The following is a 72,089-nucleotide window of genomic DNA, read 5'->3' as shown; positions in this document are numbered from 1 at the left end:
CTCTCCAGTCTCTCTCTTACGGGCTCACAACGTCATGATACTAGCTCGAAAACAATGATATGATGCATCAATAAATAACAACAGAGACTGAGATGAGATATGAAATGAATGAATTTGACTGAGTAAGAAATATCAATGAAATCAGTAAGACAACAGCAAGAGACGACCACTATGGGTCCTAACAGTACCGGCATAAAGCCTAAACATGATATCTAGCATAAGTGACAGTTCAATTACTTTATCACATGATGAAAACGCAGATATCAACAAGATAAAACCACTATACGGTGCCATGGAGTCAGCTAGGTCACAATTCTCATGGTACATGCCCGCACGCCCATCACTTGGCATGTGTGTCACCTCAATACCAATCACATAACACATAATTCGGGGTTTCGAACACTCAGAACCAAGTTTGAAAGTGTTACTTACCTCAATCTGGGCTAAATTCTACTCCAAAATGCCTTTGCCTCTCAAATCTGTCTCCAAACATCCTAAATCTAGCCACAAGCAGTACAATACAATCAATATAGCCTAAAGGAATCAATTCCACAAGAAAAATACAAAATTATAGCCAAAATCTGAAATCGGCCCAAACCCGGCCCTTGAGCCCACGTCTCGAAATCCGACAAAAGTTGCAAAATCTGAAAGCTCATTCACTCACGAGTCTAACCACACCAAATTCGTCAAAATCCGACACCAATTGGTCATTCAAATCCTCAAAACAAATTCTCCAAATCTCTAGCCTCAAACCTTTAAATTACACCTCACAAACACACAATCTAGGTGGAAAATCAGTAGGGAAACATAATTATTGAAGAAATATGAACACAAGGAACTTACCTCCAGAATCCCCTTGAAACATCCTCTCAAAACCTCCAAAATCTGAGCTAAAAAATGGTGAAATGAAGTAAAAATCGCGAAATCTCGTACATAAAGACTCTGCCCAGGCCTTCCGCACCTGCGGCAACTTGGTCGCTTCTGCGCCAAAACCCGCACCTACGCCCCTTTGAGCGCTTCTGTGAAAGCCGCACCTACGCCCCTATGTGCGCTTCTGCGCGCATCGCACCTGTGCCCTTTTTGCGCTTCTGCGCAGCCGCATCTCCGCACACATATCTGTGCTTCTACGCAAGCTGCATATACGGTCCCTTACCTCGCTTCTGCGAGCTCGCATCTGCGGTCCCCAATCCGCAGATGTAATTACACCAACAGTTGCAAACCTTCAGCAATTCTTCAACTTCGAACCTTGGTCCGTTAACCACCCGAAATCAACCCGAGGCCCCTGGGACCTCAACCAAACATACCAACAAGTCTTATAACATTATACGAACTTAATCGAATCTTCAAATCACCTCCAACAATATCGAAAACATGAATTACACACGGATTCAAGCCTAAGGAACTTCGAAATTTCCAAATTATACAAACGACGTAGAAACCTATCAAATCACGTCCGATTGATCTCAAATTTTGTACACAAGTCATAAATGACCCCACAAACCTACTGCAACTTCTGGAATTAGAATCTGACACCTATATCAAAAATTCAACCACCCGGACAAACTTTCCAAAAATTCGACTTTCGCCATTTCAAGCCTAATCCCACTACGAACTTCCAAATTATTTTTTTGGGCACGCTCCTAAGTACAAAATTACCATATGGAGATACTGGAATCATCAAAATTCAAATCTTAGGTCATTTACACAGAGATCAATATCCGGTTGACTTTTCCAACTTAAGCTTTTCATTTAAGAGACTAAGTGTCTCAATTCACTCTGAATTCTCTCCAGACCTGAACCAACTAACCCGACAAGTCATATAATAGCTATAAAGCACAAATGGAATAGTAAATGGGGGAACGAGGCTACAACTCTCAAAACGACCGGTCGGGTCGTTACATCTTCCCCCTCTTAAACAAACCTTCGTTCTCGAACGGGTCTAAAAACATACCTGAAGTCTTAAATATGTGTGGATAACTGCTCTACATCTCCCGCTCGGTCTCCTAGGTAGCCTCCTCCACAGGCTGACCTCTCCACTGCACCTTCACTGAAGCTATACCCTTTGACCTCAACTTTCGAACCCGCCAATCCAAAATGGCCACCGGCTCCACATCATAAGCCAAATCACCATCCAACTGAACCGTACTGAAATCCAAAATATGAGACGGATCATCGATATACTTTCAGAGCATAGAAACATGAAATACTGGATGCACACTCGACAAGCTAGGTGGCAAAGCAAGCTTGTAAACCACCTCCCCAATCCTCTGAAGTACCTCAAAAGGCCCAATGAACCGAGGGCTCAACTTGCCCTTCTTCCCGAACCTCATAACACCCTTTATGGGTGAAACTTTCAGCATAACCTTCTCCCCAACCATGTAAGACATATCACGGACCTTCCTATCAGCATAACTCTTCTGTCTGGATTGTGCCGTGCGAAGCCGCTCTTGAATCAATTTAACCTTGTCCATTGCATCCTGAACAAAGTATGTACCCAAAAGCCTAGACTTACCGGGCTCAAACCAACCCACTAGGGATCTACACCACCTCCCATACAAAGCCTCATATGGGGCCATCTAGATGCTCGACTGATAACTGTTATTGTAAGAAAACTCCGCGAGTGGCAGAAACTTATCCCAAGAACCCCTAAAATCAATGACACAAGCGCGTAACATGTCCTCTAATATCTGAATAGTACGCTTGGACTGTCCATCCGTCTGAGGGTGAAATGTTGTGCTCAACTCAACCTGGGTGCCAAACTCTCGCTGCACGGCTCTCCAAAACTGCGATGTAAATTGCGTGCCTCTATCTGAAATGATAGAAATGGGTACACCGTGAAGGCGAACAATCTCTCGGATATAAATCTCAGCCAACCGCTCTGAATAATAGGTAGTACCAACTGGAATGAAGTGCGCAGACTTGGTCAGCCGATCCACAATCACCCAAATAGCATCAAACTTCCTCGAAGTTTGTAGGAGTCCAACTACAAAATCCATGGCGATCCACTCCCACTTCCACTCTGGAATCTCTAACCTCTAAAGTAATCCACCCAGTCTCTGATGCTCATACTTCACCTGCTGACAGTTAAGGCACCGAGCTACAAATCCCATTACATCCTTATAATGACCCGACTGATCGTTTTGAGAGTAATAGCCTTGATCCCCTATTTACTATTTTCCTGTACCTTTTTTTTGCTTAGGTGACTTTTCGGGAGGTTTTCTTTTTGGTTTCGGAGTGTTTTGGGATACTTAGTCCCTAAATGGAGGTTTAAGCCTTAAGATTTGGACCGTAGTTGGAACTGTGTGAAGACGACTCCGAAATGGAATTCTGTCAGTTCCGTTAGGTGATTTTTGGTTTAGGGGCGTGTCCGGATCGTGTTTTGGAGGCCCGTAGCTCATTTAGGCTTGAAATGGTGAAAGTTGAATTTTTGAAGATTTGGACTGGTAGTGGAAATTTTGATATCAGGGTCGGATTCTGATTCTGAAAGTTGGAGTAGGTCCGTAATATTGAATATGACTTGTGTACAAAATTTGAGGTCATTCGGACGTGGTTTGATAGGTTTCGGCATCGGTTGTAGGAATTTGAAGTTTCAAGTCCTTTAAGTTTGAATTAGAGGGTGATTCATGATTTTAGCGTTAGTTGATGTGATTTGTGGGCTCGACTAAGTTCGTATGGTGTTTTAGAATTGGTTGGTATGTTTGGTTGAGGTCCCGGGGGCTTCGGGTGTGTTTCGGATGCTTAACGGAATGAAATTGGACTTAGAAAAATCTGGTGCTTTTGCTGGTTCGAAAATGGAGGAGTGCCAGAGGTCGCAGGTGCGAGGTGATTTCCGTATCTGCGATTCCCGCAGATGTGTTAGGGGTCTTCGTAGGTGCGCAAGGTCCGCAGAAGCGGAAAGGAATTCTGCAGGCGCGCACGCGCAGATGCGGACCTTTCATCGCAGGTGCGAAGGCAGAGAGCGCAAGTGAATTGCGCAGATGCGCACAATTTTCGCATAAGTGCACCCGCAGGTGTGAGCCCAGGTTCCGCATGTGTGGAAATTCCTGGGCAGTGGTTAAAACTGAAGGGTTTCGTGATTTTTGTCATTTTTGACTTTGCAAACTCGGTTTAGGGCAATATTTGAGAGCATTTTCGTGGCATTTCTTAAGGTAAGTCCTTGTGCTTATTTTTTTATCAATAATCTTGCTTTGCCATATATTTTCCCAACTAGTTAGTGTGTATTTAAGGAGGAAATTAGAAGTTGGAGGCTAGGGATTTGGAAGTTTGATTTGTGGATTTGGAGGACCATTTGGTATCAAAATTTAGTAATTTTGGTATGGTTAGACTCGTGATGGAATGGGCGTTCCTATTTTGTAACTTTTACCCGATTCCGAGACGTGGGCCTCACAGGAAATTTTTGAGTTAATTTTGGGATTTTGTTAAAGTGTTGATTTCATTAATTAGATGAGTCTATTATTGTAGTATTTATGATATGTAATTGCTTTTGGCTAGATTTGGGCCATTCGGAGCCGGATATCTGTGGGAAAGGTATTGTGACCGATTGATTGAGCTTGGTTCGAGGTAAGTGGCTTGCCTAACTTTATGTTGGGGAAATCCCCTTAAGATTTAGAACTATTATGATATGTGAGCGCCGTGTATGTGAGGTGACGAGTACGTACACGAGCTAGTTATGGTAAAACCCGATTTTCTTACTGAGCAGCAACATGTTTCTGTTATTTTGAGTTATACCATTTTAATGAGTACTAATCTATTTTCATTCTTAATTGAGTTATTCCAATTTGTGTAGCTATCATTTTTAGTCTAATACAACATGTCTACGTGTCTTAATTGTTTATGTGAATTATGTGCAACATGCTTAGTGAATTTCTTGCTTCTTCCCTGACTGGTACTTAGTCTAAATTGTAAGAATTTCGTGATGTAGTTGTATTTCTATCATTCGTGTTGCATATTTACTTTGGGACTACGGAATGGTATTCCGGGAGATCCCCCTCTACTGCATATTTACTTTGGGTCTTTGGAACGGTATTCCGAGAGATCCCTCTGTCTTACACATTTACTTTGGGACTACAGAATGGTATTTTGGGAGATCCCCCTGCATATTTACGTTTGGGACTACGAGACGGTATCTCGGGAGATGCCCTGTTGTGTTTTCTGTGTACTATGTTGTTACCTTCTATGATTTCATTGTTGTTAAATTTTAGCCTTTATTTTATTGCGGTATTTCACTCTATATTGTTTTATTACATATTTACCAGTAGGGCTTTGACATGACCTCGTCACTACTCGACCGAGGTTAAGCTAGGTACTTACTGGGTACCGATTGTGGTGTACCCATGCTACTCTCTGCACATATTTTTCGTGTGCAGATCCAGGTGTACCTTATCAGCCGCACTATCAGTGAGCCGGGACAACTTTAGAGACTTCAAGGTATATCTGCCGTGTCTGCAGACCTCGGAGTACCCTTATACTCTTTCTCATGTCCATTATCTTCTGTATTTTTCCTTGTTAGACTCTGATGTATAGAGGCACTAGATTTTTCTTTTTGTAGTTTGTGATTCACGATGTTCGGGGTTTTGGGATTTGTTGTGTATTTTTGAATAATTGGTTAAATTCCTATTTTTATTTCATTATTCCGCAAAATGTTAGGCTTACCTAGTTGTAGAGATTAGGTGCCGTCACGATGTCACACGGAGGGGAAATTGGGTCGTGACAATCCTTCTCCATCTCCTCCACCAATAGTGCTGCCTCAAGTCCTGATACATCTTCGCGGCACCCGGATGAATGGAATACATCGAACTGTAGGCCTCCTCAAGAATCAACTCATGTAACCCATCCACATTGGGCACACAAATCCGACCCTGCATTCTCAATACCCCATCATCCCCAATAGTCACATATCTGGCATTACCATGCTGAACCGTGTCCTTAAGGACAAGCAAATGGGGATCATCATATTGGCGCTCTCTTATGCGATCATATAAGGAAGACCAAGAAACCACACAAGCTAGAACCCAACTGGGCTCCGAAATATCCAATCTCACAAACCGGTTGGCCAAAGACTGAACATCAACTGCAAGAGGTCTCTCCCCAACAGGAATGAATGCAAGACTACCCATACTCACCGCCTTTCTACTCAAGGCATCAACCACCACATTGGCCTTCCCTGGATGATACAAAATAGTGATGTCATAGTCCTTTAGTAGCTCTAACCATCTCCGCTGCCTCAGATTGAGATCCTTTTATTTGAACAAGTGATGGAGGCTACGATGATCAGTAAATACCTCACAAGACACACCATAGAGATAGTGCCTTCAAATCTTCAACGCATGAACAATGGCAGCCAACTCCAAATCATGAACAAGGTAGTTCTTCTCATGAGGCTTCAACTGGCGCGAAGCATAAGCAATCATTCTACCCTCCTGCATCAACACACACCTAATTCCGATTCGAGAAGCATCACAATACACTGTATAAGAGCCTAAAGCTGATGGCAAAACTAGAACTGGAGATGTGGTCAAGGCAGTCTTGAGCTTCTAAAAGCTCTCCTCACACTCATCTGGCCACCTGAAAGGAGCACCCTTTTGGTTCAGTTTGGTCAAGGGCGATGCAATAGACGAGAAACCCTCCACAAAGTGACGATGATAACTGGCCAAGCCGAGAAAGCTCCGAATCTCCGTAGCTGAGGACGGTCTGGGCTAACTCTGAACCGCTTCTATCTTCTTCGGATCCACCTTAATCCCCTCACTGGAAACCACCTGCCCCAAGAATGCCACTGAACTAAGCCAAAACTCACACTTGGAGAACTTGGCATAAAACTTCTCCTCCCTCAATCGCTGCAACACAATCCGCAAATGTTGGGCATGCTCTTCCTGGCTACGAGAGTACACTAGAATATCATCAATGAATACAATAACAAACAAGTTGAGATAAGGTTAAACACAATGTTCATCAGATGCATGAACGCTACTAGGGCGTTAGTCATCCCAAAAGACATCACAAGAAACTTATGATGATCATAACGGGTCCTGAATGTTGTCTTTAGGATATCCGAATCTCGAATCTTTAATTGGTGATACCCAGACCTCAAATCAATCTTGGAGAAACCCTTGATCCCCGAAGCTGGTTAAACAGATCATCAATACGCGGCAAAGGATACTTGTTCTTGATTGTAACTTCGTTCAATTGCCTATAATCAATGCACATTCTCATAGTACTGTCCTTGTTCTTCTTCACAAACAACACTGATGCACCCCAAGGTGACACACTAGGCCTAATAAACCCCTTATCAAGGAGTTCCTGAAGCTGCTCCTTCAATTTCTTCAACTCAGCTGGTGCCATGCCATATGGTGGAATAGAAATGGGTTGAGTGCCCGGTACCAAGTCAATACCGAAGTCAATATCTATGTCGGGCTGCATGCCTGGTAAGTCTGCAGGAAACACATCCGGAAATTCCTGTACCACCAGAACATAATCGATAGTGGGAGCATCGGCACTAACATCCCTCAGAAAGCCAAATAAGATAAACAACCCTTCTCAACCATCCGTTGGGCCTTCAAATATGAAATCACTCTACTGGGAATATAGTCTGGAGAACCTTTCCACTCAATCCTTAGCAACCTCGGCATCGCCAACGTCACAGTCTTAGCGTGACAATATAGAACAACATGACATGGATACAGCCAATTCATACCCAAGATCACGTCAAAATCAACTATGCTAAGCAACAAGAGATCAACTCTAGTATCCAGACTCCCAATGGTCACTACATACGATCGATGTACATGGTCCACAATAATAGTATCGCCTACTGGCATAGAGACATGAACAGATGAAACTAAGAACTCGCGGGGCATATCTAAATGATAAGCGAAGTACGATGATACATATGAATAAGTGGAACTAGGGTCAAATAGTATAGAGGCCTCTTTGTGGCAAATTGAGACAATACTTGTGATCACTGCGTTTGAAGCAACAACATCTGGTCTGGCAGGAATAGCATAGAATCGAGCCTGACTGCTGCTTGATCGGCCTCCCCCTCTAGGGCGACTCCTAACTGACTGAGATCTACCCCGAGCTGGTTGAGCGGGTGGTGAAATAACGGGAGCTACAGTCATAGGCTGACTCCTCTGATGAGCTGGACCTCCCGCACGGCGGGGACAATACCTCTTGATGTGACCCATATCTCCACACTCGAAATAACCCCTCCCTGCGGATGGCGGTGAGGACACCTACTACTGGGCAGGATGGACAGCCACCAGTACCACCAGCTAGGGATGCGAGAGGTCGAGGTCGCGGTAGAGGCCGTAGTAGGGGCAGAGGTACAACTAGGGCAACACCTGTAGACCCGTCAGTTGCTCCAGCTTAGGCACCAGCTGTGCCCATTTTGATTCCAGGCCTTCAGGAGACTTTGGCCCAGATATTGACAGTTTGCACTGGCCTTGCTCAGGTGGTTTCGGCTCAGGCCGGGGGAGGTACTCATACCCCTATTTCCCGTACTCCGGATCAGGTAGTGCAGGGACTTCAGATACCGGGGCATTACTAGCCCAGTCGGCTGCAGCTGCTCAGGCCCTGGTAGTCCCCATTATGGTAGGCGATGAGCGAAGGAGGCTTGAGAGATTTGGGAGGCTTCGACCTCCATCATTTAGTGGTGCTAAGTCATAGGATGCTCAGGGTTTTCTGGATAGGTGTGAGCGGATGCTTCGGACAACGGGTATTCTGAAGACCAGTGGGGTCTCGTTCACTACTTTTCAGTTTTCTGGTGTTGCTTTCAGATGGTGGGAGGCTTATGAGAGGCGCAGGCCGGTTGGTGCAGCACCACTTACATGGCCGGAGTTCTCCATTCTCTTCTTGGAGAAGTTCATGCCGCAGTCTCGTAGAGAGGAGCTGTACAGACAGTTTGAGCAGCTTCGTCAGGATGGCATGTCTATGACGCAGTACGAGATGAGGTTTTTTGAGTTGGCTCATTACGCAGTTTGGCTAGTTCCCACTGATAGGGAAAGGATTCAGAGGTTCGTTAATGGCCTCACATATCAATTGCAGTTTGCTTATGACTAGAGAGAGGGTGTCTGGTGCTACTTTTGATGAGGTAGTTGACATTGCTCGGCAGATAGAGATGGTCCGCAGTCAGGAGCGGGGTGAGAGGGAGGCCAAAAGGCCTCGTGGACCAGGTGATTTCAGTGGTGTTCCTTCAGGGGGTCAGGTTTACCGCGGCAGGGGTTGTCCTTATAGACACGCTCAGACGGGTTGTCCAGTTCACTGTGGTGCAACATCCAGCCATGGTTCATATAGTTATCAATAGGGCCAGTCATATCTCAGTGCCCTACTAGCTCAGAGTTCATCCCATGCACCTTTAGTTTAGGTCTCATCGGCACCAGGTTCTTATTGCACTGTGAGAGAATAGAATAATAGAAATTTAGTTTCTGGAATCAACAAATTCGCATGACAGAGTACAAAAAGTGAAATTTTTCCTAAGGGTTCGGCAACCTCTCAAAGATAAGTACAGACATCTCCGTACCGATCTGCAAGACTCAACTAAACCTGTTCATGACTCGTAAGACCTATGTAACTTAGGCTCTGATACTAACTTGTCACGACCCAAAAACCAACTGTCGTGATGGCGCCTATCGTGGAACTAGGCAAGCCACTACTCAACTATCTCAACACAATAAAAGCTTAAAAAATATAGGTAGAAGTAATTAATATTTAAGAAAAACCCATTTTTGGAACCAAAATAAACTCGCAACACAATACAATCTATCCCAAAATCTGGGTGTCACTGAGTACATGAGCATCTATGTTAGAATACAGTCTACTACAATGTCTAAGGAGTAAAAATTGAAATACAGATAAAGATAATGAAGGAAAGTCAAGGCATGGGAATGCCATGCAGCTACCTCGATAGTCTTCGAGATCCTGTCTCCTCAATCAGCAGTCGCCGTAACCAGAAGTACATGGATCTGCACACGAGGTGCAGGATGTAGCGTAAGTACAACCAACTCAGTAATTAACAAACCCAAACTGTGGGCTGAAAGTAGTGATGATCTCAGCCAGCACAATTCAATACAGAAAATAACAGTGCAGAAATATAGACATGCTTTCAAGTTCGATAGATATCTTAAAATAGTAAAATGGATCAAATCTGACTGATATGAAGAATGTAACTCCTCTACTTCTACCATGCCAATGCACATGTTGTATGTGATGCACCATGCTGACAACCTCATGTGCTCACCCTCTTAAATGCCCAATCACTCGGTACTGTATATGGCCCAAACAACCCAGGGAAGATCCATCCCGGAATATATACATCACTGACCATCAGTCACCCAGTACCGAGTAAGGCAAATCCATCCCGTGGAGAAGATCCATCTCCAGGTATAAAATGCTTCGGACAAGATCCATGTCTAGGGAAGATCCATCCCTCCATAATATCAATCGCGCTCACTGGGCGTGTGTGCAGAATCTGGAGGGGCTCCTTCAGCCCAAGCGCTATCATAAATCAGTATAACCACTGCGGCGTGCAGCCCGATCCCATATATGTCACTCATAATCAGGCGCTCGGTCTCACTCAGTCATCAATCTCTCCAGTCTCTCTCTCACTGGCTCATAATGTCTTGATACTAGCCCGAAAATAATGATATGATGCATCAATAAATAACAACAGAGACTGAGATGAGATATGAAATGAATGAATATGACTGAATACGAAATATTAATAAAATCAGTAAGACAACAGCAAGAGACAGCCACTATGGGTCCCAACAGTACTGGCATAAAGCCTAAACATGATATCTAAGCATGAGTGACAGTTTAATTACTTTATCACATGATGAAAACATTGATATCAACAAGATGGAACCACTATACGGTTCCATGGAGTCAACTAGGTCACAATTCTCACGATGCACGTCCGTCACTTGGCATGTGCGTCATCTCAATACCAATCACATAACACATAATTCGGGGTTTTGAACCCTCAGAACCAAGTTTGAAAGTGTTACTTACCTCAATCCAGGCTAAATTCTACTCCAAAATGACCTTGACTCTCAAATCCGTCTCCAAATGTCCTGAATCTAGCCGCAAGCAGTACAATACAATCAATATAGGCTAAAGGAATTAATTTCACAAGAAAAATACAAAATTATAGCAAAACTCCGAAATCGGCCCAAACCCGGGCCCATGTCTCAAAATCTGACAAAAGTCGCAAAATCTGAAAGCTCATTCACTCACGAGTCTAACCATACCAAATTCGTCAAAATCCGACACCAATTGGTCATTCAAATCCTCAAAACCAATTGTCCAAATCCCTAGCCTAAAAACCCCTAAATTATACCTCAAAAACACACAATCTAGGTGGAAAATCAGTGGGGAAACATAATTATTGAAGAAAAATTGAACACAAGCAACTTACCTCAAGAATCCCGTTGAAAAATCCTCTCAAAACATCCAAAATCCGAGCTAAAAAATGGTGAAATGAAGTAAAAATCGCGAAATCTCGCATTTAAAGACTCTGCCCAGGCCTTCCGTACCTGCGGCAACTTGGTCGCTTCTGTGCCAAAATCCGCACCTATGCCCCTTTGAGCGCTTCTGTGAAAGCCGCACCTGCGACCCTATGTGCGCTTCTGCGCGCACCGCACTTGTGCCCTTTTTGTGCTTCTTTGCTTCTGCGCTAGCCGCATCTGCGGTCCCTTACCTCGCTTCTGCGAGCTCATATCTGCGGTCCCCAATCCGCAAATGCGATTACACCAGCAGTTGCAAACCTTCAGCAATTCTTCAACTTCGAACTTTGGTCCGTTAACCACCAGAAATCAACTTGAGGCCCCCGGGACCTCAACCAAACATACCAATAAGTGTTATAACATTATACGAACTTAATCGAATCATCAAATCACCTCCAACAACATCGAAAACACGAATTACACACGGATTCAAGCCTAAGGAACTTCGAAATTTCCAAATTCTACAAACGACGCAGAAACCTATCAAATCACGTCCGATTGACCTCAAATTTCGCACACAATTCATAAATGACCCCACCCCATAAACCTATTGCAACTTCCGGAATTGGAATCCGACACTGATATCAAAAAGTAGACCCCCCGATCAAACTTTCCAAAGATTCGACTTTCGCCATTTCAAGCCTAATCTCACTACGAACCTCCAAATAATTTTGCGGACACGCTCCTAAGTCCAAAATCACCATACGAAGCACTGGAATTATCAGAATTTAAATTCGAGGTCATTTACATAGAGATCAACATCCGGTCGACTTTTTCATCTTAAGCTTTCTATTTAAGAGACTAAGTGTCTCAATTCACTCTGAATTCTCTCCGGACCTGAACCAACTAACCCGATAAACCATATTAACAACTATAAAGCACAAATAGAGCAGTAAATGGGGGAATGGGGCTACAACCCTCGAAAAGACCGGCTGGGTCGTTACAATAACCTGAGTTTAATCATGGCCGAGGGACGGTGTTACAGGCCATGTTTTTGTACGTGAAAGTACGTCGTAAGTCAATTGATGTAAGCTTGAAAATGAGATCCTCTTTGAAAGCATATAAAGTGATTTAATGATATTACGTCCCATTTTCACAATCCTTTAAGAGTTACCATTCGGGGACAAATGTTTCTAGGGGACATATTGTTACACCTCGTACTTCAGACGTCACTATCATTATAGGATTATCTAATGTAAGCTCAAAAAGGACGAAATCCTTCTACAAGGATAAGAAAGATTTACCGAAATCTTAAGTAAGTTAAGATGAATATGAGACTTGTTAATCATGATTTAAATGAGTTTAAAGTCATTATATGACTATATATGATGTTTGGATATGAAATATAAAGTTTGGGAAAATCGGATTTAAGTTGCGGAAATAAACAACTAAGGATTTACCTTGTAATCAAGCTTTTGGAGCAATACATTTCGTAATCTTTATGATGTCTTTTTGGGACATATTATATACCAAATTGAATGTCTTTGAGTCTAGTTTCTAACGCATTTAATATTTCATCGATATGATATAGCAGTAGATAGATATTTGCATTTTTGCGAGACTGCGCAAGCAGCACCCATGGGACCCACAAAGTCGGGGGAAAATTCCAGCTTGTATTAAAGTCGATTCTCCATCATTTTAACTCATTTTTCTAGTCCAAAACAGTTAATAAATCCTCCTAAATGCTCTCCAATGGTTCCTCCATGATTCTAGGGTGAGAACCTAAGATGAAAACATGAATCCAATGCTAGTAATCATGTGTTGCTTGCTAGATGGTAGTTCTTTGTCTTGTGGCTGTTTTGGAGGGTTCTTCAAAGATAAGTAACCTCAGATTTCGTGTTGTTATTTCTGATTAAGCTAAGAATCAGTCCCTACTTCATATATATTAGAGTCTCAAGGCGAAATACAAGTGTTTACACACCAACTTGAACACAAAAGTTGATTCAAGAAGAGAATACAACTCCTATAGTGTTGTGGTGTGATTGAGGGTTGTTGTGAGCTACACCAGATGGGGATTTCAAGTTGTATCTACTTCCTAAGGTATGTAAATCATATTATTGGTTGTGCTTAAGGTTAATCATGTATTGTTTGAGTTAAAATCTTCAAGATAGTAATTGACATGGCATAAGGAATCATTATATTTTTTTGTGTGGGCTGTGTTGAGGCTATATATATGGTTTGTTGTGGCTGTAAATTATTATAAATAGTTTGATTATGTTATGGTTGTTGTTGTTAAGCTTATCTATATGCTAATTCAGTGGATTGAAGAAGATAACATGAAAAATAAGTGGTTGACGATAAAGGTTAAGGTGCTAGGTGTGTGGACTATTTTTGAAGATTATTCTTATGATATTTTGGGATGAAAATGATATGGTAAGCATAAGTATGATGTTATATAAGTTGTATGTAGATTCATGGAAAAGGAAAAGGAATTGGATTAAATTATATTTTGTTAATTATAAATCGAGCTTACCGCTCAAAATGGTTGTTGAAGTAATGAGAGAGCTTATTGTGAATTATATTGTTCTTGTTTGGGCTGTTTGGTAACTTTTAGTAACTTATGGGATGTAGTAAAAATAGGGAAGGTGCTGTCCGTTTTCTTGTAGAATATTGGTTTTGAAATATGAGAGTTACAATGCTTATATGATGACGACGAAGTCGGGTTACTCATTGTAGACGTAAGAAGATCATATTGAGATTGGTTGACGATCGGAGAGAAGATTGCAAAGGTATGTTAAGGATATCCATTCTTTCCTTTTTTGGCATGATCCATATGATACAAACGAAACATGCAAATGCAGAACTTTCATAAATGACTCTATTTATAGAAGTACTAGGGGTGCCTATGTTCTTGATTCCCCATGTGTCCTATCATTATATCTTCTGTTCATGGGTATTAGAAAAATACGTAAGTTATTAAAATTTATCCGAAGGCATATTGATCTTATGACATTCCTAGAAATCTTACTGACTTACTTCATTATGCATTGCATTCATTTATACATGTACATTGACCCATGACCAGATGGTGTTATATATGCATATATTATATGTATATAGGATATGAGAAAAGATTATGGTATTATATATGCACCACCGCCTGATCAGCTGGTATACGTTGATGATTTCGCCTATAGTGGCTGAGATGATATGATGGGATACTCTCAGAGGCTTGATGATGTTATGTACGCATATACCTATGCATGGTATGGCATTTATACGCACATTCATGACATTATAAATTTTTCATGATTCACAGAGCTATTCAGAATTACAAGTTGAGTTATTTACTCCATGTTTCTTTCATGTCTTTTATATACTAATGCCATGCCTTACATACTCGGTACTTTATTTGTACTGACGTCCCTTTTGCCTGGGGACGCTGCATTTTATGCCCGTGGGTCCCGATAGATAGGTTGTTGAGAGTCCTCCTAGTAGCCTATCAGCTCAGTGAAATATGTTGGTGCACTCCACTTGCTCCGAAGTTGTATTTGGTCAGTATGATTTGGACATATATTGATTGGTACGGTGGGGCCCTGTCCCGACCTTTATGGTGTTTATGTACTCTTAGAGGTTTGTAAACATATGTCATGTATATAGATGATTGTATGGCCTTGTCGACTTATGTATTGAGTGTGCAAATGATCATGTTGGCCTTATAGGCCCGTATGCCACATTTATAAGCTTCTATATCTTGTTGCGTCATCCTATGTCGAGTATTCTCTTATGTTTAATTCTAGTTACCTCATGACGGCCTTTTCGGTTCATTTACCCATGATAGTATGATATGAAGGATACATTATGTTGGTACTCGGTTGAGTTAGGCACCGGGTGCCCGTCGCGGCCCTACGATTTGTGTCACGACCCAAAATCCACCAAAGGTCGTGAGGGCACCTAACACCGCCTTCAGGCAAGCCAACTGTGAATGATTAACCTAATTACTCATTTTAGTATTTTGAAATGAAAATTCTCATTTAATTAAATAGTATGAAATAGAACTTACTGGGTAAATGATGATATTTACTCGAATTACAATGATGAACCACCCTTTGGAATCCCTAAAATCCGGTGTCACAAGTGCACGAGCATCTACTAGGAAATATAATAAAATACAACATATGTCTGGAATACAAATTAGACAGGATAATATAAATAGCTCTGATGGAGACTCTGCAAGTTGTGGATCGTAACATGAAACGCAACTCACGGTAAGTCCCCGCAACATCTATGTCACTGCGCCCAAATGACCACCAAACATATATGTGCCTGCACAAAAATGTACAACAAGTGTAGCATGAGTACGTAAATCAACGCGTACCCAGTAAGTATCTAGCCTAACCCCAGAGAAGTAGTGATGAGGGATCGACATCGATACTTACTAGCGGTCCAATAAGATAGTTATAATAAGAAGTAAACAGATATGGGGCAGAGTAAACAAACGAAATAAACAAGTGTAAATACGCGATACGATCCTCCTCTCGACGATAGGCTCAAACTTTCAATTAGCATTCACCTCCTCAACCGGAGCATAAATATATAATGGACCTCACCAAATAGGTCATCATGATTCAGATCGGGAAGACTCGTAGATACATTGACTTCTTGTCAATTATTACGCACGATTCTATTAGAGTATTTTACAGAAATCCCTAGGTGTACGACCCAATCCCATTATAATACGTGCACTGCCGAGGGTCGAACGGGACGAACCATAGATGCATCTATTATCCTGCCGAGGCGAACGGCCCGCTCCCATGAGAGTGTGGTACATAATTCTGCCGAGGCGAACGGCTCGATCCCATTAGAACAAGAAGATTTAAGGAAAACCTTTCATTGAAAACACACGATGTGGGAGAAATTCGTATAAGGAGTACAATTATTCCACGGCTAGTTATGAAGCTCGTCAAATCTCTACAAAAGCAAGTATATCACTCTACACAAGTCTAGTCTCAAGTCACATCGTAAAAATAAAGGAGTTTAATAGACAGGAAACAACTCAAGTAGTACAGCTATAGCATGGTGTGAGCCTAAGTCTACCCGGACATAACATAAATCTAGCTACGCACGGAATCTCGTCACCTAGTGCGTACGTAGCCCCCGCAATAAGTAACACATAACAAATACATCTCCTAGAGGTAGTTTCCCCCTCACGGAGTTAGACAGGAGACTTACCTCGCTCTGAAGTTCCAAAACCGACTCCAAGGCCTCTCTAACACCTCAAACAAAAGCCCATTGATCCAAAACTATTCAAACAACGTGCAAACCAGTCAAAATACATTCTAATACCCATAATTAATCAATTTAAACAATTCCCAACTCCACTCGAAGAGTCTATAAAATCAATCATCGGCCCCACGTGCTCGAATTTCGAAATTTCGAAGATAAAATTTACCCATAACACCACGAACTCAAATATATGATTTATTCCAAATTCCATGTCCAATTTCGTGGTGAAAATTCAAAAATACCAATTTCTAGGTTTCTTTCAAAATCTCATATTTTCTACCAATTTTCATGCTTGAATCCACATAAAAACCATGTATTTAACTCATAATATGAATAAATCACTTACCCTACTATAGTTGATGAAGATGGCACTCTAAAAGTGCTCCAAAATCGGCTCTCATGGACGAAATGAGATGAAAATGGGCCAAACCCCCGTTTTAAGAAAGCCCCACTGCCCAGCACAAATTTTGCTTCTGCGGTGAGAAGGTTGCTTCTACGACAGCCTCTTCTGCGGCTCCAAGTCTCGCACCTGCGAGAAACCAAGCCAAGGTCACTGGCCACTTCTGTGGCCCTCATGCGCATCTGCGCCCACGCTTCTACGCTACCAACTCTGCAGGTGCGGTTCTGCTTCTGCGGTGAGATTGTCACATCTGCGGTCTCAGCACTGCCCAACGAAATCTGTACTTGCGTCCCTCTTGGATACTTCTGCGGCTCCGCACTTGCGGCCAATACCTCGCAGGTGCGGTTACACCAGAAGACAGCTGCTTCAACCTTTCTTCCAAGTCCAAACTCAATCCGTTAACCACCCGGAATCCACCCGAGGCCCTCGGGACCTTAACCAAATATACCAACACGTCCCAAAATACAATACGAACTTAGTTGAAGCCTTAAATTATGTCAAACAACATAAAAATCATGAATCGCGCTTCAAATCAAACTTATAAATTTCCAAATTCCCAAATTCTATATCTTATGCCGAAATGTATCGAATCAAGTCCGATTGACCTCAAATTTTGCACACAAGTCATAATCAACATTACGGACCTGCTCCCAGTTCCAGAATCGGAATTCGACCCCGATATCAGAAAGTCCACTCCCGGTACACTTCTCAAAATCATCCAAATTTCCAACTTTTGCCAATTGACTCCAAAATGACCTACGGACCTCCAAATCAACATCCGGACGCACCCGTAAAACCAGAATCACCATACAGATCTATTCCTAGACTCGTAAACCCAAACGCACATTGATAACATTATCATACGAAATGCCAACTTTCCACAATAAGCGTTAAAATGCTCCCGGGTCATCCAAAACCTGATTCGGATATACGCCCAAGTCCAAAATTATCATACGAACTTGTTGGAACTTTCAAATCCCAATTTCGAGGTAGTTTACTCAAAAGTCAAACCTTAATCAATCCTTCTAACTTAAGCTTCCGAGATGAGAATATTTCTTCCGAATCAACTCTGAACTTCCTGAAATTTAATTCCGACCACACGTGCAAGTCATAACACCTAAAGTGAAGCTACTCAAGGACTCAAACCGATGAATGAATCACTATAGATCAAAATGACCGATCATGTTGTTACAGTTTGGGTCGTGACAAAAGTGGTATCAGAGCAGTTCTGTCGTAGGGAGTCTACAAGCCGTGTCTAGTAGAGTCGTGTTTATAGGTGTGTTGTGAACCACACTTATAAGAAGGAGGCTACATGGAATTTAGGACTGTCACTCTTTCTTCTTACTCTATATAGTGCGGTAGAGCTCAGTTGTAATAATTCAAACTCCTAAATTTTATTTTATTCGTAATACAGGGGTACCTACATCCAGAAAGACAGTTGGTAAGAGATTGAATATGGTTGTGGAAGAGTTGAATAAGAGGAACTCGATTTTGCATCATGCTTATGATGAGTAAATGTGAGGTCTTCAGCAGATCATGTGTGTACTAAGATGTGTAAGCTTCTTGATAAGGAGCCCTAAGGCAAGAATATATATCCACCCATATGGTAAAAAGAAATAAGAGAATCAGAAGGTAGATACAAGTTTCGGCAAGTAAAAGAAGCAAGATGAAGAAGGGCACAAGGTACCTAGTTAATGAAGATTATCAGTATTTGCAATTCAGACAGAGAAATACAAGCATTATGAGTTACTTTCAACAGTAATAGAGTTATATACAATTGGCCACACTCATCTTAATTATGCCCTATGGGAGCCAGCATATATAGTTTAAGAGAAGGATATGATATCAGGATCCGGTTGGGGTTAGAGTAGCCCAAAAATGGTGGATGGATTGTTATCATTAGCTAACATTTCCGAAGATAGTGCAAATGTAGTAATAGATCTCCTTGTAAGATACCCAGATGGTGAACTCTAGAATAGTACAGTCAGATATGAATACTAGAATGTTCAGAAATTTCAGAAGATAGGCAGTGGTATCCTAGAAGGGATAAATATTTACCTTAGTATGACTCCAGCCCCGAGTAAAAAAAGGAGAATGCTAGGCATTAAGAAGAGCCAGTAAGATGAAGCAAGGGGAGCTAAAAGTGAAAGAACGTTTTGTTGAAGTTTTTAGAATAAAGTGATAGACAAAAATATTATCCAGAGAATAAAAAGAGAGCAAATGAAGCATCATGAGTAAGATGTGATATATGGGTGATAACGGTAAATCAAAATATGACACGATGACATAATCTATAGTCAAGTGAAGAAAAAGACAAGAGGAGACATGCCTTGAAATAATAGAAGAGTATATGCCATAAAGTCATATCCTTCTTTAGAGAAATAAGTTGGTGACTCCAACGTGATTACCAGAAGGAAACGTTAGACCCTAGAGTAATAGAAATTAGTATGAGTTGGTGAACAAGATAAAATGAATATGAATTAGGGACCGAATGATTTGACAATGGCCGGTATCATGAGAATTTTAGAGATCACATTAAGGCGATAATAGAATGGACAACAGAAGAATAACCTTTAAAGGTCATTCAGGAAGACGCTTCCCTAAAGCGAGCACTGTGAGCAAAGTTAAGCTTAAGGGACTAAGTGTGCCAGTTGCGCTAGGTGTCACCCTCGTGCGTAAGAACTTTAGTTATCCTTGGTATAGAAGGGTTACCGCAAGGCGGGTAAGATGTTAGTAAATATGTGAAAAGACGCCAAAGATGAAGAGGTAACTATGGAATAGTAAAGAAAGAATACGGTAAAAAGGTGAAAGGAATGAACATTATGCAAGCATGATGCCGGGGAGAGGAAGTAAGGGTTCCGCAACAGATGATACTGATAAACAAGTGGGAATGAACACTCGATACATAAGGAGCCAGTACGAGAGGGAAGTTAAGACAAAGGACATAACCCAAGAGGGGTTACACAGAATATAGACATGAGAATAGAGCAACGAGTAGATAGTAGTTGATTAACAAAGAGTCTAGTTATGGCTACACAAGAAGATACAGACAAATCAGCAGATTGTCCAAGATAAACATAGTGAAACCCAACATAGGGAATTCAATCTCACAAATATGATGACATCGTGATCCTTGAGAAATATTCAAATAGGAGTTGAGGTTGTTAAAGGTAACGTATAAGTGTTACAAAAATAGTAGACGGTGCCACTGAGAAGACAGTCAAAAATTTCAGTTCAGAAGCAACCCTACAAGCACAATGACGCAGAGGTAAAAAACTAAGGATAATTATAGGCAAGTAAGAACATCAAAGATTCCTTCGGGTATGCGATGTAATAAGCTCGTAGCTTTACATGAGTCAGAGGGTCTCCACTATGTACTACCCCGAAAGACTAACTGAGGAAATAAAGAAGAAGGCTTCAACCTAAGTATAGTGATATAAAAACGAAATGGTCTTGTAACAATAGTCTCACTACAATATTATATACACTCCATAAGAAAGTGGCATCATCATTGCTAATGAACGAGAAGTAAAAATCAAAGGTGATATTTGAGATCATATGAGTTACAAGAAATTTTAGTATTCATGGGCAACAAGATAAGCCAAGTATTCATGAAACAAGTGGCAGAACGACCAGGAAAAGTAATTGCTTACATTTAAAGACAACTGAGAAGGCACAAAAGGAAATCTATGGTGCTAGCAAGTTAAAGAAAAGTTACGAGTAGTATGAATAGATATGTGTAGGTCGCAAGCTAAAGTATCATAGAGCGACAAGGGTTTAGGTAGATAGGAGTAAGGATAAGTAAAGATGAGTGAGAAGGTGACAAGAATAGGTAAGGCCTGGGATTAAGACCATCAAAATAAGAGCTGATGGTTTCCGTAAGTAATAGAAAGCTCAGTATAGCTTGAATTGACTCGGATGCGTGTAAGACTAGGAGCAATTAGAAGAGATGAAATGCTGCCCTGGTAGTATAATATGGGTGTAATTATGATAGATAAGAGGACGACGTTTAGGCCTTTGATTGAGTAATGATTTTGAAAAAAAGGATTTCATAAATTGCACTGGATTAGAACCCATATGAGGAATCACGTTGGGATGCTATGAAATACAGTTTTTGAAGTATAGTATTGTCCCTAGGTGGATTAGGAAAATCACTTCAAATGTTCCTCGATGAGACGTGATGCCCTAGTGACAATGTATTACGTAAGAGGTCTCAAGTTATCAGTGGTAGATATAGATCAATATTAAGGTGAATCAACAATAGATGGATAAAAATTCCAAAGTATAAGAGGAGGTTATGATGACATTCTTTAGATGAACAGTAATAAGGAAGCATTAAAGGACTTAGATTTATACATATGGGATAAGAAGTGAGAGAGTAATCTAGAGTTGGGTAGTAGACCTCGGTAATAATAAATCGAAGTAAGTGTTATAGTACGGTATGACCTACCTAGATGCACTAAGGCCATAATGACAGATAACCAAGGCTAGGAAACAAAATATAGCAATAGTGGTACATTCAACAAAGTACCAAGTGAAGAACTTCAGTATACCTATAGATGTCAAGAGGGGAAGCTGGTCGTAGTCCTGTATATGTTCACAAAGTGAGGCCTAGAGATTGGCTAAAAGCTAGAGGAAAATTAGAGAAGAGTCGCATAGGCGCACATACAAGGACAAAGTCATACAGACTGCATGATAGAAGGTAGCAATAATTACGAGATTGGAAGAATTCTGACCACGAGTCGTGGCATGAGAAAGAGGCCTAAAGGGGGGAATGCCCTGGCCTTTAGATTTATTCATAGAACAGTTGCCTAGATGGCAAAGGACAATATTAAAGTATTCATAAGAGCCATAGGTTATGGGAATGATAAACACACCAGTCAATATTCGAGGAGGAATGTTCCAAAGGGGGGAATGATGTTACACCTCATGTTTTTGTACGTGAAAGTACGTCGTAAGTCAATTGATGTAAGCTTGAAAATGAGATCCTTTTTGAAAGTGTATAAAGTGATTTAATGATGTTACGTCACATTTTCACAAGCCTTTTAGAGTTATCATTCGGGGACAAATGTTTCTAGGGTACATGTTGTTACACCCCATACTTCAGACGTCACTGTCATTATAGAATTATCTAATGTAAGCAAAAAAAATGAAATCCTTTTACAAGGATAAGAAATGTTTACCGAAGTCTTAAGTTAAGATAAATATGAGACTTGTTAATCATGCTTTAAATGAGTTTAAAGTCATGATATGACTATATATGATATTTGTATATGAAATATAAAGTTTGGGAAAAATCGGATTTAAGTTGCGGAAACAAACGACTAAGGATTTGCCTTGTAATGAAGCTTTTTGAGCAATACATTTCGTAATCTTTATGATGTCTTTTTGGGAATATTATATACAAAATTTAAGATCTTTGAGTCTAGTTTCTAAATTATTTAACCATTCATCGATATGATATCGAAGTAGAGAGATATTCGTATTTTCGCGAGAATACGCAAGCAGCACCCACGGGACCCACAAAATCGAGGGGAAATTCCAGCTTGTATTAAAGTCAATTTTCCGTCGTTTTAACTTATTTTTCTGGTCCAAAACAGTTCCTTAATTCTCTCCAATGGTTCCTCCATGATTCTATGGTGAGAACCTAAGATGAAAATATGAATCCAACGCTAGAAATCCTATGTTGCTTGCTAGATCATAGTTCTTCGTCTTGTGGCTATTTTGGAGGGTTCTTCAAAAGCAAGTAACCTAATATTTCGTGTTGTTCTTTATGATTAAGCTAAGAATCAGTCCCTCCTTCATATATATTAGAGTATTAAGGCGAAATACAAGTGTTTACACACCAACTTGAACACAAAAATTGATTCAAGAAGAGAGTACAACTCCTATAATGTTGTGGTGTGATTGAGGGTTGTTGTGAGCTACACCAGCTGTAGATTTCAAGTTGTATCTACTGAATAAGGTATGTAAATCATGTTCTTGGTTGTGCTTAAGGTTAATCATGTGTTGTTTGAGTTAAAATCTTCAAGATAGTAATTGACATAGCATAAGGAATCATTATCTTTTTTTTTGTGGGCTGTGTTGAGGCTATATATATGGTTTGTTGTGGCTGTAAATTGTTATAAATAGTTTGATTATGTTATTTTTGTTGATTTTAAGCTTATCTATATGCCAATTCAGTGGATTGAAGAAGATAACATGAAAAACAAGAGGTTGACGATAAAGGTTAAGGTGCTAGGCGTATGGACTATTTTTGAAGATTATTCTTATGATGTTTTAGGATGAAAATAATATGGTAAGAATAAGTATGATTTTATATAAGTTGTATACAAATTAATGGAAAAGAAATTGGATTAAATTATATTTTATTAATTATAAATCGAGCTTGCAGCTCAAAATGGTTGTTAAAGTAATGATAGAGCTTATTATAAATTATATTGTTGTTGTTTGGGCTGTTTCGAGACTTTTAGTAACTTATGGGATGTAGTAAAAACAGGGGAGGTGCTGTCTATTTTATTGTAGAATATTGGTTTTGAAATATGAGAGTTACAATGCTTATATAATGACGACGAAGTCGGGTTACTCATTGTAGACGTAAGAAGATCATATTGAGATTGGTTGACGATTGGAGAGAAGATTGCAAAGGTATGTTAAGGCTATCCATTCTTTCCTTTTGGCATGATCCATATGATACAAACGAAACGTGTAAACGTGGAACTTTCATAAATGTATCTATTCATAGAAGTTCTAGGGGTGCCTATGTTCTTGATTCCCCATGTGTCCTATTATTATATCTTCTGTTCATGGGTATCAGAAAAATACGTAAGTTGCTAAAGTTTATCCGAAGGCATATTGATCTTATGACATTCCGAGAAATCTTACTGACTTACTTCATTATGCATTGCATTCATTTATACATGTACATTGACCCATGACCAGATGGCATTATATACGCGTATATTATAGTATATGAGATATGAGAAAAGGTTATGGCGTTATATATGCATACCGCCTGATCAACTAGTATACGTTGATGATTTCGCCCATAGTGGCTTAGATGATATGATGGGATGCCCTCAAAGGCTTGATGATGTTATGTACGCATATACCTATGCATGATATGGCATTTATACGCATATGCATAACATTATAAATTTTTCATTATTCACAGAGCTATTCAGAATTACAGGTTAAGTTCTTTACTCTATATTTCTTTCATGTCTTTTATATACTATTGTCATGCCTTACATACTCGGTACTTTATTTGTACTGACGTCCATTTTGCCTGAGGACGCTGCGTTTTATGCCCGCAGGTCCCGATAGACGGGTTGAGAGTCCTCCTAGTAGGCTATTAGCTCAGCTGAAGATATTGGTGCACTATACTTGCTCCGGAGTTGTATTTGGTTAGTATGATTTGGACATGTATTGATTGGTATGGCGGGGCCCTATCCTGACCTTTATGGTATTTATGTACTCTTAGAGGCTTGTAGACATATGTCATGTATATAGATGATTGTATGGCCTTGTCGACCTATGTTTTGAGTGTACAAATGATCATGTCAGTCTTATAGGCCCGTATGTCACATGTATAAGCTTCTATATCATGTTGGGTCAACACATGTCGAGTATTCTCTTATGTTTAATTCTAGTTACCTCATGACGGCATTTCCGGTATATTTACCCATGATAGTATGATAAGAAGGATACGTTACATTGGTACTCGATTGAGTTAGGCACCGGGTGCCCATCGCGGCCTTACGGTTTGGGTCGTGACAGCCAGTTAGGTGTTAATTCGAATGAGGTCAAATAAAACCTAAGTTTAATCATGGCTGAGAGCCAGTTAGGTGTTAATTCGAACGAGGTCGAATATAACCTAAGTTTAGTTAGATATGTTTCTAAGTGCAACATTTGTTGACGTTGTGAACTTTAAGGCACATTGCTTTGGTTGTATATCCGGAGAAATAGAAATAAACTTCATGCATTTGCATTTTGTTCAAACATTTGGAGAAAGTTACATCTTTTTTGGGGCGTTGGCTGGTATTCTAGTCCCAGTTTATCTAGTCTCTTCATTGTCCGGTCGGGAGAGGTCTTGAGAGGTCGGCAATGGACTAATCGTCCCGTGCCTCCATCCGTGTGTACTTCGACCTGAAGTGTCCCCTTCGTTGCCTCGTTAAACACCTCCTTAAGAAAACCCAATTGGGACAAAACTCAAGTGAGGGGAAAAGAGTATTTGAGGTGGGGTAATGTTCCAGTTGTTTGGTTGTAGCCTTCCTTCCATTGTTTCTAGTTGGAATGACCCTTTGTTCGTTGTTGCTGTGATTTTGTACGGGTCATCCCAATTTGTTCCCAGTTTACCTTCCCGTGGGTTTTTGCTTGCTAGTGTTTTAGATTTAAGCACGTCGTCCCCAACTTTGAGCGGCCCGACCTTTGCCTTTTTGTTATAATAACGCTATGCTTGTTGTTTTTGGGCAATCATCTTACGTAGGTCATATCTCTCCGTTCATCGACTTCATCGAGCTCCTACCTTCTGCTTTCATCATTCCCTGGTCCGCTTTCGTATGAGTATCTTAGACTGGGCTCCCCGACTTCGACTGGAATTACTGCGTCAGTCCCATAGACTAATGAGTAAGGCGTCTCTCATGTTCTTGTCTTCGGCGTTGTTTGGTAGGCCCAAATTACTTCTGGTAATAATTCTGGCCACAAACCTTTGGCGTTTTCAAGTTTTTTCTTCATGATGTTCAGTATCGACTTGTTAGAGGGTTCCGCTTGTCCGTTGCCCGCGGGATGATATGGCGTTGAGAGTATTATTTTAATATGCCATTTTTCAAAACATTTAATGACTTTCTTTCCTATAAATTGGGGTCCGTTGTCGTAGCTGATCTCTTTGGGGAGGCTGAATCGGCATATGATATTTTTCCATACGAATGCGATCACTTCCTGTTTGCATATTTGGGCGAATGCTCCTGCTTCTACCCATTTAGAGACATAGTCAATCAAAACCAAAAGTAATCATACGTTACCTCGTCCTACCGGGATGGGGGGGCTACGATGTCCATTCCCCTTTTGATTAATGGCCAAGGGGAAGTGATTGAGTGAAGGTGTTCGCCTGCTTGTTGAATCATTGGGGCATACTTTTAGTATTGCTCACATTTTTTCACGAAGTCCGTGACCTCTTTTTTCATGGTGGTCCAGTAGTACCCTGCCCGTATAAGGCATCTGACCAAAGCCTGATTGCCAGAATGAGCTCCGCAATGGCCTTCGTGGACCTCTTCAAGAATGCGCCGCGTTTGATTTTAGCCCAAGCATTTCGTTAGAGACCGATGTACGTTCTCTTATACATGTAGTTATAGATGATATTATACCTCGCTATTTGCATTCTCAGTTTCTTGGTTTTTGTTTTATCACATGGGAGTACGTCGTCCTGCAAATATGTGACAATACGGTTGCGCCAGTCCCAAGTCAGGTTTATGGTTCTTACCTCGATTAAGTCTATCGATGAGTTAAGAAGGTGGACTACACTTCTGTCTCCGGTTGCAATATTTTTAGTGGCTGTGCCTCGGTATTCTATGTTTAGGGGATTTGGTTGAGTTGGCATTCATCGAACTTGGGCAGTAGCTTGGAGATCTCGGTCTGGTACTTTTGCAACCTTTGTTCCTTGATTTGGAAAGTTCCTGTGACTTGGTTGACAATGAGTTGGGAATCACAGCGTAGTCTTAGCCGCTTCGCCCCATATTTGAGTGCTAGTCTCAACCCTGTAATTACGGCCTCATACACGGCCTCATTGTTAGTCATGTCCGTGCACCTTATGGACTGGCGAATCACTTTGCCGGTTGGGACCTCGAGTACGAGTCCTAGTCCGGACCCTGACGCGTTGGATGCACCGTCAGTGTACATGACAGAGGTCTTGTGCTTGGGGAAAAGCGTGGACGACTTCTTTTTCGACTTCGGGTATTATTTTTGCACTGAAGTCGGCGACGAAGTCCGTAGAGACTTGTGACTTTATTGATGTTTGCGGCTGATATGTGATATCATGCTTGCTTAGTTCGATGGCCCAATTGGCCAACTTGCCTGATAGCTCGGGTTTATGTAAAATGCTTCTTAGGGGAAACGTCGAGACAACCAAGATGGGGTGGCATTGGAAATATGATCTAAGCTTTATTGAAGTTATAACTAAGGCCAGAGCTAATTTTTCAAGGTGAAGGTATCTCATCTCAGTGTCGACTAGTGTTTTGCTAATGTAATAGATGGGAAATTGCATACCTTTATTTTCTCGGGCCAGGACTGCGCTTACAGCTACTTCAGATATGGAGAGGTAGACGAGGAGATGTTCCTCTGGCTCTGGTTTTGAAGTAATGGTGGCGATGAGAAATATGCTTTTAATTTCTTCAGGGCTTGGGTGCACTCAGAAGTCCACTGGAGGTCGTTATCCTTTTTTAGCACGCTGAAGAATCTGTGGCACCTATCCGATGATCGCGAGATGAACCTTGAAAGGGCGACGATATGGCCAATTAATCTCTAAACCTATTTTTTGGTGGTGAGGTGCTCTGGTATTCCTTCGATGGCTCTAATTTAGTCAGGATTGACCTCGATCCCACTGCGAAACCAAGAAACCTAAAAATATTTCAGAGGCCACACTGAATGCACACTTTTCGGGATTCTATTTCATTCTGTACCGTCTGGGTATGTCGAAGGTCTCTCTTAGGTGGTAGATGTGATCCTCTTTCCTTTTGGACTTGACCAGCATGTCATATATATAGACCTACTTCATTTTGTCGAGTTGGATTTTGAACATCTTCGTTACTAACCTTTGGTAAGTTGCCCATGCGTTTTTCAACCTGAAGGGCATGACCCTGTAACAGTCCCCTGATGGGTGACGAAAGTGGTTTTCTCTTGATCCTCTTCTTCCATTAGGACTTGATTATAACCCGAGTAGGCGTCCAAGAAACTCAGTAGTTCATGTCCGGCTGTCGCGTCGATGAGTTGGTCGATATGGGGTAATGGAAATGAATCCTTGAGCATGTTTTGTTCAAATCTGTAAAGTCTACGCATATCCTCCATTTCCCATTCTTCTTTTACACCATGACCACGTTGGCAACCTATTAGGGGGTATTTCGACTCCCTGATGGAGCCATTTTCCAATAGTTTTTCCACTTCTTCGCGTATTGCATCATTAATTGTTCCATTGAACTTACGCCTAACCTACCTCACTAGGGCATGGAATGGATCGATGTTCAGTTTGTGTGTGGCGATTTCCTTTGGGATACTTGACATATATGCATGGCAAAAGGCGAACAAGTCCACGTTATTAGTTAAGAATTGACGAAATTTACCTAGTTCCTGAAGCTTATATCCGATGTAAGCTTTCTTGTTGTGGTTGTTGTTGTTTAGTAGAACGGGGTCGAGGTCTTCTATGGTCGATCATGCGGCTTCCATTGTATCGGGGTCTCTGATGATTTTTTTGCTATCATCGCGCACCGACCCCGACCCTATTGATTGTTATGCCTTTTTCTCTCTGTCTATTTGCTCAGTGACTGTGCAGTCTAGAGTGATGCGGTAACATTCCCTGGATGTGCGTTGTTCTCCTCGTATACTAAATATTCCTCATGGAGTTGGGATTTTGATGACTTGGTACAAACTGGAGGGGGCGGCTCTCATAGAGTGTATCCATGGCTGCCATATTATGGCATTGTATGTTGTATCCTGGTCCATGATATGGAATGTGGTTTCTAGAGTGACACCACCATCCAAGACGGGGAGTGTGATCTCGCCGGATGTTCGTTCCACTGCATTGTTAAAACCCGTTAGTATGATGCAGCAAGGCACTATCTTATCCTCGAGTTTCATTTGTGCAAGTACTCGAGGGTGGATAATGCATGCACCGCTCCAATCGTCTACCATAATGCGTCTCACATCGGTATCTAAAATTCGTAAAGTGATAACAAAAGCATCATAGTGAGGGAAAACCAAATCGTTGGTATCTGACTTATCGAAGATGATACTTTTTTCAAGTTCATCATACCGTCCGTGGGTGATCGACTATTTGAGCTTGTGGGTTGTGGTGAACTTCATACTTTCTTCGAGTTCATCATCCACCGACGATCATGTGGATGGTGCGAGACGATGCCAAATTGTTTGCCCAAAAAGTATAATTTTTGGTTGAAACTATTATATTTATGCAATAATGCGTTGTTCTCCTCGTATACTAAATATTCCTCATGGAGTTGGTATTTTGATGATTTGGTACAAACTGGAGGGGGGCGGCTCTCATGGAGTGTATCCATAGCCGCCATATTATGGCGTTGTATGTTGTATCCTAGTCCATGATATGGAATGGGGTTTCTAGAGTGATGCCGCCGGCCAGGACGGGGAGTGTGATCTCACCGGATGTTTCGCTCAACTGCATTGTTAAAACCCGTTAGTGTGATGCAGCGTGGCACTATCTTATCCTCGAGTTTCATTTGTGCAAGTAATCGAGGGTGGATAATGCATGCACCGCTCCCATCGTCTACCATACTGTGTCTCACATCGAAATCTAAAATTCGTAAAGTGATAACAAAAGCATCATAGTGAGGGAAAACCAAACCGTTGGTATCTGACTTATCGAAGATGATACTTTCTTCGAGTTCATCATACCGTCCGTGGGTGATCGACTATTTTAGCTTGTGGGTTGTGGTGAACTTCATACTTTCTTCGAGTTCATCATCCGTCGATGATCATGTGGATGGTGTGGGACAACGCCAAATTGTTTGACCAAAAAGTATAACTTTCGGTTAAAACTATTAAATTTATGCAATAATGGGTTAAACCTAGTTAATGATAATATCTCTAGATGCGAATCATGAGGGCGTGGATAAGGTGGGACAGATCCAATAAGAGGTTGACAATAACATGCATTAAATATTCATAAAGTATGAGCAATAATGGAAGAGTAACTGGTAATAAATAGCATGGATTTTGGTTCCTGAAGCTTGCATCCGATGTAAGCTTTCTTGTTGTGGTTGTTGTTGTTTAGTTGAACAGGGTCGAGGTCTTCTACGGTCGATCATGCGGCTTCCATTGTATCGGGGTATCTGATGACGTTTTCGCTATCATCGCGCATTGACCCCGACCCTGTTGATTGCTATGCCTCTTTCTCTCTGTCTGTTTGCTAAGTGATCGTGCAGTCTAGAGCGATGCGGTAGCATTCCCGGGATGTGTGTTGTTCTCCTCGTATACTAAATATTCCTTATGGAGTTGGGATTTTGATGAATTGGTACAAACTGGAGGGGTTGGCTCTCATGGAGTGTATCCATGGCCGCCATATTATGTCATTGTATGTTGTATCCTGGTCCATGATATGGAATGTGGTTTCTAGAGTGACGCCACCGGCCAGGATGGGGAGTGTGATCTCGCCGGATGTTCGTTCCACTGCATTGTTAAAACCTGTTAGTGTGATGCAGCGCGACACTATCTTATCCTTGTTCATTTGTGCAAGTACTCGAGGGTGGATAATGCATACCCCGCTCCCATCGTCTAACATAATGCATCTCACATCGGTATCTAAAATTCGTAAAGTGATAACAAAAGCATCATAGTGAGGGAAAACCAAACCGTTGGTATCTGACTTATCGAAGATGATACTTTCTTCGAGTTCATCATACCGTTCGTGGGTGATCGACTATTTGAGCTTGTGGGTTGTGGTGAACTTCATACTTTATTCGAGTTCATCATTCGCCGATGATCATGTGGATGGTGCGGGACGACGCCAAATTGTTTGACCAAAAAGTATAACTTTCTGTTGAAACTATTATATTTATGCAATAATGGGTTAAACCTAGTTAATGATAATATCTCTAGATGCGAATCATGAGGGCGTGGATAAGGTGGGACAGATCCAATAAGAGGTTGACAATAACATGCATTAAATATTCATAAAGTATGAGCAATAATGGAAGAGTAACTGGTAATAAATAGCATGGAGGATTATGGATTTGAGTATTCGGACGAGGAGCTTGAGGAGCAGGAAGTTGGCATTGAGAATCAGTATTACAATTCAAAAGGTATTTTTTTTTATAAAATGTATGTTTGTGGTTGTGTAAATCAATCGGCTATGACATATTAATGACATGAGTTGAGCTTAAGCAGAGAAACATGAGACTTCATATAGCTGATTCCAACTTGTTTGGTACTGAGGTGTAGTTGTTGTTGTTGTAATCAGCTAGGACATCCCAAAATTAGTTGGGTTTCTCTATATAAATAATTTGATGTTTGATATGCTATTTTGAGACATTGATCAATGGTTTCAGTCTAACTTTTATGTGTAATTTACAAGCTTATATTCATTCTGTACTTTATCAAATGGGCTAGTGTTGTCCATTGAGCCATTGACTGACAATCCGTTAAGAGGCACATCATCAGGAATGAATTCGATCAACGGATTCCCCTTGCCTATTTTGGGCTGGAAGATAAGATTTATGTAGTCCATAGAAAGAAGGAAAGAAATTATTCTGAAGTTTTATTCCTGCTTTCTGAATCTAGAGCTTTTGTCCATGTATATTACCCGTGTTTTAAAAGGCGTGGGTGTAAGGCGAGGCATTTTACATATGCATCGACCCATGACCCCTTGGACGCGCCCCGTGGCATCCCGGCAAGCCTCCCAACGCCTAGCGCCACGGTCGGTCCCATGGTCTCGGCAGCGCCAAGTGACAAGCGCGCATGCGCCTCTGTCGCCCCACCGATAATCAGTGCCAGCGCCCAGCGGCTGGCGAATGCCATCAGTGTCGCGCGCACTGACAATGCCGCACGCACGAACCATCATCTTGCCAATAGTGCCGCACGCACAGACAGTGCCCGCACGCAGATCCAATGCAAAGCACCCGTGCCCAGCCTCTGGCAGATCCAAATAGTGTCGCGTGCGCCAATAGCAATGCGCGCGCAGACCTTGATGCTCAAGACAAAGTTGCTGCCATCGGACTTGCTTCCACCTTGTAGAAGACTAAGTCCTTTTTATTGTAATTATAGAGTAGTTTTACTTCATTCATTTTCAGTGTGCTTCTACAGCTTTCGTAGGTCAACTCATGTAACTTTGGTTTATTTGTTTTAAGCATTATTAAGGGGGACCAAAGCATTCAAACATTCAAGCAATCAAACAATTCTCTGTACTGGTGTCTCTCCCCCCACCCACCCCGACACCGCATATGTATTTTGTAATAGCTTTCATCATCATCAATACAATCATCAGCTTTCATCAGCATTGCTCATTTCCGCTGCTCAATTGATCACGACATTGGTTTTTTCTTACGATACTGACAGTCTAGTTTAGCGTACGGTGGGGGACCTCAGTTGGCGCATAGCAACCGCACTGACATCGGTTGTTTAACCTTACGTCGCCCTTCCAAGGAACTTCAGGAAGGCGTCGCGTAACAGCCCCGTAAGCACGGGGAGAAAGTTGCGTGAATTCTCCGCACTCATGCTAAACATACGGGATATGGGGGACAAAGACAAACTGTTCGCATTCATAGAAGGTTTGAAACCTCATGCCCGTATGGAGATGAAAAGACAACGGGTAGATACCCTGCCCAAGGCCATTTATGCTGCAGAGTGCCTTGGGGATTATCAGTTGGAAACTCATAAGGATAGGTCTCAGCCGCCTGTCCGAGGGGGATACAACGGGAGCCAACTGCTACCCGTGCTTCACTAGCAAATTTTGGACCCAACTCTTCAGTTGCCTCGGATCCAAATTGAGTCATAACTCAAACTTCCATCAACAAGCAGATGGCCAGCCAGACCGGTTCAATGACATGCTGGAGGAATATCTCCGCCAATTTGCAACCTGGTCACAAACACATTGGGTGAAGCTTCTGGATGCTGCTCAGTTGTGTTTCAATTCACAAAAGTGCGCCCATACAAACAAAAACACCTTTGAAATTGTTACCGGACAGCAACCGTTAATCCCACATTATGTGAATGCACTAAACATGCCAACATCTCCTCGAGCTGCCAGTTTCTAGACAGAATGGGAGCAAACTTTAAAGATAGTGCGGAGCTATCTTGTCAAAGCCCAAGAGAGGACAACGAGGTATGCCAAACAAAACCTTCACTTTGTCCAACATCAAGTAGGGGACAAAGTGATGGTGAGAACCCCGAAGCGGAACTTGTTTGCAAAGAGGACCCAAGATCCTCGCCTATTGCAAAAATACACCAGACCATTTTTCATTGAAATGCGCATTGGGAAATCCACATACCAGCTGAACACACCAGCCTGGTGGAAACTCTATCCAGTTTTCCATGTCAGCTGCCTCCAAGCATTTCAGAAATACATGGAAGATCATTCAGAAAGCCATCTCACAACACTGAGGGGAACATACCTCCCAGCCAACAAGAGCCTGACCAATCATCATCATCCGGCAGGTAAGGCTCTGAGGACGTCGCCAACTCAGGTGGGGGAGAATGTCATGGGCTGCTTTCCATCATCGACCCATAACCCCTTGTACGCGCCCCGTGGCATCCCGGTAAGACTCCCAACGCCTAGCGCCACGGTCGGCCCTGTGGTCTCGGCAGCGCTAAGTGACAAGCGCGCATGCGCCTCTGTCGCCCCACCGATAATCAGTGCTAGCGCCCAGCGGCTGGCGAATATCATCAGTGCCGCGCGCACCGACAATGCCGCGTGCACGAACCATCATGTTGCCAATAGTGCCGCACGCACAGACAGTGCCCCGCACGCAGATCCAATGCCAAGCACCAACGCCCAGCCGCTGGCAGATCCAAATAGTGTCGAGCGCGCCAACAGCAATGCGCGCGCAGACCCTGATGCTCAAGACAAAGTTGCTGCCATCGGACTTGCTTCCACCTTGTAGAAGACTAAGTCCTTTTCATTATAATTATTGAGTAGTTTTATTTCATTCATTTTCAGTGTGCTTCTACAATTTTCTTAGGTCAACTCATGTAACTTTGGTTTTTTTTTTTAAGCATAATTCTCTGTACTGGTGTCTCTCCCCCCCGACACCGTCTTGTTTTCTGTAATAGCTTTCATTCAATGCAATCAAGCTTTCTTTCATTCTCAATTCTCTTTTCTGCTCTCTTCAATTGCTCATGACATTGGTTTTCCCGTACGGCACTGACAATCTAGTCTAGCGTACGGAGGGGACCTCAGTTGGCGGACAGCAACCGTACTGACATCGGTTGCCTAGCCTTACGTCGCCCTTCCAAGGAACTTCAGGAAGGCGCCGCGTAACAGTTGGTATCAGAGCCTAGGCTCGACATCGGACGAGGGATTACATTGTAAATATTTTATAAAATAATACAATTACAATAAATATTTATAAACAGGTAAAATTGCATAAAAATTGAAGAAAACTATAAATATGTGAAAAATATATATATAGATTTGCTCCATCCCCACAAAAAACTAGTCAAAACAATCTATTATACGCTACTTAGAAGCACAAGTAACTTGAGTCGAAAAGAATAAAGTTTTCTACATGAAGGAACAAAAAGGATGACTAACCTGCAATTTGAACTTTGAACTTGCTGCTGTGAAGGAGAATGTAGTTCTCTTTGTATTTGTAAAAAAAAAATTGAATATTCGTTGCTTTTAGGAAATATTAGCAAACTAGCGGACAAGATAAAGAATTGGGAAAGACTATGAATTAGGGCTTCAATCAATAAAAAGGTCTTGACTTTTAAATTTAATACATTTCAGTTCCTTTTTAAAACTTTTGAGTAATTACCAAGCCGACTTTTGAAAATTTGGGTATTATATGAAGGGCTTGTTCAACAAATTTTGTTTTAATTTAAAAAAGTCTCTGGGGCTTACGCCTCACTAAAAACGCGCCTCAAACGCCCGGGCGTACGTGTCATAAGACTTTCGGCCCACACATCGCCTCAGGGCATTTTTGGTGCGCCTCGCCCCGAAAACGCCTTTTAAAAACACTGGTCGTTACATGATTTTGTCATTTTCAGTAGGGCATGCATTACAGTGATTATAGTCTTATTCCTGCTTTCTAAATCTAGAGCTTCTTCTCTATTCCCTGATTTTTCAGGTTTGGTTTAGACGGATCCAAAGGGTGCGCTTCAGGTAATTTACATGAGAAGGCAGAATGGTAATTACATTCTTATGCGTCGGAAATTCATCTAAATGGTGTTAATTTTCGCTGAGAAATTGGTGTTGCTGGTTGGTTTCCCATACATAGACTATGCTTCATGCAAAATCTGTTTAACAGAAGGAAAAGTTTATAGACCAATCTAACCTATTGACTGCTTAACAATCGAGGCCCAAGAAAACAATCATAGCTTTTGAACTTATCTTACCAGTTGGAAGTCAAAACTTGTCGGTTGGGTTGTAAAAAGTTTCTCTACTGCTTTCTGCCCAAGCAATTTATTGTGGGATACTACATGCCGAAAGAACTATCAGACACAACGAAAAGCCAGAGAGACCAAAAAGAAGCTGCCCAAGATAATATTCTAACCAAATTACAGCAAAATCCATAGATGAATATAACAATTATCAACTTAGTAGACATTTAGATGACTTGGTTGTCATTAAATTTTGTGAAAGAACATCTTCTCCCTCTAAATGCTGAAGGCTACTATATCACTTTATATTTGGATGTGCAGGTTTGAATTTTAGAAAATTAAGACAATACGTGGGATTACACTGGACAAGGTAGGGGTAAGGTTTGCGTACAACTACCCTCTCCAGACTCCACTTATGAGATTACACTAGGTAATGTTGTTGTTGTTGTTATTCTTGTAAGACAAGACGTGAGTAATAGCCGCATTGATGGCAGCCTTGTGGATGGCTCTTTTTACTACACTTCCATTATACTGCCATAGCATTCTATGCTTTTGGGATTTAAAGTGTGTATGCTTTTGCAGAACAGTTCTGTTGCATGTTGTTGATTGAAAGTAACTAGTAATTAAGGATTTTTGGAGGTTATGTTAGAGGTGTATTTTGTGCCACTAACAGATGTAATATAGACTTAGGATGTGTTTGGTACGAAGGTATTTTCCAATTTTCTCATGTTTTGCTGGTTTAAATATTTTAAAAAATATTTTCCTCATGAACTCATTTTCCTCTAATTGGAGGAAAATGTTTTCCTTATCAAGAGAAGAGAAAATATTTTTCAAAACTCCTTCTCAACCTTCCCCGCCCTATTCCCCACCCTCACTAATCCACCCCACACCCCACCCACCTAACCCCACCCTATGCCTACCCACCCCACCCCCTCTCTCAGAAAAGGCTTTTGTTTTTTCAAATTTCAGTTTTTTTTTGTCACCACCCACCCTACTAACCTCCCCGCAAAAAAAAAAAAATTGTAATTTCAAATTTCTGTTTTTTCATTTTTCTGCACCACCCACCCCCCACTGCCCCACCCATGCACAATTTTTTTTTTTTACTTTTATTTTTTTTTTGTAATTTCAAATTTCTGTTTTTCGTTTTTCTGCACCCCACGCACAATTTTTTTTTTTTTTAACTTTTACTTTTTTTTTGTAATTTCAAATTTCTGTTTTTTCGTTTTTCTGCACCACCCTCCCCCACCCCGAAAAAAAATATTTTTTTTTTTATATATTTTCAGTTTTAGTTTTTTCATCTTTCGGTTTACATGTTCGAAATTTTACAAGTTCCAAAGTTATGCATTCGGATGTTTATGTGTTTGGAAGTTTGCGCGTACCAAACACCGGATAATGAATAAGATTACTACTTGTTTTCCAAGAAAATATTTTCCGTTATACCAAACACACCCTTAAGGTCACCTTACTTCTGATATGATGATGCTGATAGTTCTATGTTACCTCCCTTTACTTCTGATATGCATCTTTCAGTACTAGTAGCTTGATTTTGTTGTCTTGTAAGTGAGGTGTCTAGCCTATTTTTTTCATAAATTATTTGTATAAGTAGTGGGTTATTGTTCCCGATCATGTTTTTCTCTATATATTTCAATTATTTTTTGTAGCTTATTTTTTCATAAAATAACCATTTACGTATGTGATGCACAGTCTAATTTTACAACTATGATAATTGGAAAGCTAGAAATATAACTTGTTTCAGCTCTGAAGTTCATTTTCCTTTGACATGTTTTTTTAAATGCTCAATGATAGGAATTGTATGGGAAGGTCCTTACAATCAAATCAGAATTGTATGGGAAGCTGGTTATCACCGGCGCATCCAGATCCAGTGCCTGAAGTAAGTTTAAAGATACTTTAATTTATAGTCGTCTCTCTTATTCTGTTCAGGTCATTACAACTCCTGTCCTTGGCTGACTAGAGCTCTTACAATCAAATAATTTTGTTATTGGTGGAACAACTAAAAGGAAATAAGAACTGATATACTAAAGTGGCGAATTATACAAGTTAGAGATATTAACTACACAGGTTAGCATCACTAGAAGTGCATATGACTAATGGAAATCAAGAGTGTGCTCCTCAATTTGTTAGTGAGGATTGGTTTTTGAATATTTACTCTTCCTTTGGATATGTAAAAGTTTGTTCTAGCTACAATTCTCAGAGTGAGCCCGTCCATCTGCTCCAGCCTAGGTGGATTGGTTTAACTGGAACAGGTGCTTGTTGGTTGTAGTGGGCCGCCTAACGGATTATTTGAGGTGCATGTAAGCTGGTCCGACTACTATCATCACTAAAATCACACAAAAGGAAGGGGTTGTACAGTGTTATGCAAATCGTACTACCCAAAATAAGTCCGTACAGCAGAAACAACTGAGACTCAAAGACAAATCATACTATCATAAAAGTTAATTTCTGATAGTATCACTAGAAGTGCATAAAAGTTAATTTCTTCTTTGATATTTATCAAACTTCCCCATATCTTAGTATTCTGCAGTTAAAAAAGAATCATTTCAACTTTCTCCTTTGTTGGTCTCAATGCCAGTTGCCACTTGGTTTCTTCTTCAGACTATCATAATTTGTGCAACATGGGAGCCTTCTCAATGCCTGGCCTTGTGTTGTTTTCTTCTCTCTTTAGTTTTAAATCGTTCTCCTTGTCAATAATTCTCAGACCTGCTTCTTTCAATATTCTTTGTTTGTAGTTTGTGCTTTCAGTCTATCTTGCTCAGACTCTTCGAAAATGTGGCCGTATACGTGTCGGATCCTCCAAAAGTAGTGCATTTTTGAAAGATCTGACGCGGGTGTGGCTACATTTTGGAGAGTCCGCGCAACATAACTTTCAGTATATGAAGAAACCACCAATCCAACCAATGATCACCTAAAGCCTCTTAACTCCTCCCTGTTAGCTGATTGACGTGCATTTGAACTACTCAATTAATTAAGAGCTAGTACGGCTCAGCATGAGTTTGCTCCAAATGTAGCACACGTTGTTACCTTTTTTTTTTTTGGGTACATTTCTCTGTCGTCCTATTGCTCAGAAAACCTGCTTTTTCCTGCCGTTCTACTGCTCAAGGGAACACTTCCAAATAATGATCAATTATCATCTTGTTTATCCATAGGCCACTCTAGGAATTTTAATATTTAATGACTTAAAAGAATAAAAAGAAAGCTCCATGCGCCACCTGAGTTTGAGGATATGACTCTGCTCTGGGATTTCAGCATTTTTACATTCAAAAGTTTTTCTTTTCACCACCTTCAAAAGTTGCCTCACTTGTTAAAATTCAGTTCGTTATTTAACTTTGCAGATACTTAGTACTGGCCAACATACTTATGGAATCGCAAGTTAATCCGTTTGATGGGCAGGAGGCAAAACCGTATGTATACCTCTATTCAGCATGTAGTTTATTATGCTTATTTTGTTACACTTTTCTGACTTTCCAAGATCGTATTCCAGGTACAAAAATGACCCAGAAATCTTGGCCATGACAAATTAAGAATCAGGCTTCCTTTCATATCAAAGGTATGAGTAATTCTCATGCATTTGCCAATATTTAAATTATACTTCTCCTCTCTATTCAAATAAGTATTTCGTGCACTCCTACTACTTTTGTAATCGACTTTTTTGTTGAGTGTTTCTTACTTATGTCTATGAGAAAAAATCTGCTGCACTGAAAGTTGTTATGTTCATCTGCACTCAGGAGCTTAATGTACCAGAAGATGATGTGGAAAAGTTTCATTGATATTGGTTAACAAGATTGTTGGTTGCTTACTTTTCACTGTTTCTTAAGCCGAGGGTCTATTGGAAACAGACTCTCTACCTTCACAAGATATGTATAAGGTCTGCGTACACACTACCCTCCCCAGACCCCACTCGAGGGGTTACACTGAGTTTGTTGTTGTTGTTGATATTGGATAACAGGATACAAGGTCATATTGACCAAGCAAACAAGTTGGAGCGTAGTGACAGGTACTTCCACTGTCTTTTTTACATTGAGCTTAAGTTCTATACACTGTATTGTAAATTTGTTTTACAGAATTAGATCACTTACAAAGCGATTACATATAAATCTCTATGATAACATTGCCGGTAGCTTGGTAAAAGATGGTAATTAACATGCTACCGCATGTTAAACTTCACTGATAGCGTATATAACTTAAACTCCCTATTCTTTTTTTCTTTCTTTCTCTAATATTTTGATTTTACAACTTTATTTTTTTGATCTACTTTGTTGGATATTTGCTGCTAAAGGTCAAATGGGACGAAGAAGTATACAGCTATAAATAAAGGGAACACACAATTTCACTCTCTTTATCAAACCATCAGCAATAAAGTGGGATAAAATCTGTGTTCAGCTGAAGAAGACTGATCTGTTGTGCTAGCAACACATGATTAGCAGCAACTTACAAAATGAACAGAAGGACAAGAAGAGTATACTAATATCTCCATTCTACATCTATTTTTTCAACTTTACAAATTTAGCTCTTTGTATTCCGTCCACTTTTTCAATTTGAAATCTCTAAAACTCTGAGAATATGAGTAATTTTATTTTTAAAGAATATGAGTACTTGCATAATTGCTTTGATGTGATCTCTTCCAAGTTGTGAGATGAGCTTATAGAAATTTTGATTTTGCCGAGGTGTTTTACGTCACAAGTTTTTAACTCGCCTATAGAAGCTTCGTTTTTATATGGTTTTTTCAAGTCTGAATAACAGAAAAGGATAAAGTAGGTTGATGTTAGTATAGTAGTAGTCTAATTTGATGAATCTTTTTAATTATGAGTACACTTGAATTGAAAAACAGAAGCCAAATATGAACATATTTAGAAAAAGTGATTGAATAAGTAGTGTTGTTTACAAGTAATTGACAATTTGAAACATTGAATTTCTTTGCAGATAAATGGTAATGCATTCCAATTGCCAGTTAAACCAGTAACCATAATATTTATTATTACTAATCAACCTACTTTTGGCTAAAAAGAAAAGCAAATGATGCCAAAGTTCATTGTCAAATCCCACTAAGAGAGAAAATGAAAGAAAGTTCTTGTCAAATTGTCTCTTTACCAACTAACAGAATCCCAACACTTATTTGCTAAAGATTAGATGCTTCAAATTAGTCTTCTAAGTTATTCCCCTTTCTTTTAAAAAAATATAGAGTTACTGCCTTCAATAAAATATTAATTACGAAAGATATTTAATGTCCAGAAGATAGAGAGTAGCACAAATGAGGATGTTAATGTGTGCGCATACCAGAAAAGACAAGATCAGAAATGAGGTTATTAGAGATAAGGTGGGTGTGGCTCCTCTGGAAGATAAGATGCGGAAATCGAGGCTGAGATGGTTCGGACATTTGAAGAGGAGAAACACTGATGCTCCGCTTAGGAGGTGTGAGAGGTTGACCGTGGCGGGTCAGAGGAGGGGTAGAGGGAGGCATAAAAAGTACTGAGAAGAGGTGAATAACCATGACATGACACTACTTCAACTTACCGAGGACATAACCCTCGACATAAAGATGTGGAGGTCGAGAATTAAGGTTGTGGGTTGACAGGTAATCGAGAGTTTCTCCATATCTTACCAGTAGTATTAGCACTAGTCTTGTATTTCCTATTCTTAGTTTCTTGTTATTACAAGGAACTACTACCAATAGTATTGGCACTATTCTTGTATGTATTTCTAGATCCGGTTATTATATGTTTTGCTATTTGCTTCCGCTGCCTACTACCTTGTTGTTACTATTAATTGGTTATTATTTTCTTTTCACTGTTCTTAAGCCGATGATCTATCGGAAACAATCTATTCTCCTTCATAAGATAAGGTTTGCGTATACATTACTTTTCCCATACCCTACTCGTAGGGTTTTAATGGGTTCGTTGTTGAAAGACCTTCAAACGGTAAAGATAACTGGGCACAATACAAAATGGCTACTAAATTTCACTATCTAAAAAAAAAAAAAAAAATATACAACACACGTCTAAACGTGCACTGATTATAATTAATGACACGAGAATTCGATATGGTACAACAAGGAAAATTTGCATCAATGCCAATCTTTATCTTTTTTTTTTAATCAATGTCAAATCTTTTAAATACCGCTCACTTCAAATTTTGATAAGACTCGAAATAAAAATATTTTTAGTATTTAAGTTTAAAATAAATTGTTATTCTAAAAATTCAGATTGAATAATCAAAATAAAAAATAAAATAGACGATTCGTTTTTAGTATTATGAACCACCTATTCATTTTGAGTTGATGAAATAAATACAAATAAAAGGTTGTTAATAAAGAAAAAATGCAAGATAATAAAACGCTGGCAGGGCGCCAACGGCTAGTTTTTGAAGAGGACCGTCCAACGGTCAATAACACAAGCCTAAAGTGTCGGCAAATTTGAATTCGAGACAGTGTTTGCCTGTTTGGTATGGCCCAAAACCCGACAAAATTCGGACCTTTGAATTATAACTATTAAATAAGTACCTACTTGGCTGCTTTTCTCTTTAAAATGAAATAATATTAATAAAATAAGAAGATAAGACCAAGTGCCCTTGATAATCAATAAATAACTAAACAAATAAGGATGATATAAATAGTACTATAATTTTAATACTTATTTCAATTAAATATATAATTTATTGTGGAATTAATCCAGCTAGCTTTTGTATGATTCAACTACCAATGATTAAATTAATATCTCATTTCTATCCTTGTTATTAGTTCTCTTTCTTAATAGTAATAAGATATTTCATGTCATTATAATTACTTAAAATTTATCCTTTTTGGATATTTTCGTGAAGAATACGAATTTAAATTTTATGCACTAATTTATACATTTAGTTTTTATGTTTAATGTAGACTTATCCTTTCAGCATCAATAGTGATGTTGAGGAGTGCTCCATTTACCAAAGCCATTTTAGTGTTACATTTAAGTATTATAGGTCTTGTACTTAGTACTCCGGATGTTTATTTTTATATACACATATATATTATATATTATAAAATTTAAGTTAGATGTGTACAACGTGACATGGATACTATTGACAAATAAAAGAATATATTTAAAATATTAAAGTCATTGAGAAATTTCATTAAAAGTTAAAATTTTAGAAAATACAAGCTACCCAATTATTTGTTCATGAATGGACCTACAATGGGAACATATAGGCATTTTTGTCAATGGAGTGACATAATGACCATGCCAACTATTATAGATATCCTTATTGAATTGACAAATAATTGCTCTAAGGCATAGCTATTTATTGGAAAATTTTAAATTTAAAAAATTCATTACAATTTAGGTCGGATTTTAGGATAGTTCATAACTCATAAAAGGGTTATTACAAAGATGTAGAGATTCTCTGAGTAATTACAAAATGCTAGCTCATGTGGTTCCTCTATAGTCTACACAAAAAGGAGGGAGTAATTTTTTATAATTTCCCCCAATGATTAAAGAGTTAAATATAATTTATTCTAAATCTCAAGAAAAATAAAGAGACACAATGAAAAACCATGCTAGTAAAAAAAAGTATAAAATCGACTATAATCACTTTCCAATTAGATTTATAACTTGAAAGTAAGTATAAACTGATTATCATTTGAACCTCACACAATTTTATAAAATATAACTTAACTAGAAATGTTTATACAAAATAGTTGAGGTTCCTCATAAACTAAGATTAAATTCGAAATGCCAGGCAAACACAAACAAATGTTGTTACTACATTATTTGAGAATTTATATATTTTTCCAATATAACACATTTTCATAAGCATAATCCGATGTTATATGGTACTTTTAAAGTTAAATTTCACTATTTCTAAATTTTTATTATTAATTTTGTCATAATAGCTCGAATTTGAGAACTTAGATTAGTAATATAGTCTAATGGTTACAATTTTATTACAAGTAGTATTATATTGGGTTTGTTGTTGTTGTTGATGGCGGTTACGATTTCACTTTACAAATGTAATAAACGAATGATGAAAACAAAGTGGTAAAAAATTTAAATTTCATCAAAAAACATTATCATCCTTTATTTCATTCCTTTTTTACTAAAAAGTATTTTTTTCATTTTCCTCATTTTATGGTCCATATGTTTCAATTTACTCTGTCCCAATAAGTTAATACTTATCTTTTTATATTTAAAAATAACTTGATTTTAAATTTACTATTTTATATAATTTATAACTAATGAGATTTACGACTTATTTAAGATTATAAATTTAATATATTTTTTGTTTTTTTATAAAGTTACGTATCGAATCTAATAATATTACATAAACCGATTTTATATACCTATTCTATGTAACTTCGTCTTACAACGAACCCTCTCCTCTCTGGACTTTGTTGGCATGTAACGTACATATATCAATCAAGATTGGCTCTTTAATCCATTCATCAATGATTTATTAAAAGCCATCCCTTTCTGGATTTTGTGGGTGTTATTCCAACTAGGGAAAGAGAAATCAAATAGACCCTAAATCCCACACCCATATTTCTCTCTCTCTCTCTCTCTCTCTATCTCTCCTCAATCGAAAGGTAATTTTTCCCATCTGGGATTTCTCTTTCTTTCTCTCTTCTAGCACTATCTTGATGACTGCTGTTGTGTAAAAATTCAGTCTTGATTATCGGTACCTGATTCTTGACTTGGGACTGATTAAAGATTTGATATTTAGAATTGGGTTTGCCATTTCTCGGAGTTTTCTTCAGATCGGTGCTTTATCTGATTTTAATTGTAAAGGGGGAGCTTTTTTGTATGTAAAGTTCTTTTCTTTCATGGTTGGACTTGTGTTTCTGGTTTAATTGTCAAGATAGGATCTTTTTACTTGACTAATTAGGTTTTCGCTTGGTGTGAAGATTCCAATATATTTGTAGTTGTGTCTTTTACAGTTTTACTGACTCCTTATGTGCTTATCTTGGTGCATTGGGATATGTGTTAATAGCAAAATTGGGTTTTAATTTGACTTAAAGTTGCTATAGAAAAGTATCTATTATCTCTTGACTTTGGTTGTGATAAGCAATTTTTCATTTTTCCCCTTGATGAAATCCCAAAGTGCAGGATTCTTTGAATCTTTGATCTCCTTAGTTTGTGAGAAGGTTTGGAATATGTAAAATCTATTCTCCCCTCTTCACTTTACTAGGGTTTTAGTTTGTTTTATATAATTTGAAGTTGAATTTGAGAAAGTATGTGGATTAGTTTTTACTGTATCTGTTATTCTACTGCGATTTGATCTTGTGCTTATAGAGTTATTATCTCAACCTAAGGTTTCCATCTGAAAATTGTTGCTTTGGTTATTGGTTCTATGGTGTTCAACTTTTGGCTTGGAAACATATCATTCTCTGAGCAATGTCGTTACATTTAACATTAGCTGAAACTAGTCAATCTACCATATCTGATGATGTTGCTGTCCTGATTGTGAAGGGAATTTCCCTTTTGTAGTGGAACATTATAAAAAATAAAGAATTGCTTTCTATTGAGCTTATTAACGAGAAAGTTATGCCTTAGGCTCATAGGAAATTTCTGTGCTACTGGGTAGATAGTTGTAAGTTCAAAAAGGTAGAGCTGAATTTCTGATTGGAATAGTCAAGTGTAGTATTTCAGCTCGAGTATCAGTAGAAATTTATTTCACATTTTGTATAATTGTATAGACTAATACGGAGAAGAGAAGTCTATGAACTTTTGTGGTTCTTAGACACATGTTATCCGTGTCTGGTGGATTCGCACAATTTTCTTGAAGATGGCCTGATCATTTTGAGCAGCTATTTAGTTGCTTGTGTCTTATGATTGTTTGAACGAATGTTGAAGGATTGTATTCTGATGATCTTTTTCTGGCCCTTTTGCAGGATCCAATAATAAGTTGATTGTCTTCAACATCTGAACTACCTGCAAAAACTACTTGCGTGCACTTGCCAACTGATCCTAGGATTATACTTATATTTGGCTATGGTATTTCATCAAATTAAATATGTTGTTAGGTTTTCTAGGTTTCTTGATGTCATTTTCTCCCTATATGCAAGTGAATTTGTTCTTACCTTTTCCTTTTTTTTTCTTGTGCTCGCGTAATTTACTACATTGTGCCATCCAACCTGTAGCACCTTATGCCATCTGCAATTGATATTGTCCTTAATTTGGTGTTTTTGGCGTAGGCAACTAATGAAAATCTCCCACCAAACGTGATAAAACAATTGGCAAAGGAATTGAAAAATCTTGACGAAACTCCTCCCGAAGGCATCAAAGTAGGTGTAAACGATGATGATTTTTCAACCATATATGCTGATATCGAGGGCCCAGGTACGGTGTCTTTGTTGTCTATATTTCACTTTTTGAGACACAACACTTGTTCTAATTGCTCTATCTCTACCATGCAGCTGGGACTCCCTATGAGAACGGGGTTTTCCGCATGAAATTGATTTTGACACACGATTTCCCTCATTCCCCACCCAAAGGTTTGTCTCCACATGCAAGGTTTTTAAGTTTTTCCTGTGACACGCTTTTGTAGCCTTTTACTTGGATCTAGTTTAGCTTTGCATTAGCTTTTGTTTCAATCAGTTGGGCGCTGTATTAATCACAATTCAAGCGCCTAAGTCGTACTTTACCCTTTATTCCTCTGTTTTAGGAACTCTCTTTCACTTCCTAGTCATATACTAAATAGGTCAACCGACTTTATTTTTCCAAGCTCTTTTCGTTTCCTTTTCTTTTTTCGTGATAAGTTACAATTGCTAGTTCTTTAGGGAAGATCTTTGTCACTTCTCATGACGTATTGCCGGAGCAGTTACCCTTTGCCAATGCTTAGGCCCAATATGGATGAGTACATAACTTACATTTTTTGTTTTTCTCTCTAGGTTATTTTCTAACCAGGATTTTTCATCCCAACATTGCTTCCAATGGTGAAATTTGTGTCAATGCTCTGAAAAAAGATTGGAATCCTAGTTTGGGCCTACGACATGTTCTCATGGTAAGTTTCTGCTTTTTCTAAGTCAAATATCGAGCCTGCCTAGAGGACTTTAATAATATAAGTGTGAAGTGACCTTTTTCTTTCTTTGATTTGTTATTTGCTGTGGTCACTGCTTTGTAACAGGTGGTAAGGTGTTTACTGATCGAGCCATTTCCAGAATCTGCGTTAAATGAGCAAGCTGGTAAAATGCTGCTTGATAATTATGACGAGTATGCTAGACATGCAAGGTAAATTAGTGTGTCCTAGTCTCACTCACTTCATTATGTCACCTTCACTTGTATGATGTTATTGCATTCTTATTTGGTATTACTCTGTCCTGCTTAATTATCCTCTATCTAAATGCCATTTTATTTACGGAGAGAACATGGTTTTGTTGTTCTTAAGTTGTATCTTATTTTTGCGGATTCATGGAAATGATGCTACAGTTCATTTTGAAGAAATGGTCGAACTGGAGATTCAAATAGGAACTGATCATACATCTATCCGGTATTAATCAATTTATGATGACCAAAAAGAAAATCCAAGCGAATCAACTCATGCCCATTTCTCTTTGTAGATGTAAAACGTGACAAGGAGGATGAAGTGCCGTAAAAAAGGTTCTATCAAGTGTTGTAGGCGTAAACCTGTAATTCCTGCTTGTAAATCCAACGGCTAAGTTGGATAGGGAGTTTAAACCACTGCTGCTCACTAGCATGGCTTATGTGTTCGTGGGGAATAATGTTTCGATATAACTTATGACTAGCTCACGTTGCTCCCTTTTGTAGTTTAAACCACTGTTTCAATCACTGAATGTAGTTGCTCTCCGTCCAATGTTCCTCTGTGTTTAAACATGCAGGCTTTATACCAGTATTCATGCTAAACCAAAGCCTAAGTTAAAAACAGGAGTTATTTCCGAGTCGACTACAGCCCTAAATGTTGGCCAGACAAATACTTCACTGTGTAACGTTGATCAGAAGACTGCAATATCTGGAGTTACGCCTCTCCAACAGCCTTCTCCATTAGCCCCTACAGTTAACATTGTAAAAGGTGGAAACAGTCTAGACCAGCCACTAGCTCCCGGTTCAACTGCGGACACAGCGGTTAGTGGATCAGCAGCACCACCATTGGTAACCCTGAAGAAGGAAGCTGGATTGCATAAACTCCCTGCAGATAAAAAGAAGATTGATGCAAGAAAGAAAAGCTTGAAGAGATTATAAACTTGTTTTAAGGGGGGACTAAATCTTCTTTTCTCTTGGTTGCTTTTATTTGATAGATGAAAACAGTTCTGCAGAACTGAGCTTGTATTATGTCCTGATAAATGAAATGGACTATTTGAGTTGTTCCTTTCAAGTTTTATGGTTCATTATCAGTCTTTTTACAGACCCCTTGAAAAAAAAATTCTTCATAATTTTAAGTCTGTAGTTTGCAATGGTTGCAACTCAATCAGGCAATTGTAAGTTATAATAACTTGTGGTCGAAGTTGCATCCGACTAAAAAGGGCGATTTGGAATATGAAATTATGTTGTTTATCCATTATCTTTTTTGTAACCAGAAGTGAGCAATATATACATATTTCCTTTTTGTTTCAAGGAAAAGATTATGGTAGTTTCACATAGTGTGAGTTGCCCTAATTTTTTGTTGCTTTATTTCATAGGACTGCTACGTAGTAAATTACATAAGAATGAACTTTTTAAGCTTTTGATTGACAGCCCTCAAACAATAACACAAAAAACTTCAGATTGTTAAAAAGGTCTCAAACACCAGATGCCAAAGTTTCATTCTTTACACAAAACCAACTCTTGCAAGAATTGAATAAAGCACAAATCAGCTGCCAAACAACATAACACTTCGGCTGCCATATGCCAAAGTTTCATTCTTTACACAAAATCAACTTTTTCAAAATACACAAGTTAAGTTTGCAACTTTCAGAAGTAACATAGCTGCCAAAAGCCAACAACAATCAAAACTACTCTTCAAATCAGTCTCGAATGTTGATGAATATGAAGAAATAGTTGATGAAATGTGATTCTCGTCTTCAAATGATGAAGAAACCACCGATAATCGATGGGTTCATGTGCGATTATGAATTTGGGAAGGAGCTTAGGGTACTATTAGTCGGGTAGGGATTTGTGACACAGAGAAAATAAGAAGCGGCCTTAATTCGGGTTCGGGTATTCTAGTATTGACCTGTTTGACATGGATGAAAAAAACAGGTGGCACATTTAATTGGATATTTATTACACACGTGCTATATTGTTTGCACTGGTTTCAGCTTTTGTGTTAAAGTGAAACATAAGAAATAGAGTTGGAGGGCCAAAATAGAACAGGGTTAAAATAGAGTGCTAAAATGAAAAATGGTGCCAAGTTGGGTTGTTTATGTATTTTGGCCTTATATTATATCTTAATCCTTAAATAGTGCATAAACCTATACTTTTCTCCTTTAATCAGTGGATGCAACTTGTCGGGGGGGGGGGGGGAGGGGGGAAGAAAAAAGAAAACTTGCACCTATCCTCACAAGGTTCTCATTGTGATGATAAAGTGCTTAGCTTATCACCTTCTTTCTATCATTAAATCAAGTTTTAATACTTGGGAACTTTGTAGAAAAATAGAAACTTTAATGAAGAATTAACTCAAACAGCCACCCATCTAATCTCTTAAATTAAAAATAGTCAGCGGATGCATAATATATGTATAATTGTGCATAATCAATGTATAATCTATCTATACTGGCGAAAAAAAGCACATTGGATCTGACCGGTTATTTGGGTAACAATCCCGTACGCTAGTTAAATACTATCAATTTAAAGTAACAAATTTTGGAAACATCAACTGCAAGTTGAACCAAAGTTTTGATATTAGCTTCAATTTTAACCAATAGATTCTTTAATCACAAGTGTTACCAACAAAAACCAGAAACCTCAAAGAAGATTTAGCATTTAATTCGCGGAAACAACAGCACAGGAATGCTGATAATGAAACTGCATTCATCAATTAAGAGTAGTACACAAAAGAATATAGAGAAGAAGAAGAGGAAAGATGCTCCACCACTCTTACAATAAAGCATTACATTCATTCCCAGGTCCAATACATCCAGATGGTACAACGAAACACATTACACTAGGCAAATCCTATCCAATGAAATATTTTTGGATTTTTCACATTTTTAACAAGTCTAAACTTCAACTTAAATAAGAGATGGTGAAATTACTTGGCCATCATGACCTTAACAAACTCCTCATAGTTAATTTGACCATCACCATCGACATCTGCTTCCCTAATCATCTCATCAACTTCTTCATCAGTAAGCTTCTCCCCAAGGTTAGTCATCACATGACGAAGCTCAGCTGCAGAGATGAAGCCATTTTGATCCTTGTCGAACACTCTGAATGCCTCTTTCAGCTCCTCCTCGGAGTCAGTATCCTTCATTTTCCTGGCCATGAGGTTTAGAAACTCAGGGAAGTCAATGGTTCCGTTACCATCTGCATCCACCTCGTTTATCATGTCTTGGAGCTCTGCTTCAGTGGGGTTCTGTCCCAGCGACCTCATCACAGTCCCAAGCTCCTTAGTCGTGATGCAACCTATACAAAACTTCACAATTAGCTTACTATACGAGAAGTACTTAACAAACCACACTTTCTAACTATAACATCGGGTCAGTGAGCTACTTCCCAATTCAAACAAACATAAGAAAACAGTAAATGCACCACCTTCCAACTTATGTCCAGAAAATAACAAAGCTAACGATCAATTCTGGGTAACTTATAAGCCCGTACTTATAATAAAAATAACAAAAATCTTTGTTGACCCAAAAAATCCAACTATACGAATCAGACGTCCTTTTTTAATCATAACTGTACATAAGTTCAGAAGATAAGGTTTTCATCTCATTAATCAGAATCTAAAACTAGACACCAGAATCAGCAGTGCAGCACACAAACGGATAACTATACAAAGAAACTCCCTCAGTCAATGTTACTTGTATTTTATATTTAAGGATCACAATAAAATGAACTAGCACAACTAGTTCCAAAGTGGTAAATTACAAACAAAGCTGCTCAGGATTCACATAACAGCTAAACAAATCCCCCATGAGAGAACTAACATCATCCCTGACATGCCACTCTTCCTCCAACAGATCTGTTGCCAGAGTTTAAAATCAATCTAATTTGGCACAAACAGAACATAATAGTATCTGCTCTTCTTTCAGATCATCGCCTAAAAAGAAGAAAATGATTTCCTTCACTATTGGCGAAAAACATGTTCCTTTACAAATATATCATCTCTTTACATTACTTGCCCAACCAATACAAAGACATTATTATCAATCGTTAACACAAAATCTGCATCAAATTTTTATTGCAAAACACTATCCATAATTGATGACACTATTATCAACCTTTAACAAATATTTTCCAAGGAAAACATTTACCGCAAACCATTTTCTTAAAGACAATTGTTCATCCAAACTGATTATCAAACAAAACCCGCCATATATTTAGAAAAGGAGTTTTGGCATCATTTAAAACAAGCTAAAACCACAAGATAAAGGCCAACTCTATCATCAAAATTAGATTATCATTTCTCCTTCTATCTATAATCCAATTAGATTTACTCAACTTCTCCAAAATAGCTCTTAATTAATAACAAAAACACAATAATCCACCAAAGTAACATCAAACTACAAGATTTCCATATTCACTAGTTTTTTAGCATTTCCTCAAGCTAGGAGAGCAATAATTCCCTGTTATTAGAGTTAATATTCTCATATATCAATCTGTCACCTTAAAAACCAAACACCAAAAGGGACTAACACCTCAGAATCAATCAATTAATTAAAACCAAACGTCAGATCTGAAAATAAATTTGATTATACACATGCCTATATAAACATCAAACACAAAATATATACTCCCTTACTACTAATTTATGTATCACACTTTACTTTTTAAGTTTTTCGTGCAAAGATTGGTACATTTACATGATGTAGAAACAATTTTATCTTTAAACTTTTCATTTCACCTTTGATGAAACATTTATAGCGACAAAATGAGATATTTATAGCCACAAAAATGTAAATTTCTTATTTTAGATCACAAGTTTTTTTTAAAAAATCTTTCTTAAATTGGACATAGGCAGAGAGAAAGAAAATCGAACCATCTCCGTCCTTGTCAAATAGGCTGAAGGCCTCCTTGAACTCAGAGATCTGGTCATCGGTTAGCTGATCCGCCATTTCTTCTTCAATTCAATTCAACTACAGAAAAAACTTAAGAGAGAAGATTGTTCTGGAATTTCAGACACAAGAATCGTCTTTTCAATTCTCTTCGATTTCGGAACTATGGGATGATTGCTATTTTTATACCAATGACTACACTTTTTGTGCTAAATATAATAAGTAAAAAAAAAATAGAAAGGTAGAATTGGATTAAAGAAGAATAAATAACAGCAATAGTAAAGACTTGTCTCTCTCCCTACATTATATGCGGACGTGATTGGTTTATTTGTTTCAATGTATCCGTTTTTCCTGCTTTGCCCTTATCGTTTGCTTTACCATTTGCAGTTTTGCACCCTACAAGTTTTTGTCATAATGTAATAAATATAGTTTAGAAAATAATCTTATAAAAGGCAAAAATTAATTATATTTATCCATCTTAATAAACTTATTTCACTTACTAAAGCTCAATTTTGTGTGATTTCAGGCACGTAGATAAACTTATCTATTGGAAGTGGATGTTCTAAGTCTTTGAGGACTATACAAAAATAAATAAAGTTGCAACCTTTCTCACTTATATGGCAAGAAGACAACTTTAAAATATAAATATTTAAACTTTTGATAAGTAAATTAAGACAAATATTTTGGAATAATGTTCACCGAAAAAATCGGATAACGTTAGATTTTGTGTGTGGTTCTAAGGATATGCGATATAATTCGATATAAATCGTGTACAGAAATAGAGATACGTATATTTTTGACTATGAGAATGCAAATAGTGGGCAATAAGAATAAATGAGATAAATTAAAGCAAACACAAAGAGATATCTTTCAATCTGAGAAGTGATTTGTTTCTTTTGTCTCTGCCTTTAGCTTACAAGGATTCCCCCTTTTATAGAAGAGGGTTATTACAAAAAATAATAAAATAAAACATATAGTGGGAGGCCCATGATGACATGTCTCTTCCTTGATTCCCGCCAAGATTCTCTCTCTTGGTGCGGTCGCAACGGCTCTTGTTTGTGAGCTTGATACTGGCTCGAGCTCGTTACTGGGTTTTGGGCCTTTCGGTCTTGGCTCGAGTCCGACCTTCGAGATGGGCGTCGCGCATTTCCGACCTCGAAGCAGTGCCTTGCGGATCGATTCGGCCACTGGCTCGATAGGGTTATCGAGTCGACTCCTCGATCGACCTTCGGGCTCGAGGCTCGTTAGTACCGACTTCGGAGCTCACTCCAAAAAATTTAATTCCAACTTTTTAACACTCGAACTCAATCGAATGTAGGAAGGCCGAAATCTATTTTGGACCGTATACGGATAGTCCCCTCGTTTCTCATGAAGGATGCGGTCAGAATCGACGTGATTTTTGGTGGTTCGATCGGGTCATTAGACGACGTTTTCACAGGGATCGATTATGACGTATGCGATAGCTGTCCTATCGATTCAACCTTTCAAGGTATTTAATGCTTGTCAGATGGCGGTCGGCCACCTGTGATATTGAACTGTCACGATGCGAGCCTATAAATAGCTCTTTTATCTATCATTTGCTTCTTTCACGCGTTCACTCCCCCAAATTTTCTCATCTTTTCTTCCTTTCTTGTTGCTACCAGAGTTTTGGTGCCGTCAATTTTTTACTTTCCCTTGTCTTTCTTCCTCCCATATCAATGGCCAAGACTTCAAAAACTATGCCTCAGAAGGAGAAAGCTTCTTCTTCACGGCCGTCCGGCGACAAGGCGCCGGTGGAGCCGTCCACCTATGACTATATCCCCGGCCCGTGTACTCTAAAGATCAATTTTAAGGTTGAGAATCCTTCATCTATCCCAGGTCGATGCGAGCATGTATCGATGTATATGTGCTCTATAACGGAGGGTCATCTCGAGGCCGTTAGAAAAGACTGTAACTGGGGTTCCGAGATTGTGTTGCAAATTCCATCCCCCCGAAGAGAGTGTCGTCACCCATGTGGAGGGATTTTTAAGTATTTATACTTATCCCTTCACATTGGGTCCGGTCAACCCGGTGATCATCAATTTTTGCAAGAGATATCAGGTCACCCTTGGTCAGATTCATCCCTCTGTGTGGCGTATAGTAATCCTACTTCGCTTCTTCTCCACCAAAGCCGGGGGGCTGGATTTTTCCCTGTATCACCTCATTCGGTTGTATCGGCCTCAAATCTTCCGAGGATTAATCAGACTTCATCGTCGGGCATCGAAGGCTTTGATGTCTAGCAACGACGAAGACAAGGATCGGGGTTGGATGGGGCGTTACATCCGGGTGAGGACCCGTGACCTTATTCCGAAAAGAGAAGATGTCGTTCCCCGAGGAATGGAATTTCGATCGTAAGTTGTTTTCATAATTTTTTTTATTTTTTTGATGTTTCTTCCCGATATACAGCTGCCCCTTGGATGCCACAAACGGTGCCCGACCTCGAGGATTGGGTTCGGAAGTTAGCCTCAACTTCCTCTTATGCCGAACGCGCTTGGCGTGATTTGGCTAAAGGCATATGGGAAGCCAAGAACCATGGTAAGGTTTTACTTCTTGTTTCCTTCGAAGCGTTCTTTGTGCTCCATTCGTTACCGATTTCCTTTCATGCAGGCGTAACCAAGGATGCCATTTTGAGGCCTTCGAGCGGTGAATAAGTAACCAAGTCCCCAGTCCCGAAATCGGGGAAAGACAAGAAGCGCAAAGCTGCCTCTCGATCAGAGGGCCCCAAGCCCGAAACTCGAAGGGTGAGGAGTAAAGCAATTGCCCTTTCGATTGACTCGGTCCAACGACTGAGAGAAGAAGACGAAGACGAAGAAAAAGAATAGGAAGAAGGAGGTGCCTCGGCCTTGGTGTCCTGATCTGCCAGAGCTATCGAGGTCACCGAAGCTCCTGAACCGATGGCAGCTGTACCAGTCGGGGTTGATTCCGGGATCCCGAGTCTTGATCGGAACACCCCGAGTGATTCACTTGGGACTATGACAGTAGGTTATTCGCCTTCTCTTCCCACCTTTTCTGAGGAGGCATTAAAGAAAGCTCGAGAATTGAAGACCCCCGATATGGCCGGAGGCTCTAGTGCAGGGGATCCCTTTCGGGATTGCTTTATCGGAGTCGGTGATGCTTCCGATATCGGGGGCGCTTCTCTTCTACTGGAAGAGGCCCAATGTTTCATTACTCGGGTAATGATTTTACTATACTTGGTTTCTTTGTTCTTTTTCCGAATTTGACTCGTGTTCTTTCCCTACTGTGCAGGCCATTAGTAGATTCCGGGTCGACCTTGGCCAGTGTGAGGTCGAGCTTCAGAAGGTCTCGGGGGAGAGAGACGCCTTGCGGCTTCTTTCCAGCCAAAAGGACGAGGCTATAAAGGACCTCCAAGCGAACTTGGCTAAGGCTCACGAAGAAGAGGCCGAACTTGACAAGCAAGTGAGCCTCGTTCTGTTAAAGTATGGGTTTGACTCGACTGTGGAAGTTAACCCTTCGTTGTCTCAGCTGCAGCAAAAGGTTGAAATGATCGGGTCACTTCGGGAAGAAGTCGATCAAATCAAAGCCGAATGTAATCGGTGGAAGGAGACTATCGATCGCCTGGCTGCGGAAAAAGAGACCATTTTGACCAACTTATTATCGGCCGATGTCCAGCTTCGGAATGTTAAGCAGAAGATTTCGGCTCAAGCTAAGAGGATCGAGGAGCTTGAAGCCCAGCTTGCCGAGGCCAAGGTCGAGGTTGAGTCATCTAAAATCTTGGCGGATAAGTCAATTGTCGTGTATCGGGTTGATGCCGAGGCTGCTTAGATTGAGGCACGAGAGGTGGCGGATACTGCTGACACCCGAGCACACTGGATTGCCGAACTTGCCAAATGTAGGTCTCGGAGGGAGACCCTCGAGGAGATACATGTTCAGGGTCTCGACCTTACTGAAGAAATAAAAAAGGCTAAAGAGCTCGAAGTTGAAGCTGAAGCCTTGGTTTCTGATGGCGATGATGATGACGATGACGGTAGCAAGAGCGGATCTGAGGGTGATTAGGAAGATTAGGCCATAGTTATGTTTGTAATCATGTAGAAATTTTTGTATATAGACAACTTTGGCCGATTTGTGCAGACTTTATGTGTGCCTTTATAAATGTTTTCACAAGGATCTTAACAATTCAATCAAACTTGGACTTTATAGTATCTATTATTGATTTGTCCGAAGTGACGTAGCCCTTGGGCTTACTAGTTGAGTTAGTGATTCGATCTTGAAGAAATATAATCCGTAGGCGTAATAGTTGAGTTGTGCTTTGCTTGAACTTGAAGTGAAAGTAGCCCGTAGGCTTTAATCGTCGAGTGAATGATTCGAACTCGAAGTAATGTAGCCCGTGGGCATGATGATCGAGTGAGTGATTGCTCGAACTTGAAATAAAAGTAGCCCGTAGGCTTTAGTCCTCGAGTGAATGATTCGAATTCGAGGTAATGTAGCCCGTGGGCGTGATGGTCGAGTGAGTAATTCCTCGAACTCGAAATAAAAGTAGCCCGTAGGCTTTAGTCGTCGAGTGAATGATTCGAACTCGAGGTAATGTAGCCCGTGGGCATGCTGGTCGAGTGAGTGATTTCTCGAACTTGAAATAAAAGTAGCCCGTAGGCTTTAGTCATCGAGTGAATGATTCGAACTCGAGGCAATGTAGCCCGTGGGCGTGATGGTCGAGTGAGTGATTGCTCGAACTCGAAATAAAAGTAGCCCGTAGGCTTTAGTCGTCGAGCGAATGATTCGAACTCGAGGTAATGTAGCCCGTGGGCATGATGGTCGAGTGAGTGATTACTCGAACTCAAAATAAAAGTAGCCCGTAGGCTTAGCAGTCGAAGTGAATGATTCGATCTCGATGCAATGTAGCTCGTAGGCATAATTGGTCGAATTTAACTTGATTCTATTTGCATAATAAATCTCAAAATAGAGGAATTTTTCTTGGATATAAGATGCCGATAAAGAAGAGAACTTTCTTCGCACGCTATTACATGCCTGGGTTCGGGCCAATCTACATGAGCATGGTTCGTTTCGACCATTTGGCTCTTATAATTTTTCCTATTGGAACCCTGTTATTGTGAAATAACTCTCCTGCATCTGAACTCGATGTGTTTGAGGGCCTAATTCCCCTTCAGTTATTCGAGGTCGATTGTAAAGAGGCCTCGGATATTGTTGTAAATGCAGCACGATCAATTGTTGCCTCATTAAAAACCTTGCCGAAAAACCCATTTGGGATAAAACCGGTCTAAGGGGAAAAGAGTGCAACGCGTGCTTTCAAGCGAAAGATCCATCTTAGCCCTTGTTCGGACTTCTGCAGGGGTCAGTTTTGAAATATAAACGAATATGGAAAGGTCGTACCTTAGCAGTAGTACCATTTTAGATGTGATATATTCCAGCTGCTTGATAGTTGTTTGCCGTTTATAATGCCGAGCTTGTACGATCCCTTTCCGATGTTCTCGAGCACCTGATATGGTCCTTCCTAATTCGGTCCTAGTTTTCCTTCATTCGGATTTCGGGTATTGATGGTGACTTTTCTTAACACTAAGTCCTCGGGCTTGAAATGGCGGAGCTTGGTTCTTCGATTATAATATCTTTCGATTCGCTGCTTTTGGGCAGCCAATTGGACGAGAGCAGCTTCTCGTCTTTCGTCCGATAGTTCGAGGCTGGTATTCATAGCCTCGTTATTTGATTCCTCCATCGCGAATCAAAATCTGGCACTGGGTTCACCAACTTCGACTGGTATCAATGCTTCAGACCCATATACTAAGGAGAATAGGGTCGCCTCGTACTGGATTTTGACGTCGTCCGATATGCCCAAAGGACTTCGGGCATGATTTCTCTCCATTTGCCTTTAGCGTCGTTCAACCTCTTATTTAAGTTTTGAATGACAGTTTTGTTCGTTGATTCGGCCTGTCCATTCCCACTGGGGTGGTATGGCGTTGATAGTATCCTTCTTATTTTGTGGTCTTCGAGGAATCTTGTTACTTTGCTGCCAACGAATTGTTTTCCATTGTCACACACTATTTCGGCGGGTATCCCGAATTGGCGTATGATATGATCCCAAATAAAGTCTATAACTTCTTTCTCTCTTATTTTCTCGAACGCCTGCACTTCAACCCATTTAGAAAAATAGTCAGTCATAAATAAAATGAATTTGGCCTTACCTGGGGTCGATGGCAGAGGGCCGGCGATATCCATTCCCCATTTCATGAACGGCCATGGGGATAGGACTGAGTGGATTTGCTCTCTGGGTTGATAGATCATTGGTGCAAACCTTTGACATTTGTCACATTTACGAACAAATTCCTTCGCATCTTTGCCCATATCGATCTAATAATACCCTGCTCTGATTATTTTTCGAACTAATGTATCGGCTCGGGAGTGATTCCCGCAAGTACCCTTGTGCACTTCCCGTAGGATGTCATCGGTATCTCCCAGACCCAAGCATACTGTCAACGGTCCATCGAATGTTCTTCGGTACAGCATTCCGTCCGAAGCCAACGTGAATCGAGCAGCTTTAATCCGTAGGGTTCTAGAATCTTTAGGGTCCGATGGGAGTTTTTCGCTCTTTAAGTATTCAATATACTTGTTTCTCCAATCCCAGGTTAAGCTTGTAGAATTTATCTCGGCGTGACCTTCTTCAATTACCGATCTCGAAAGTTGAACAACATTCCCCGAGCCCAAGTTATCTACCTCGACCGACGACCCCAAATTCGCAAGTGCATCGGCCTAATTATTCTGTTCTCGTGGAATATGCCGTAAAGTCCATTGTTTGAAATGGTGCAAAGTGACAAGCAGTTTATCTAAATACCTTTGCATTCTACCTTCTCGAACTTCGAAGGTTTTGTTTACTTGACTCACTACCAGCAAAGAGTCGCAATTGGCTTCAATGACTTCTGCTCCCAAGTTTCTAGCTAGCTCGAGACTTGCAATCATGGCTTCATACTCGGCCTCGTTGTTAGTCAACCTGATAGTTTTAATAGATTGCCTAATAGTGTTACCTGTGGGTGGTTTCAAAACTATGCCCAGCCCGGACCCTTTCACGTTCGAAGCCCCGTCCGTAAAAAGGATCCATACCCCTGATGATGTACCTGATTTCAACAGGAGTTCTTTTGCGACTTCAGGTACGAGGGTTGGCGTGAAATCGGCCACGAAGTCTGCTAAAATTTGAGACTTGATGGCCGTACGGGGTTGATATTCGATATCGTACCCACTGAGTTCGATGGCCCATTTGGCCAGTCGGCCTGATAACTCGAGTTTGTGCAAAATATTACGAAGCAGGTAAGTGGTTAACACACATATGGGATGACATTGAAAGTACAACCTTAACTTTCTAGAGGCGCTTATCAGTGCAAGTGCCAATTTTTCTAGGAGTGGATATCTAGTTTCCGTTTCTCCTAAGGTTCGACTCATATAATAAACGGAGAATTGCGTACCTTGTTCTTCTCGAACTAGGACACCGCTTACGGTGACTTCTGATACTGCCAAGTACAAACAAAGTTTTTCGTCTGTTTTTGGAGTGTGAAGTAGTGGTGGTCATGATAGATATCGCTTTAGTTCCTCTAATGCTTGTTGGCACTCCGGGGTCCAAGCAAAACCGTTCTTCTTTTTTAGTAGAGAGAAAAACTTGTGACTTCGATCAGATGATCTTGAAATGAACCGGCCCAAGGCTGCAATCCGACCCGTTAGCCTTTGTACGGCCTTCACACTGTCCACAACGACGATGTCTTCGATGGCCTTGATTTTATTGGGGTTAATCTCTATTCCCCGATGTGACACCATGAAGCCGAGGAACTTGCCCGAACCGACCCCGAAAGCACATTTTTCGGGATTGAGCTTCATGTTATAGCTCCTCAAAATTTCGAACGTTTCCTGCAAATAGGTCAAATGGTCATCTGCGCGTAGGGATTTAACTAGCATGTCATCAATATAAACTTCCATTGATTTTCCTATTTGTTCTCCGAATATTTTTTTTACTAGGCGTTGGTAAGTATCCCCTGCATTCTTTAGCCCGAAGGGCATCACATTATAACAATACGTTCCATATTTGGTGACAAATGAAGTCTTTTCTTGGTCCTCCGGGTTCATCTGGATTTGATTATACCCGGAATAGGCATCGAGAAAAGTGAGGATCTCGTGGCCGGCCGTGGCATCGATCATGCGATTGACGTTGGGCAGCGGAAAGGAATCTTTGGGGCATGCTTTGTTCAAATCCTTATAGTCCACACACATTTTAAGTTTGTTCCTTTTTTAGACACTACAACTACTTTGGCTAACCATTCGGGATATTTCACCTCCTGAATGGACCCTACTTTGAGAAGCTTGGTTACCTCGTCCTTTATGAATGTGTGCTTTCCCTCGGATTAGGGTCTTCTCTTTTGCTTCACTGGTCTGAACCTGGGGTTCAAATTTAGCCGATGCATCATTATGTCCGGCGGGATCCCTGTTATATCTAAATGGGACCAAGCAAAACAATCGATGTTATCGATAAGAAATTGAATGAGTTTCTTCCTGAGTTCGAGGCTCAACCCCATCCCCAAGTATACCTTTCGCTCGGGACAGTACTCGATTAATGTGACTTGCTCTAGTTCCTCGATTGTTGATTTGGTGGCGTCGGAGTCATCGGGAATCATGAAAGATCGAGGTACCCTTTGATCATCATCCTCTTCGATTTTCTGGTTATCTGGCTGGGTCGACGTCGATGCCTGTGATTGCTATTTGGTGTCCCGTTCTCCTTCCGAGCCCGATCCTTTTATCGGTGAAGGTGAGGATATTGGTTTAGCTTCCTCGACGGCGAACATTTCCTTTGCGACTGGTTGTTCTCTGTACACTATTTTGACACCTCTCGATGTCGGGAATTTGAGGTCCTGGTGTAGGGTCGAAGGTACAACTCTCATGTTGTGGATCCATGGCCTTCCGAAAAGGGCGTTGTATCTCATATCGCCTTTGATCACGTGAAATTTTATTTACTGGATGGTTTCGATCATGTTTATTGGTAGGATTATCTCGCCTTTGGTGGTTTCACATGCCATATTGAACCCGTTCAGAACCAGGGTTGCGGGTATGATCTAGTCCTATAGGCCGAGCTGCTCTACTACCTTCAATCGAATGATGTTGGCCGAGCTACATGGATCGATTAACACACGCTTAATTTTAGTTTTATTCATGAGTACGGATATTACCAGTGCGTCGTTATAAGGTTGGATGACCCCTTCTGCATCTTCATCATCAAAGGACAAAGTCCCCATGGGTGCGTAATCTTGAGGCCGAGATCGTTTTTCCCTCACAATCGATGTTTTAGTGCGTTTAAGCACTGGTCCCTGAGGGGCATCGATGCCGCCGATGATCATGTGAATGACGTGCTGCGGTTCTTCTTGCTCGTTTTGCTTGCCGAAATCTCTGTTTTTAAAATGGTTCTTCGCCCTATCACTCAGAAATTCCCGAAGGTGCCCTTTGTTAAATAAGCGGGCTATTTCCTCTCTTAGTTTCTTGCAATCTTCCGTTCTGTGGCCATGTGTACCATGATATCCGTACGTTTGATTGGGATTTCTTCGGGCAGGATCGGTCTGCATGGGTCGAGGCCATTTAGTGTCTTCGGGCAGGATCGGTCTGCAGGATAGCGGATGCACCAATACTGAAGTTATATTCTAATAATCGAGGTGCTTTTATAGGATCGGCATATTTATCGAAGCCACTCTTACTCATAAGTCCCCGAGAATTTTGCCCTCGATCAATCCTTCGATTGTTACAAACTGTATTGCATGCTGAACCATTGTTCACCCGATCTACGACGTACGGTCGATATCGGTCTCTGTTTGACCTTTGTTCTCTGTCGATCTCCTTTTGGTTTTTAGTAGATGTCCTGTTCTGATGCACGGGTCCGTACGGAGCTCCCAACTGATCATCCTCGTCCCTAATTTTCGATTGGTATCGGTTGTGTACATCTGCCCAAGTTATCGCTGGATACTCGATCAAATTTTGTTTCAGCCGATGTGATGCTGTCGAACTTAGCTCGTTCAACCCTTGGGTGAAAGCTTGTACGACCCAATTGTCTGTGACCAGTGGTAATTCCATGCGTTCCATTTGAAATCGGGATACGAATTCCCTCAGCATTTCATTCTCCCTTTGCTTTACTTTGAAGATGTCTGATTTCCTTGTTGCAACCTTTATGGCACCAGCATGTGCCTTTACGAACGAATCTGCTAACATGGCAAAAAAATCGATGGAATTTGGCGGTAAATTATGATACCAGATCATCGCCCCCTTCGAGAGGGTCTCCCCGAACTTTTTCAACAACACGGATTCGATCTCATCGTCCTCCAAATCGTTGTCTTTGATGGCATATGTGTAAGAGGTGACATGTTCGTTAGGATCGGTCGTACCATTATATTTGGGAATTTTGGGCATACGGAATTTTTTGTGGAATGGTTTCGGTGCCGCACTCGACGAAAAAAGCTTTTGTATGAATTTTTTCGAATCAAGCCCCTTTCATTGGTGGAGCCCCCCGGGATTTGATCGACCCTGGCATTGTATGTTTCCACTCTCTTGTTGTTGGCTTCAACTCATTTTGTTAGTTCCTCGAGCAATTTGGTAATTCCGGGAGTAGTCCCCGATTCTTGCTCGTTTGATTTCACTATGGCGGGCTCTGTTCTGGGGTGACTTCTCGAAGTGGATTGGAATCCGGCCTGCTTTGTGTGCAAGTTTGGCTCTGTAACTGAGCTATCGCTACTTGTTAGGCTTGTAGCATCTCGAAGATCATACGTAAGCTGGCCCCGATTTTCCCCGCATTTTGGGTGTCTCGGGCTACGGATCGAATACCGCCCTGAATGCTTCTTTCCGGTTCGGAACGCTGATTCACCTCCAAAGCTATTTGTGAATTGACATCCAATGGTATTTTGGCTCGAATTTTGGGTACTTCGATTCGAGCCTCGGTGCCATCGTTAACTGGCCTTCCGGCCTCGGGTGCCAAGTTGTTGGTTTCATCTTGAAGGCCGGCTTCGTGGTCGATAAGTAAAGCCATTTGATGATTTGAAGTTGTAAGCTGGCATGTACTTTAGATTTGTATCAAACGATCACTGTTACCCTTAGCCCCACGGTGGGCACCAAACTGTTTACCAAAAAAATCGGATAACGTTAAATTTTGTGTGTGGTTCTAAGGATATGCGATACAATTCGATATAAATCGTGTAGAGAAATAGAGATACGTATATTCTTGACTATGGGAATGCAAATAGTGGGCAATAAGAATAATGAGATAAAGTAAAGCAAACACAAAGGGATATCTTTCAATCTGAGAAGTGATTTGTTTCTTTTTCTCTGCCTTTAGCTTACAAGGATTTCTCCTTTTATAGAAGAGGGTTATTACAAAAAATAATAAAATAAAGCATATAGTGGAAGGCCCATGATGACTTGTCTCTTCCTTGATTCCCGCCAAGATTCTCTCTCTTGGTGCGGTCGCAACGGCTCTTATTTGTGAGCTCGATACTCGCTCGAGCTCGTTACTGGGTTGGGCCTTTCGGTCTTGGCTCGAGTTCGACCTTCGAGATGGGCGTCGCGCATTTCCGACCTCGAAGCAGTGCCTTGCAGATCGATTCGGCCACTGGTTCGATAGGGTTATCGAACCGACTCCTCGATCGACCTTCGGGCTCGAGGCTCGTTAGTACCGACTTTGGAGCTCACTCCAAAAAATCTAATTCTGACTTTTTAACACTCGAACTCGATCGAACGTAGGAAGGCCGGAATCTATTTCGACCGTATACAAATAAATCAAATATTATTCTTAGTTTGAACAATATTTGATATTTTCAGTTGGATCCTTGGTTGATATTTTCTTTTAATATGTTGATTATTTTTAACAGTATATAATCACTTTATTTCAAGAATATAAAATAATATTTTCTCTAAATTTTAGTAGATCAATTATGGCCACAAATATTGTACTACTCTACCAAAGTGTATATTAGACAATTAAAAATAACTAAAAAGCACTTTCAACTTTTTGAGTCAATCTTCGTTTAGAAAATTGATATTATACCATGGAATCAGAGGCGGAGTTAGGATTTGATGTGTATGAGTTCTAAATTTTAAAATAAAATATTGCTTTTAGAGGGAATCGATCACCATCTTTTTCATCGAACCCACAGCCCTTACCATTGAACCAAGACCCCTTTTGTTACTGGGTTCAGCAGTATATATTTATATAGATTTAGTAAATATTTCAATACAAATACAAAGTTTCGGAAAAAATCACTGGGTTTGCCCGAACCCGCACCCACTACTGTAGCTCCGCCTCTGAGAGATTCTTTTATTATTATATAAAATTCAAAGAATTAGACTACAAGTAAGTGCTGAGAGCATCTCTTTAATCAACTTGATTTTATTGAATAAGTGCGCGAGATACGAAATATTCTTATTGAAAACAAATATTATTTCTAATTTATTCTACTTATCTCCATCCCTTTTATGCTAATATCCATCAAATGGACTGTTGATTTTATCTATTTTTTTAAATATCATATACTTACTTAATAAAAAAATAATTGGTAATGTAAAAGTTGTTCCAAACTCTTCAAAATATTACTCCTATTATCAAAGGGGTAAAATAGTAAACTCAAAAAGCAAGTCAAACTTAAAGAAACAAAATAAGTGTACGAACTAGTGTAATGTGGTTCCATCATTAGATCGCACATCATCTCAGCAACCACTTATTGTGTGCCACGTGTACTTCGATTTTCTCATTTTTTTCTTAATTTCAATTTCTATTTTTTTTCGAAAAAACATTTAAAAAGCAAAAGAACAAAAGGAAAAAAAGCCCATTTTTCTCTCTCTGCCATTAGAGAAGACGCGGTTACGCGTTTCTTACGCGGTATGCTTACGTTGACCTAAAAAGAAGGGTGGCTGCCACGTAGGATTATGTCGTTTTCGCTCTAGTTGGACAAAAAGAAAGAAAGCAAATTCTCCCTTGCACCCCGAACTTATTCATATTTACTGATTCTCCCCTTTTTAGTAGTAGAACTCTTTCTTTCTTTCTTTCTTTTTTTTTAATTAGATAAGACGGACATGGAATGAGAGCCTTAGCGTAATTGATAAAGTTGTTGTCATGTGACCAGTAGGTCATGGGTTCAAGCCGTGAAAACAACACCTTGAAAAAATATAGGGTAAGGTTGTGTACAATAGACCCTTGTGGTCCATCTCTTCTTCGGACTCCGCACATAACATGAGCTTAGTTCACCGAGCTGCCCCTTTAGTTAAGATTAGGGATTTTTGTCGGTCGGTACGTTACGTTATTTAGACATTTCAGTTGGGTATTTTCGATATTCGGTTTTTTAAAATGCTATACCAATACCGTACCTAATTAAATTCGGTATGGTTCGATTTTTCTCCTTTCAGTTTCGGTTTATTCGGTTTGAATATTAACTAGTGCATAAAGGTATAAACCGTAATATTCTTAATTAAAGTACTCAAAAGTATAAAACTAAAAACGTTTGTTGACAAAAGTTTTATTCAAAACCAGCAAATATCAACTCAGAGAGAGAAAACTGTACATAAAGGAATAAATTTGATCAATAGAAATGTCTTGTTATTTGCTTAGAGTTAATCGATGAACTTGGAGAATAAAGGAAAGTAAAATTGTAGATTTTTTATATTTATATTATAATTAATAATATGTGTATTATGTAATATAATATATATTTCGGTACGGTATCGATATTTCAGTATTTTATTTTAAAATATCAAATATCATACATAATACCAATTTTTTTAAAACTTAAAACAAATACTATATCGAATACCAGAATATCAAATACCAAATACCCAATTTTTTAATTTCGATACGGTAATACGGTTATACACCGCCCTAGTTAAGATAGACAAGTTGGTTCCATTTTTAGAGATAAAATTATAGCGTTTGAGAAGAATAATAGGATCGAACACTCAAGCAAGTACCCACCAAACGAGTGCAGAGTGGTAAAGTCATAGGGTCCTCCGACTTGAACAAATATCTCGAATTCCATTTTTGAAAATAAATAGTTTTTTAATAAGGAGCACATTACATCTAATAACGGCCTATACATTGCAAATCTAAATTAATGAGGCTACAAAGTTTACGAGAAAGGGAAAAAAAAAAAGACTCAACCAAGTATTGGTTTGGGGATTAAATTGCAGACATGATGTGTTAAACCATTGTGCTATAGCATAGTAAGGGGTCTTACATTGACCTGTGAAGTTACATTTTATATCACACGTTGTGTTTTTATTTATCTTGTTAAATCACAATCTCATTTAACCTTTACTATTTATTTTTCTATTTTTTTGGGGGGTTGGTTGGGGGTGGGGGTGATTTTTTTAGTCTTCACGTTTTAAAAAGAAAAAAAGAGAGGAGACTCTTTATTCGAGCTGGGCAGATAGTGCGAGCTCTTTTGAAAAGTGAATGAAGGAAAGATGTTCGAATTTGGAGGTGAGCTTATGATTGATATTCGTAATTTCAACCAAAAAATAAAGCACAATACCTAAAAACCTCCGCGGATTATTAGTTACACTCCTAAACTATTCGTGGTCTTAATTCCCCCTGAACTTGGTCTTTTGAGAGTCATTACCTCCCTGGACGCTGACGCGATGAAGAGTGTGGGTGCACTCTCTTTTAAGTTCGTGGGGTAAAGAAAAATTAAAAAACTCAGCTTATAAGTAAGTTATTTTTTAACTTTTAATTGCATATAGTCATATATAATGATTTTTTTATTATAACTATGTATTTCTTCTTGCTTCATCTTGACATATAATGTGGATTTTGTTATTATTCTGTATTGCTATAATAAACAATTAAACTTTCTGAAAAAATAAAACAGAAAGTTAGTAATACTTGTTTAACGAAATAGATTCTGGAAAACAAAAAAACAGTATAGGAATAAATCGAGCCCACTGAATACACAGTGTATCCTTAAGAAAATTATTTCCCTCAAGTACCCGATGTGCTGGAATATATCCTCCCAGGATAGAACGATTTAACTCACCAGTGTATAAGTACCAAAACTCTGATGAACTGCGAACCACTCAATAGTTGTAAAACACACTGAAAAATATTGTGCAGAAGAAGAAGAAGAAGAAGAAGAAGCTCAGAAAATTTCGTAAGGAAAGATTCTGGGATTCAAACTCTATTTATAGAGTTGATGGCAATGTTTCTGAAAAGGTTTGCAACCTTTCAGAAACAGCCATGGCTGTTGAAAAGGGGTGTTTGAAATATTGCGGAAAAATATATTTAAAATAATTCGGAAAAAAAAATGGCTGACCGAACCGGGTCGCGGGTCATGGGTTATTCCGGATTGAATTTTTCGTTAATTATTTAATTAATTAATTAAATAATTGAAAAGAATTTTGTCCAAAAAGATTAATCAATCAATCGATCTTTGACCGAATCCGAATCCGTAGCCGTAGCCGAAGCCGAGCCGAGCGAGCGACGACGGCGACGGCGCGAGGCTTGCCTTTTTCTTAACTCTTTAAGAGTTAGAAGAAGAACAATTATATATATACCCATCAAAAGCCTTTTCTTCCTCCGATATGGGATAATGTTCCTTTCCCAAGGGAAACTCAAATATTTCTTTTTTCCTTTATTTCTCATTCACCCTCTTTAAGCTACACAAGCTTAAAATCCCAACAATCCCCCACATGAATGGGGAATGGCTATAAAATAAAGGAATGCACGGACGCGTGTGTGTTTTACATGCAAGAATTAATTACATCTGGATAAGTAGGTTTCCCTTTGAACTTTCCGTAGTGAACTTATATCGGATATACTCGGTCAATCGGTAGATTTGATATCTTTGAACCGTCGAGCTTTGTTGTATACCTAGACAACATAAGTCACACAATCAATCCTTAACCATCTATGGTTCTCACGGTTGTGTTCGTTTCAGCCATGAACACCGCCTGATTTTATGAGTGCTTAGAGAATGGGCCTTTACTTTCATTCCCCTTGAAGCAGCTTACACTTCACACTCACATAGGTGATTTCTAAACGTGTAATCCTATAGACACACTATCTGGTCATATCCTGCCAGACTTAGCAAATCATTAAAAAAACCTTTAAGCTTTGTTGACTCATCAAAAAGCCTTAATGCTTTACCTCGATTTCTGAACATTGTCTTCATCACGAGAATGGGTTGAGTTATTTGACAATGTTGAACCGTCATTCATAACTTTGTTTGATCTCTTTGAACCTAGCTCGTGTGATCTCCAGTCTGCTAGGTAGAGTTACCGTCATGATGACTTGTCCTAGACCTTAACCCCATTCCTTTTGATGATATTTCAACTGCCTCTCTAGATAGGCCTTTTGTAAGTGGATCCGACACGTTATCTCTTGACTTTATGTAGTCAATTGTGATAACACCACTAAAGAGTAGTTGTCTAACGGTATTGTGTCTCCGTCGTATATGACGAGATTTTTCGTTATACATAACGCTCCCTGCCCTGCCTATTGCCGCTTGACTATCACAATATATACAAATAGGTGCCAAAGGTTTGGGCCAAAATGGAATATCTTCCAAGAAATTTCGGAGCCATTCAGCTTCTTCACTGGCCTTATCTAAAGCTATGAATTCAGATTCCATTGTAGAACGGGCGATGCACGTTTGTTTGGATGATTTTCAAGACACTGCTCCACCCCCAATTGTGAAAACATATCCACTCGTGGATTTAACTTCAGATGATCCAGTGATCCAATTTGCATCACTATATCCCTCGATCACGGAGGGATATTTGTTATAATGCAAAGCGTAATTTTGGGTATGTTTGAGATACCCCAAAACTCGTTTCATTGCCATCCAATGTATGTGATTGGGATTACTTGTAAACTGACTCAGTTTACTAATAGCACATGCTATATCTGGTCGTGTATAATTTATGATATACATCAAACTTCCCAATACTCTTGCATAATCCAATTGTGAGTCACTTTCACCTTCATTCTTTTGAAGTGCATAACTCACGTCAATTGGAGTCTTGGCAATTTTGAAATCCAAATACTTGAACTTGTCAAGTACCTTTTCAATGTAGTGAGACTGTGATAATGCTAGACCTTGTGGAGTCTTGTGAATTCTGATTCCTAAGATCACATCAGCAACTCCTAAGTCTTTCATATCGAATTTGCTAGCCAACATGCGCTTAGTAGAATTTATATCTGCCATGTTTTTGCTCATTATCAACATGTCATCAACATATAAACAAACAATGACTTCATGACCTGGAGTGTTTTTAATGTAAACACATTTGTTGCACTCATTGATTTTAAACCCACTTGCCAACATTGTTTGGTCAAATTTGGCATGCCATTATTTGGGTGCTTGTTTAAGTCCATAAAGTGACTTAACAAGTTTGCACATTTTCTTTTCTTTACCAGTTACCACAAAACCCTCAGGTTGTTCCATGTAAATCTCTTCCTCTAATTCTCCATTTAAGAAAGCTGTTTTAACATCCATTTGATGGATTTCAAGACCATACACGGCCGCTATTGCCACTAACACCCTAATAGATGTTACCCTCGTTACTGGAGAGTAAGTGTCAAAGTAATCAAGGCCTTCCTTTTGTCTATAACCTTTGACAACACGTCTTGCCTTATATTTGTCAATAGTGCCATCAGCTTTCACTTTCTGTTTAAAGATCCATTTCGAACCTAAAGGCTTATTTCCTAGAGGAAGATCTACCAATTCCCATGTATGGTTATCCAAAATTGATTGAATCTCACTATTGACTGCCTCTTTCCAAAACGCTGAATCAGAAGATGACATAGCTGCTTTAAAAGTTTGAGGCTCATTTTCAAGCAAGAATGTCACAAAATCTAGTCCAAAGGAAGTAGATGTTCTTTAACGTTTGCTATGCCTTGGATCTTCTATACTTGGAGTATTTTCCTTTGGTTCTTCCCGAGGTCGTTTAGGTCTTTCACTTAATGACTCACATTTAGTTTTATACGGATAGATGCTTTCAAAGAATTCAGCATTATCTGATTCCATTACCGTATTAATGTGAATTTCGGGATTATCAGATTTATGAACCAAAAATTGACATGCTTTACTGTTTGTAGCATATCCAATGAAAACGCAATCAACAGTTTTTGGTCCGATTTTAACCCTTTTAGGTAAAGGAACTTGTACCTTTGCTAGACACCCCCACACTTTGAAATATTTTAAGTTGGATTTTCTTCCTTTCCATTTTTCATATGGAATAGATTGCGTTTTGCTGTGGGGTACTCTGTTGAGTATTCGGTTAGCTATAAGGATAGCTTCGCCCCACAAACTCTGCGGTAATCCGGAACTTATTAATAAAGAATTCGTCATTTTCTTTAATGTCCGATTTTTTCTTTCCGTAATTCCATTGGATTGAGGTGTGTAAGGTGCAGTAGTTTGATGGATAATTCCATATTCCGAACATATTTCTGCAAATGGAAATTCATATTCTCCACCCCTATCACTTCTAATCATTTTGATCTTTTTATTCAATTGATTCTCCACTTCATTCTTGTATTGCTTAAATGCTTCAATTGCTTCATCCTTACTATTAAGCAAATAAATATAACAATATCGAGTGCAGTCGTCAATAAAAGTAATAAAATACTTTTTCCCACCTCGAGATGGTGTCGACTTCATATCACAAATGTCAGTATGAATTAAGTCTAAAGGATTTGAATTCCTTTCAATAGACTTATAAGGATGTTTTATAAACTTAGACTCAACACATATTTGACATTTTGATTTATTACACTCGAATTTAGGCAACACTTCTAAATTAATTAACTTCCGCAAGATTTTGTAATTGACATGTCCTAAACGAATAAGCCATAAATCATTTGACTCCAATAAATAAGAAGAAGCTGCAATTTTATTCATACTGTCAACAACCATTATATTTAGTTTGAAGAGGCCCTCTGTGAGGTAGCCCTTTCCAACATATATTTCATTCTTGCTTACAACAACTTTATCAGAAACAAATACACATTTGAATCCGTTCTTAACAAGCAAAGAAGTAGAAACTAAATTCTTCCTAATAGTAGGAACATGAAGAACGTTGTTGAGCGTTAACATCTTACCGGAAGTCATCTTCAGGAATATTTTCCCATAACCTTCAATCTTGGCTGTTGCAGTATTTTCCATGGAAAGCTCTTCTTCGGGACCAGCAGTAGAGTAAGTCGCAAATGCTTCCTTGACAGCACAAACATGTCGAGTGGCTCCAGAGTCAATCCACCACTCCTTCGGATTTCTAACTAGGTTGCATTCCGAAAGCATTGCACACAGATCATCAATGTCATAATTCTTCTCCACTATGTTGGCCTGTCCCTTCTTCTTATACTTTTTCGGGAGACGACAATCAGGGGCTTTGTGACCGATTTTTCCACAATTGTAGCAGCTGCCCTTGAATTTCTTTTTGTTCTGCTCCTTAGTCTGTCCAGAAGACCTCTTTCTCTTCTTACTTTTTGGAGCAGTCTCCTCAACGATATTAGCTCCCATGATTGTTGAATTTCCACGAGACTTCTTCTCTGCTGTTTTGTTGTCTTCCTCAATCTTGAGACGAATCACAAGATCTTCCAACTTCATTTCTTTGCGCTTGTGCTTAAGATATTTCTTGAAATCTCTCCACGAAGGAGGCAATTTTTCAATCATTGCAGCCACTTGAAATGCTTCATTCACGACCATACCTTCAGCAATAAGGTCATGAAAAATAAGTTGAAGCTCCTAAACTTGGGTTCCAACAGTTTTACTGTCTATCATTTTATAGTCTAGAAACTTGGCAACCACGAACTTCTTCAAGCATGCATCTTCAGTCTTGTACTTTTTCTCAAGTGCGCCCCATAATTCTTTCGAAGTATTCATCGCACTGTACACATTGTACAAGTCATCCTCTAAAGCGCTCAAGATATAGCCTTTGCAAAGAAAATCTGCCTGCTTCCACGCCTCAACAATCATGAATTTCTCGTTATCCGGCATGTCCGCAGCAGGCACTGGAGGTTCTTCACTAGTGAATTTCTGCATACCAAGTGCGGTAAGCCAGAAGAACACCCTTTGCTGCCATCCTTTGAAGTTGGCTCCAGAAAATTTCTCCAGTTTCTCTGCTGGTGGAACAACAGTCCGGCTTGACGAGGCTATCGTCGTTGCCGCATTAGTCGCAGAAGAATTTCCGTTATCAATTGTTATTTCTCACTGTAAACAACAGAAGAGTTCAATTAATGGCAAAATCAGAACAGTACACAATACTGTTATTAATAATAATAAAAAAATAGTATGTATAAAAACCAAAGTTTTTATATACTGTTTTACAGAAAAATGATGAAGTTTTTTATGTTCTTCAAATCGTCTTACGAATTTCAATACTCTGATGAAGTTTTTATATCTTCAAATCAGAATAGTAAGATTCAGAAGGAGTAAAAAATCACACAGGTTTTAATCTCCACAAACAAAATACAGAATATAAAAAAAATAATAATTTCCTTAAGATTGTTATTATTCTGTATTGCTATAATAAACAATTAAACTTTCTGAAAAAATAAAACAGAAAGTTAGTA

At 39.6% G+C, this 72,089-nt stretch overlaps 2 protein-coding genes and 1 long non-coding RNA gene across 3 annotated transcripts; 2 read left to right on the top strand and 1 right to left on the bottom strand.

Annotated features, from left to right (window-relative positions):
- Positions 1-36,989: 36,989 nt before the first annotated feature.
- Positions 36,990-40,070, top strand: LOC107761765 (uncharacterized). Its single transcript, XR_001642639.2, has 5 exons — positions 36,990-37,291; positions 38,751-38,819; positions 38,900-38,965; positions 39,144-39,412; positions 39,695-40,070. It is a non-coding gene; the product is annotated as an uncharacterized LOC107761765 (long non-coding RNA).
- Positions 40,071-43,766: 3,696 nt separating this feature from the next.
- LOC107761762 (ubiquitin-conjugating enzyme E2 22) lies at positions 43,767-47,718 on the top strand. Its single transcript, XM_016580040.2, has 7 exons — positions 43,767-43,972; positions 45,278-45,380; positions 45,581-45,725; positions 45,803-45,880; positions 46,277-46,389; positions 46,513-46,616; positions 47,225-47,718. The coding sequence occupies exons 2-7, from the start codon at positions 45,378-45,380 to the stop codon at positions 47,583-47,585; spliced, it is 804 nt and encodes a 267-aa protein (XP_016435526.1). The 5' UTR covers positions 43,767-43,972; positions 45,278-45,377; the 3' UTR covers positions 47,586-47,718.
- Positions 47,719-49,418: 1,700 nt separating this feature from the next.
- LOC107761764 (calmodulin-7) lies at positions 49,419-51,846 on the bottom strand. The gene is made up of 2 exons (XM_016580041.2): positions 51,523-51,846; positions 49,419-49,946 (listed from the first exon to the last, which is right to left on the bottom strand). Exons 1-2 carry the CDS (start codon positions 51,596-51,598, stop codon positions 49,573-49,575), a joined length of 450 nt encoding a protein of 149 aa, XP_016435527.1. The 5' UTR covers positions 51,599-51,846; the 3' UTR covers positions 49,419-49,572.
- Between the last annotated feature and the right edge of the window lie 20,243 nt (positions 51,847-72,089).

This window comes from Nicotiana tabacum, chromosome 24 (assembly GCF_000715075.1).
Source record: "Nicotiana tabacum cultivar K326 chromosome 24, ASM71507v2, whole genome shotgun sequence".
Classification (NCBI taxonomy): domain Eukaryota; kingdom Viridiplantae; phylum Streptophyta; class Magnoliopsida; order Solanales; family Solanaceae; genus Nicotiana; species Nicotiana tabacum.
Note: the sequence above shows the minus strand (reverse complement) of the source record. Positions and strands in the feature narration are given on the sequence as shown.

What these genes read in the sequence shown, in the direction of transcription:
- LOC107761762 (XM_016580040.2), top strand. An exon ending in CCCTCATTCCCCACCCAAAG is followed by an intron (nt 45,881 to 46,276) that starts GTTTGTCTCCAC and finishes TTTTCTCTCTAG; the next exon opens with GTTATTTTCTAACCAGGATT. An exon ending in GCCTACGACATGTTCTCATG is followed by an intron (nt 46,390 to 46,512) that starts GTAAGTTTCTGC and finishes GCTTTGTAACAG; the next exon opens with GTGGTAAGGTGTTTACTGAT.
- LOC107761764 (XM_016580041.2), bottom strand. Translation starts at nt 51,598, where the DNA reads ATGGCGGATCAGCTAACCGATGACCAGATCTCTGAGTTCAAGGAGGCC. An exon ending in ATTTGACAAGGACGGAGATG is followed by an intron (nt 49,947 to 51,522) that starts GTTCGATTTTCT and finishes AGTTTTGTATAG; the next exon opens with GTTGCATCACGACTAAGGAG.